The sequence below is a fragment of the Amblyomma maculatum genome, chromosome 1 (assembly GCF_055883805.1).
Source record: "Amblyomma maculatum isolate TAMU_Amacu chromosome 1, ASM5588380v1, whole genome shotgun sequence".
NCBI classification, from domain to species: domain Eukaryota; kingdom Metazoa; phylum Arthropoda; class Arachnida; order Ixodida; family Ixodidae; genus Amblyomma; species Amblyomma maculatum.
This window is the reverse complement of record NC_139344.1, coordinates 239,902,798-239,974,886: the sequence shown is the minus strand read 5'-3', so window position 1 is coordinate 239,974,886 and position 72,089 is coordinate 239,902,798. Positions and strand designations below refer to the sequence as shown.

General features: G+C 48.2%; 1 protein-coding gene across 9 annotated transcripts; it reads right to left on the bottom strand.

Moving 5' to 3' along the window:
* Positions 1 to 23,256: 23,256 nt before the first annotated feature.
* Positions 23,257 to 65,961, bottom strand: LOC146206023 (putative nuclear hormone receptor HR38). Of its 9 annotated transcripts, none has more exons than XM_084590658.1 (10): positions 65,760 to 65,961; positions 54,207 to 54,364; positions 35,992 to 36,305; positions 35,403 to 35,930; positions 31,704 to 31,878; positions 29,429 to 29,558; positions 28,306 to 28,466; positions 27,384 to 27,583; positions 26,643 to 26,821; positions 23,257 to 25,526 (listed from the first exon to the last, which is right to left on the bottom strand). In XM_084590658.1, the coding sequence occupies exons 1-10, from the start codon at positions 65,956 to 65,958 to the stop codon at positions 25,270 to 25,272; spliced, it is 2,301 nt and encodes a 766-aa protein (XP_084446784.1). In that variant the 5' UTR covers positions 65,959 to 65,961; the 3' UTR covers positions 23,257 to 25,269. The 9 variants fall into 9 exon arrangements, with proteins under 9 accessions (XP_084446784.1, XP_084446785.1, XP_084446787.1 ...); XM_084590659.1 differs by having other exon boundaries at positions 35,403 to 35,924; XM_084590661.1 differs by having other exon boundaries at positions 35,992 to 36,125.
* Between the last annotated feature and the right edge of the window lie 6,128 nt (positions 65,962 to 72,089).

Sequence of the window (72,089 nt, the reverse complement as noted above, 5' to 3'; positions counted from 1 at the left end):
CGTGCTTCTGACCAGATTTGTACACAATTTAGTAATCAAATTCTTGGAGGCGAAGGCTCCATCGTGCTAGGCGCCCCGATGGGTCACGGAGATTGGCCAGCCAGCACAAAGAATGGTGGTCAGTAACGACTTTAAACGCACGGCCATAGAGGTAAGGCCTAAATTTCATAGTTGCCCACACAACCGCGAGGCATTCCTTTTCTGTAGTGGAATAATTTGTTTCAGCGCGGGAGAGCGTGCGGCTGGCATACGCAATGACCCTTTCCACGCCAGCTTGGTGTTGAACGAGTACAGCGCCAAGGCCGATGTTGCTGGCGTCGGTGTGGACTTCGGTGGCAGCGTCTTCATCAAAGTGCGCAAGAACAGGGGTAGTTTGCAGTCGTCTGCGCAGCTCCGCAAAAGCCTCCTGTTGCTCGGCGGCCCACACGAAATGTGTATCATCCCGCGTGAGGCGGGTCAGGGGTGCGGCTATCTTGGAAAAGTCGGCGATGAAGCGGCGGTAGTACGCACACAAACCCAGGAAACGTTTTAAACTCCTCTTCGTGGCAGGAACGGGAAATTTGGCGACAGCGGTAGTTTTGTCGGGGTCTGGCCTAACGCCTGCGGCACTCACAAGATGACCGAGAAACTTCAACTCTTTGTAGCCAAAGTGGCACTTCTCGGGCTTGAGCGTCAAGTCAGCTGACCGGAGGGCATCTAATACTGCGCGAAGGCGTTCGAGGTGTTCTACAAAGGTTTCAGAGAACACGACAACGTCGTCGAGATAAACTAAACAGATTTGCCATTTGAGGCCGGCGAGAACGGTGTCCATCATGCGCTGAAAAGTAGCCGGCGCTGAACACAGGCCGAATGGCAGCACTTTAAACTCATACAGTCCATCTGGGGTGACAAAAGCTGTTTTTTCGCGGTCCCGCTCATCGACCTCAATCTGCCAGTACCCGCTCTTCAAGTCAATGGAGGAGAAGTACTGGGCGCGACGAAGTTTGTCAAGCGAATCGTCGATACGGGGCAGCGGGTAGACGTCTTTTTTAGTGATGTCGTTCAACTTTCGATAATCAACACAGAAGCGAAGGGTGCCATCCTTTTTTTTCACCAGCACGACAGGGGAAGACCACGGACTGTTGGAGGGTTGGATGACACCATCACGAAGCATCTCCTGAACCTGTGTCTGGATCGCTTCACGTTCCGTCGTTGAGATGCGGTACGGCTGCTGGCGTATAGGGCGGGCATCGTCGGGAGTTTCGGCGTTTGCCGGCGTTTGCCGAAATTCGGCGTTTGCCGAATTTTCGATGACGTCGCGAAACAAGCACTGTAGTTTAGAAGGAGAGAACGCAGGTCATGCTGCTGTGTTTCCGAGAGATCTGTACTAATATCCAGACGATCAAGGGATGGGCGCACATTTTCAACTTCTCCGAACGTAAAACATTCAGAAACATCCGCTAAGGCGTCGGCGAATGCGATTGTGGTAGCGCGGAAAAGATGGCGGGGTTCGTTTGTGAAGTTAGTCACCAGGAGCTCAGATCGGCCGTTACGCAGATGGATGAGACTCCGCGCCGAGGTGATGCCGTGGGTGAGCAAAAGGGACTGGTTGCCCTCAGCGACTGCCGTTCCGTCACGTAGTTCATCGCAGTTAACAGTCACAAAAACACTGGAACGTGGCGGAATATAAACGCTCTCGGCAGAAATTCGAAGAGGGGCACAGCTTTGGCGGTCTGCGGTGTCAGTATCATCAGCTTTCTCAGTCGAAAAGGTCACGGTACGCTTCCGGAGATCGATAATGGCCCCATACTCTCGGAGAAAATCGACACCAAGGATACAGTCACGGGAGCAGTCAGGTATCACAAGGCAGCTGACAACAAACGTGGAGTTGCGAATTTGGACTCTCGCCGTGCACTGACCGCTCGGAGTTACAACATGTCCGCCAGCGGTTCGAATCTGCGTGGCAGACCATGGCGTCATCACTTTTTTTAGAAGCACCGCTAGCTTCCCGCTTAAAATCGAAAAGTCAGCACCGGTGTCTACCAATGCGCTAACCTTATAGCCGTCGAGGAGCACGGGTATATCGAGCGAGAGTCTATCTTCACGTGTACGAATTGTCGTCGGGGCCGTCAAGTCGCGGTCGCTCACAGGTCGCGTTGTCGGGGGGTCTTCGTCGTGTCGATTTGAAGTGGCCTCGCCCCCTGAGGTCGCTGTCTTTAGTTTTCCCGGCTCGGACTAGGTGACCGTCGCTGCGCCATTCCGGAGGAGCTGGGCTGCGAGGATGATCGGCGTGGAGACGGAGATCGTGACGGTCGTCGAAAAGTTGGCGCCATGCGCTGCTGGGCTACGTATTCCTCAATATCCCGGGGTCGTTGGCCTAAAGGAGGGCTACGCATGTCGATGGGGAAACCCTTCAGTCCAAGTTGACGATATGGGCACTGTCGATACAGGTGACCAGGTTCTCCGCAGTGGAAGCACAGGCGCTGCCGATTTGGGGCACGCCACAGGTCTGCCTTTCGCTGGGGTTAGCAGATGGTACCGAAGGCCGAAGTACCTGCTGGAGTTCTTCGCGTACAATACTAGCGACAGAGGCGACCGTCGGCTGGGGAGCACCGAAAAGCTTCTGGAGCTCTTCACGCAAAATGGAGCGGATGATGTCGCGAAGAAGGTCCGGACTAGCCCCGAAGGACGAATGCGGCTCCGTGAGCGAAGCGGCGATTACCGGCCTGTCGTAGGTCGTAGACCGCTGCTGGAGCATCCTTTCCATCGTGATTGCTTCCGAAAGAAACTCGGCAACTGTGCTCGGCGGATTGCGCACGAGCCCAGCGAACAGTTGTTCCTTAACGCCGTGCATGAGATGGCGTACCTTTTTCTCTTCGGGCATGGCCGGGTCGGATCGTCGGAACAGCCTAGTCATGTCCTCCACGTACATGGTTATGGTCTCGTTCGGCATCTGTATGCGAGAGCGTAAAGCTCTTTCTGCTCGTTCTCGGCGATCCGGGCTGGTGTAGGTGTCCAGGATGCAGCGACAGAACTCGCGCCACGATGTTAGGGCGCCTTCGCGATTCTCGTACCAAGTACGAGCGCCATCTTCCAGGCTAAAGAAGACGTTCCTGAGCTTTGCGGTGTCGTCCCACTGATTAAATGCGGCGACCCGTTCAAACTGGGCGAGCCAGTCTTCGACGTCTTCCGTCTGACAGCCGTGGAAAGCCTTAGGCAGTCGCGGGTTCTGTAGAGTGTAATACGTTGGAGTTTGCATGACAGGTCGAGGGGCGGCTGCGGTGGTGAATTCCAACGGACCGTGCTCAGGTGGTAGGCCTAGGTTCCTCCGGCTAGCGCGGTGAACAGGAGTGTCGATTGGCACAGGACCTGAATCCTGGGTATGCGGAGGAGTTCGGGACATATACTGGGATCGATACCCAGCACCTCCACCAAAATATGTCACGGACAACAGGGCTAGACTCGACTAAAACGACGGGACGAAGCTGTACCAGCAGGCAAACGTTCGGCGCACAGCCCGAGAGTCAACTTCAGTGTCCTCTTCTTCCAGGCGCAGCTAGAACATGGGGACACCGGGTGGCAATATAAAACCCCGCTTTAACTAAGCCGTATCAACGTGCCTGCGCGGCATAGGGGTAACGTGAATTCAAATGCCATGGCAGGCTGATTGTAATGTCAACCCCCCACATAAAAATAGAGGTCCGAGTTTGCGAAACCGGTTGCTAGACAACGGGACGTTTTTTCAGGCACCGCCGCTCTTTTTTCAGGCACCGGCGAAATGCTCAAGGGTAGTGTAGTGTAGCTTTCGCTACAATGCGCTACAATTGTGGCATACGCAGCCCTCTACGCGGCATGCCAATTGTAAAAAGCATCTGCGACATATCCAACCACTCCACCATTGACACGAACTGTCGTGCGAGGCAGAAGAATTATAACAAAGGGGGGAAATCCAAGGGAAAACCGTTGAAGCCGCAATCCGCCGCCACACTCGCAGAGGCACCGCTGTGCGGAGCACTCATCCTAATGCGCACAAGAAGCATAGCTGCACAAGATTAGGCATACACCCGAGACTGAGCATAGGCCAAAACTGAACCAAATCCAAGTCGACCGGGCGGAAGAATCGAAAAGCTTTGCCAGCAGCACACCATGGACTACAGAAGATTATCAGCAGCCGTCCAATCGGTCCACTTAAAAGAATACCGTGGAACCGAAATGGAGAATGGGCACCCCTCCCACCGCTGAGAAAAGAGAACTTGGCGGCTGCCACGGCAACCCAGGTCCCTTTGGAACAGGCCCTTTAGACCGGGAGCCCGGAGCTGCCACATAAACAAACTAGCAAAAACCACATGAACCAAGACAGTGTGGATGCCATGGAAGCCATACACTAATCTTTGGACCATGACTTAACAGATCTTCTACCCTTTCAGGGACCTAGTAGCATCAAGACGGGCACCACCGAGTTATAGGGCTTTACCTTGAAGGCCACTGATTCCGAAACACACATCCAGGAGACCCAGGAGGCGCAGGCACTCAGAACGCCACGCCCGGGACAGGAGCCAGCCCTACTAAAATTATGAGTTGTACTTCCAAGCAGACTTCAGCATCTCCCCCATCCACCTTCTGACCATCCCATTACACTGCAACATGACCGAGGCACAGAGATACATATATAAAGAAAAACGTTCTGCTGTTTGACACGCTAAACTCTTAACGAAAGAGAACAAACTAGACATGGACAAGACGAAGCGCGAACTGAGAACTGATACAACAGTTTTCCACATTTATACAAAGAATGACACGTGCCACGAGGTTTGTTCCATTTCGTAAGAGTTTAGCGCGTTTAACAGCAACATGCAGAACCAATTAGGTTCAGTTCTCGCTCTCTTGGAAAAACTTTATTCACACGACTGAATTCGTTGCACACAGGCGCCCGGGTCCCCACGTGGTCCCACTGCACTGAAGTGTTTGTCCCTAAGGTTGATAACACTGGCAGCCCAGGCTGTGGCGATGGTCGGCACGGCCAGGTTCTCTGAACGCAGCGGGGCCTCCCGGTACTCCCAGGTCTTGAAGTACTCTAGGCTCCATGGTAGAGAGTCCGCCGGGCAGAGGAAGAGAATGTAAAGGGAAGAAGCAAACGTTTCCGGGCACAGGGTATAGGCAGGAGTTGAAAGGAGGGATGGTAACGGGATAGGATAATAGTTGATGGAAAAGTGCGTGTCTGCAGCCTGTGCCACAATGTTGCGTGTTTGTTATTCGGGAAAGGGGGTAGAGAGGGCACGAGGCTTTACGCAAGCGTCAGCTCGCTGAATGAGTGCATGCGCTCCATCGTGAACCCCGGATCAGAAGCCACCTGAGTCCGGTATAAAGAACCTCGGGCTAAATGGCTGGCGGCCTAGTTTCCAAGATTCCTAGAGTGCGCAGGCACCCATATCAGACCACATGGCGGGCTTCGGGTCCCTCTGGTTAGCCCAGAGTTCCAAAAGCAGGGAAATGGACCCGGCATCGTGCAAAATTTAAAATCGCAGTTGTCGAATCTATTAAAATGTACTGGGCTTCCTCGCGGCTTATGGCTAGTACACGGCGGCTTCTTCTGCAGCTTCTGGGGAGGTGTATGGGGGTAAAGGAAGTTTGTTGAGGTGGAACGAGGAGGAATCCGCGCGCTTCATCACACGTGCATGCAGCGTCCACCCGACGTCCGGCTCAGCGTCGTAATATTGTCACGTGGTGGTAAAGGCGAAAGCCTTTAAGCGCTCATACTCGCAGTGACCGTCCGTCCTCTACACTCAAAGGCTGGAAGAAGAAGTGGGAGGCGGTAGCTGGGAGCTGACATGACCGAGCACTAACTGGACGTAGGGCTTCCTGACATTACGTTTGACAGGAGCTGCCAACTCGGATGTCCCCTATTATCGATATTACAATGAGCCTGCCAAAATCCTTGCATTCACGTTACCTATCCCTTATCACGTTACCTATTGCATTCGCGTTACGTGACCTATCGCTAGTTCACGCAGGCATACGGCTCGGTTAAAGCGGGACTTTATATGTTGGCTCGTAGCTTACGATATCGCGTCATCGCGAAGGTGGGAGGGAAAACAGAGAGAAAGAGGTGCCGTAGTGGAGGTCTTCGGACCATCGCGCGATAGAGACCATCGCAGTTTAGTGATCCAAAGTTCCCCCTAGCATTCTTTTGATCTTTTCACGAGATCTGCGGTGCTGGTCATGGTAAGATAGATGCATATTTTTTTAGAGTGGCTTGAGAAGAATTTCTCGGTGATTGTGTCGAAGGATGGAGAGAAGGGTTGGTTCGCTAGCCGATATTCAGATTCCAAGGAGGTCAAGAATATACCGTTCACTGCAGGTTTGTACGAGTTTGATAGGCCTGTCGGAGGGCCTCCAGGAGCTCCCCAGTCGCGTTGTGGAGGCCCAGGACTAATAATCTCTCTGTGCATGTGTCGAATAGAAGGCGAAATGCGACCTTGTGTGTGTTGCGGATCAAGGCTTCAAAGCGCTTATGTTGTGTTGGGTGGTATGAGGTATGGGGTAGTGTGAAGCATATGGCTGTGAACGAAGGCCTGGATGAGGCGGCAAAGGTCGCGCACCTTTGCCGCGACCTTTGCGACCTTTGCGAATGATGAGCGATACTGCGCCTGCAACCTGCCCGAATTTTTTAGATAGGAGTGTTTTTATCGTAGTTCTGGATGAGTAGACCCAATACGTGGAGGGGTTTAACCTCCGGTACTGGGCCCCAATTCAGTTCAGTAGTAACGGGTGAGCGGTGGTTTTTGGAGCGGATGAGGAGCAATTCGGACTTCTCTGGGGAGCAGGACAGTGCGATTCTCCGTGCGTAATTGTGGGTGAATGTGGCCGTTTTCTGTAAGGTTTATTCTATGCTGCCGTCACTGCCGTGGTTGGTACACAGAATGAGGTCGGTGTAGATTGTGCGCTTGAGATGGGGGATATCTGACAGTTTTCGGGCGAGGATGATTACGGTGATGTTCAACGGGAGTACGAAAGGACGGGCCCATGCGGGGTTCCGACACACTGAAGCGTATAGGAAGAGGAATAGAGAAGACCGAAGGGTATCTCAGCCATGCGGTCATTAAGCAATGTTCGAATGTGGGGGTATGTGCGCGCACCCGCATTCAATGTAGATAGGGCAGTCATGATCGACTGGTGTTCGATGCGATTAAAATATTTAGATATCCAAAGCTATGATTGTCTTGGTGTGACCAGGAAGAAGTGGGTCGAAAATTTCGTGGACAAGTCGCAGCATGGAGTCCTGTGCGGATATATGGGGTGGAATCTCATCACACTGTGGGGATATTGGGCGGGAGGACATACCGTTGCGCCACCTCTCGGAAGTGCCCGCGTGACGAACTAAGTGGTATAACGCGCGTTGTGCTGGTGCTGAGGGTGCTTTCCTAGGCAGTTTAGTTTCATTTCATTTATTTAATTACCCTAGCTGCCCGTTAGCATTATGCTCATTTATTCATTCAATATACACATCCACTTATTTGCCGAGAAAGCACTTCACCGAATCAAAGGTATCGAAGTAGGCGCGTTTAAGCAGCTGGAAACGAAGGGTCACTCCGCCGCCGCCGTTTCGCTGCCTTTGGCGGCGGTCTCTCAACAGCGTCCGCTAGACCTGCTTCTGTCCACAACTGCTGAACAATTATCGCGAACCTCGGCAGGAGCCCCATTCATAACAGGGGGAAGGTCTAAGACAGAATAAGCGATCGAGTATGCCAAGGCTCCTGTTTTCTCGCGGAAAGCATTCGTGATCAAGCGAGGCAAGTGGTCCCTGAACCACCTGTGCCTATTGCGCCGTCACGGCCACCTAGCGCGCCGACGTACCCGTCGGTGCTTCCGACGCATAGCGGATACAACTCTCCCAGCGTGAACGCCTCTACGTTTTGTCCAAGCTTTCGTCGTCCTCTTTTTCTAGTCGATGAACGATTTCGGAAGAGCGACGTCTGGCATGCTCCTTACCGCTGGCCTTTCTGATACCACTGAGGTGAGGCTGTCCACATATTCCGGATCTGCTCGTACCGCCGTACCCATCTTCGTGACTTTAATCCGCGTGCTCCGTGTCCTCGGAGTGGTGAGCGGTCGTGTGAAATCGAGGAGTACCTGTCGACGCGTGTCGGTTTCACTGACGTCCCACACCATGAGTATCGCGTGGATACGCCTGTTCGCTATCTTTCACCGGATCCACGTCCCTCTGCAAGCCCTTCTGGGCACTCAACGAGCTCCCGTTCGAGAAACTACGGCCTGCGACCTGCGGAAGTGAGGCCGCGGACGAGTGAAGTGTTAAACATCCTCCATCTGGCTTCCGACCGGACGACGCCTGTCAGACAGGGTCACGTAGTAATGAACATCAAAACGCAGTTTTACCTGTCGCTGTCGATGATTTTACCTTTATCGCCTTTGTTCATACCGGAGCGGACTATTCTGTTACGAGTAACATCCTAGCCCCAAAACGGATTATTTAGCCGAATGGACTGGACCTCAAATTCGTCCAACTGGGGACACTTGATTACTCCCGCTGGCAGATGCATCGCGGGAGATCAATACTTGGATTCGTCTATTTTTGTGACGTTGTTGTCCTTCTCCATAGTCCCTAGACAATTCTCGGCTTGGATTTCTTGCGAGCTAACGCTGCGGTTATCAATTTACAAGAACCACGTTTGGCGATTTCGTTGAGACAATCCATTGCGAGAGCTGACGCCAACGAGTCATCGATGTCCGCCTTGCGTATTCTTGAAGCCGGCGTGAGAGTTCCGCGCGGTATATCATCATGGTTCCAGTGCAAAGCGACTCATATAGGCGGCTGCCACGTTATGGTAGAGGAACCTGAGTTTGCTTGCTTTTTTGTAAAAAGGAGTCTGCGCTGCAAAGAGGGCTTATTCGATTACAGGATCGTTGTGCGGCAATCTATAATAATAATAATAATAATAATAATAATAATAATAATAATAATAATAATAATAATAATAATAATAATAATAATAATAATAATAATAATAATAATAATAATAATAATAACTGATTCACAGGAAAGGAGAGGCGCAGTATCTGTCACACTTGTTTCTGTGGACACCTGAACCGTGCCGTAAGGGAAGGGGAAAAGGTGGGATTGAAAGTGGATAGAGAGAAAGGGGCGCCGTAGTGGAGGGCTCCGGAATAATTTCGACCACCTGGGGATCTTTAACGTGCGCTGACATCGCACAGCAGATGGACGCCTCTTCGTTTCGCCTCCATCGAAACGCAGCCGCCGCGGTCGGGTTCGAACCCAGGTACTCCGGCACAGTAGTCGTGCGTCTTACCACTGCACCACCCCGGCGGGGCCGATCCTGATTGCAAATTTTGGGACCGAGTTTCAGCACACTGCAAAGGGGGCGCTCATCGTTTGCCACGTCACTCAATGGTTAATGACTTAGTAAGGTGACCTCAGTAGCCAAATACCGTATTATATAGTCGATGCAGAGACCAAGCCTATTTCCCATCATTCATAACGGCTGTCGCCAACATAGCGAGAAACTATTCAGATCCAAGTGCAAGGAATATGATTAACGACGACGTATTCAGCCGTCTACGAGCTCCCTGGGGCCCTATCTAGACTATTCGACAATTTGTTTAAATTGAGATGTACGTTTGACATGTGCAATAGGACGGTGCCAGGTTACGTATGCTCACAATCGGGCTACGCATTCTGAAGAAAAATAGAGGAAAATGATAAAAAAAAAAAGCGCTGCATTCTGATACTATATGTTGGTGCCAAATATGAAAAACGATGCTCCAGGAACCGAGCTGCTACATTGCATTCCGCGATGCGGACGCCTCAAGATGCAGTGAGGGCAAGCGAAATATGCTGAGGTTTTGCGGTCTCAGTCCATTATGACATACTTGCGGTCGGACATTCGGCAGCAGCTGTGCACGGAGAGGCTGAGCGAGTTTACGAGATACGAGGAGCGTTATAGCTGAAGAACAAGAACGGCAACAGAATATTCGGAGTGACATGGCAGAGAATGGGAACGGAAAGTGGCATTGCTCCTCATAAGTACCGATGACTTCTCATATTGACTTATTAGGGGCATTTGAATGCAAGAGCTGAAATGTTAAAGGACATGGTCGTAAACATGTAAGAATCGACAGATTTGCGAAGTAGCTTCAGCACTGGGGAAGAGGCATCCGGGCAGCTGGCATGGTCCATGTCTCAGAGTATCAATTAGTGTTAGTTAACAGCTGTTCTGCCCACCTTTTCTGAACAGCCGCGTTATGACCAGCTACCGTCAGGTCAGCAAGTGTGCTTAAATTTCTCACGTCTTGTGTCGGCTTGAGTTGTGTAGAGCGCAGAAAGCAGTGCAGAGAGAGAGAGAGTGCTGCGTGCGTACTGTGCGGGTGTGGAAGACACACACGCACGCACGCACGCACGCACGCACGCACGCACGCACGCACGCGCGCGCGCGCGCACACACACACACACACACACACACACACACACACACACACACACACACACACACACACACACACACACACACACACACACACACACACACACACACACACACACACACACACACACACACACACACACACACACACACACACACACACACACACACACACACACACACACACACACACACACACACACACACACACACACACACACACACACACACACACACACACACACACACACACACACGCACACACGCACGCGCGCGCACATACACACAACCGACTAAGTGGAAGGCACCCACTAGCTGTGCCTTATACTTGCTTGGTTAAATTTTCATGCGCTTTTTTCATATGCTATTTTGAAGTCTGAAAACAATGAACGTTTTTTCACAAGCACGCACATATTTCAAGGTGGAGGTGAAGCCACCGTTTTTTTGCTGCGCTTTACTTGCTCGCTTTAATTTCTTCGGCAGTCCCGTTTCATATGGGGCGGTGAACAAGCTTCTCTCGGCCGTTCTTCTGTAGCCGGAAAAGGAGCTGGTTCTACGCACGAAAACTACATTACCTTCATGAGGGTTCAGTAAAAATCGAACTTCGTCGTCAAACTAACGCCTGAAAGGCTTCCTTCTTTGTAGCGGCCGCACCAATTAAGCTCTTTGGACTATATGCACTTCTCGGATGATGCTCGTCAGCGGAAGCTCTATGAAAGTTTTGTGACCAATAAGGCTTTCAATAACTCTGGCTTCGCGAATCGCGGAGGCCATGCGATAGCACGCTTCCTTTGACAGTGGACCGTACACTTTATTTACCACTTCTGGATGAGAGGCGATGGATGCATGAAGGCAGTGCAGATCACCTGGGCAATCTTGTTTTTTGAACTGACAAACGGATAATATGGGGATAGTAACAAGAGCATTTATGACAGCCTATATTATTACTCGAAGCAGGTTTAAAAGAATGGGAAATTTATAGTTAGTGGTCTGCTTTGTCAGGTAAATCCGAAATACTCCTACACACAAGTGCTAGGTTTCACTAATGCTTAATTTCATTTAATGTATTAGTACGTACCCTCAAGGTCGCTGATAATATAGAGAGGATTGAATGAATACAAAACACAAAAATAAAAATAAGCCACACAGCAAAAAATAAAAAAAAAACTACAGTTTCTCATGATAAAACGTGGTGATCTTCAATGGCACGTAGGAGTTTGGGAAGGCGTTTTCTGTTCTGTGATGTGCGTGGAATAAACTGTGAGGAAAGGGATCAGAAGAGATAAATCCAGTTTTGCCAATGAGGTCAAAGTGAGCAGAGTGATAGACGAATTAGTGATTGGTTCGCTGCGCAAGTGGGAGTTACGAAAGAATACTTCGTGAAATAGTCAGAGACGAGACAAATTACTGGGAAAACCAAGTGACAGTAGACATAAGGTTTGTTTCATGGTGGAAATGCTGGCGGTCCGATTGTAGAATGAATCGAGTGGAATTATACTGAACAAGTTCGAATGAGTTTTTAGCTTGGCAAAGCTCAGGTCTCATACCGAGGATGCATATTTAAGTTTAGTGCTGACGATAGTTTTGTAAAGAAGTAATTTTCGTGATACACCGACGGGAAAAAATTATGTCGTAGGTATTCGAGCATTCGATTAGCGTTGTTTATAATGTGGTATAGTATGACGGGTTCATGCAAGGTTTGACGTGATAAGTACTCCTAGGTAGCAGTAATATGTTACTGACTTGAAAATGGTGTTCAGTTAGTAGACTGCTGGACGTGACTCAGCTGAGGGTGCACGTGATATTTCGCATTTATTACTTCATACGCCTGCCGTTGAACGAATAAAGAATAGCGTTAAGATTCGTCTGTAATGGGTTATATATGTTAATGCTATGGATGCCAACGTTGTTGTTGACTCAATTTTTTATATTTTGCAAAGGCGTTTGGCACCACTTCTTATGAATGGCTCTTGTTTAAACTAAGCACAGCAAATATTAACTATACCCTGACTTTGGCACACTTTAATCGTTTCGAAGTAACTGGAATATGATACTTAAGTGATGCTTTCGTTTATGATTTCGTATGTTTTCTTTTATGCAGGGTTTATTATGCTTGACGTACTCTCCAAGATGAGTTATTGCCTCCTCCATCTCAATATGTTCACGCATTGATTCCAACTGCAAATTAGGGATCACGCACTGCCCAACTTTTGTATTAATTCGTTTATTCCACACACTGACAATGCCTGAAAGCACCTCACCGCCTTCACCACTACCTTCACCGACGCAGAAGCAAAATTCCGCCGATTTTTTATGCCCTTCCTCTCTATAATGCCTCTGGGCAGTGAGAGTACTCTAAATGAATGAATGAATGAATGAATGAATGAATGAATGAATGAATGAATGAATGAATGAATGAATGAATGAATGCACCTTCCGCCGGTCAAGCTTTTCAGAATCGAAATTCGTGCATCAGAATACCAGCGCTTTCTCGAGCACTTTTGATATGCTTTCTGTCACCAGCATCTCATTGCGCGATACTCGACGACAAAGGACAAATGAACAGGGCCAGAAATATGGCGTCTGGCGTGCGAGTATACCGCCTTGCGCCATGTCGGTCCCGCTTGCGGCTTCTGACTGTCCAGTGCTGTGCTCCTGCAAGGGATTTTTTTTTATGTTTATTGCCTCGGGGCATAAAAGGAATGTTAGGAAGGATGAAGGGTATCGTGAAATAAATGAAAAAAGGTTGGCTGATGTAATGAAGTCTAGAAGTGAACGATGATGCGGTCCCTGCGTCCAAACGGAATATGACGACGGATTATGCATGGGGAGAGAGGCCAGCTGCCATCAGTAGCCGGATCCTCGTCGGTTTCAGCGCTGGACATTCCGACAGCAGGTGGTGAATACCAGGTAAGGAGGGTAGTATTATCCAATTTTAGAAGGTTTGGCGATGATGAGGTTGAGGTGAAAAGGCGGGTCCCAGAATCCGCATGGCTTTGAGAACTTGGAAGGTGACGCGTAATTCACTCAATACGAATTGGCTGCAGAATGCGTGCCGCTCAGACAGTGTATATTTTAGCAGATTTCTGTGCTGCTACTGACGAGTCTAAGTAGTTTGTCACCTGGAGGGCACCAGTGCGTATGGCAATACGGGCCATGGGAAGCATGGGAATGGCGGTCACGGAGCGAAGCGCCTCTTGCACAGCAAGCAGCTCCGCACAAAAAAGATGATGGAGGTTCCGGTAATTGAAACGTTGATGTCTTGTTCAGTGCAGGCTTGCAAGGACAGTGAACTGCAGTTGTCAATTCGCAGGCCTGGATGCTTGCATCAACGTAAATTACGATGGAACCTTGTGGCAAGCGGGCGCCTTGTTCCATAATTCGGTTGCGAAGTGACGACGCTGGTTCCTGCGTTCTTGGTTGCCGTAAATCCTTTCGCTTGTTATCACAGGTGTACCAAACTCCAAGGAGGAAGAACTGGCAGTGGCGGTGGTAGAAGTGAATGTGATGAAGCATAAGCCCTCAGAGCGCACGTTGCGTAAGAGAAGGTGGCCTTAAGCTTGCGAGCATAACGTCGTTGCTGCACCAGTTCACCTATTGCATTTAGCTGTGCGTTTTCTTGGAGCGCCACGATTTTTGTGATACGAGGAAGGCATGCGATGACCCTCATTGCCTCTCAATTTATAGCTTCAAGCGATCCCATTGTGCCCTTGTCAAATGTTGAAATTGGGCTTGATAAACAAAGCGCGGTTGCACAACTGCCTGCGAAAACTGTCGTGCAACGTTTGTGTGGGCGCCGCCAGTTTTTAGCAATGCGTCTGATCAGACCCTGAGTTGGTATCGCCTTTTTCTTTAGCGCGAGACAGCCATGCAGTTCCAGTTCCTGACTCGTGAATTGTTAAAGGCAATATTTTTACTGTTGTACTTTCCTGAAGTGAGGTTCCGGACAGATGCAGACGAATAGGTGTTGCAGCTAGTTTACGGCGCCCCTGGCGGTTTGTGACTGACATGAAGGTAGTTCTACTGGCGGAATGTTCAAGCCCAATTGAAGAAGCATATGTAGACGTAATATATCTAAAGCTGATTGAAGGCAGCTGATTGAATCAGTAGGTCGTTGTGTGTGCTCCACACCGTGATTTCATCAGCGTATATTAAGAATTTAACATAATAACATCATGTAACCGCCATGCAAGGGACATAAATGAGATATTAAATAATGGTGACAACACTGAACCCAGAGGTATGCCGGCGAAGAGGGATGAATGATCCGATGGCATTGCCACTGAGGCGTATTGCAAATTGTCTGCCTTCAAGTAAAGATTTTACAACGTTGCGTACTCTAAGTGGTAAATGGAGCATGTCAATTGAGTCCATAATGAAAGCATGACTAATATTATAAGTCTTTTCTAAGTCCATGATGAGGACGGTGTGTACATTGTGGCTGCTGGTGGATGATGATACTCAGGATGCCAAGACACTAAACACGTCTTCGGTACCTATACATGGTGGAACGCCAATTTGTGCCAGGTGGTAGAAACCGTGATGTTCAAGCCACCACGAGATTCGTATGGCGATCATTTTGTCAGCAAGCTTGCAGACTATTGGCGTTAAGGTCGAACGTTGCCAAGTTCTGTTGGCGTCTTCCCCGGCCTTGGAATAGGGATCACAATCGCCAATTCCCAGCTCTCTGGTACATCTCCGTCTAGCCATACCTTGTCTATGGTGTCAAGGTGTTGAGGAAGTGCATAACAACTGAGCTTCTTGTAAAGCTCGTATGGAGTCCGGACCGGGCACTGTCTTGCGGTTGGCATCATCTATAGCTGCAAGCAATTCAGGCATGGAGAATGGGCCTCGCGATTCCCTCGGTGTCGGCAGCAGATGGCAGCTTGTCGACATGGGCTGGCACGCCCACCAGGTAAGTGTTGTACCTCGTGCAGGCAACCCATCGTACTTGGGGAAAAACTTGTGCGCTGCTTGTCTTGCGAAATCATCCGGAGACAAGTTTCCTGCAAAGCGTGCTGGGGCTGCTATCTCCAATAGCTATCTGCCCACCTGCTGGCTTCATAGATCAGAAGACGAAAGGAAAATAATAATAATAATAAGTTTATTCGGACATGAAACATGTACACAGAACATGCCCACGGGAAGAGGCAAGAGGAAGAAGCTGATGGGCTTCTTCCTGACGAGGCCTCACCCCGGGTCACACATCAATGGCAGAAGGATGGACAAGGTCAAGGTAAGTTTCACCACGAAAAACAAAACAAAACATAACCAATGAAAAAAAAAGAAAAAAAAACATCTCATAGATTATATTTGGCATTTTAAGAAATTATGTAAGAACCATGGCATCGTAAACAAGGTAAGTACATCAGTAACGCTACAATTCGCGACACAAAATGTAAACAAAACAACATACGACAAGCAATGCAAGTCACATAGATTTGGTGCATTCCTAAGAAGTGGAAAAAAGCAACTTCATTTTCTTTTTAAATTGAAAAATAGTTTTACTGTTTATAGCATCATCAATTATTGAAGGATAGGCATTGCATACTATACTAATTTGGGTATCTGTATGTTGGGTGCCGTAGTTAGTCCGGGCGCGAGTGGAAACAAGATAGGTAACACGCAGACTGTAGCCGGTATTTCTGTTCAGATATGTATTTCTAAATGATGTGATGTCTTGCTTAATCTTATGAAAGATATGTACAGCAACAGAATACTTATGGCACACAGGGAATGGAAGAATATTTAGGGCGTGAAATGAGTGGTCGCCGTTTTAAGGGCTTGTGGAACAAGCGCGCAAAGCTCTTTTTTGCAAAGAAAATAGTCTGTCTGTACAAGTTTTGTTGCAAGTCCCCCAGATTAGATTACAGTACACCAGTTGAAAAGGAATTAGGGCAAAATACAACTGTTTTTTTTTATCTGCAAGGGCAACAGATGTCTGATACGATTGATCACACCAATTGATCGAGCTACCTGCAGGCGAACATAATTTACATGGTCACCCCAGCCTAGGTCACTACGGAAAAATACGCCCAGGAATTTACACGAGGTTACAGATTCAATCAGGGTATCGGTAAACCGGAGTTGAATGGGATAATCTATAGGCTTATTTTTAGGTCGGAATAATATGAATTTAGTTTTCTTAACATTCAATTTCAATTTATTCACAGCAAGCCAAAATATCAGTTCATGTAGCCAGGAGTTGGTGCGACGCTCTAGTTCGCGAAGATCACAACCAGAAAAAAAAAAAAAAAAAATGTTCGCGTCATCTGCGTATAAAACAATGTTAGAATAAGTTGAAATATTTACTTTGTCATTGATATATAATATAAAAAGAAGGGGCCCCAGTATGGATCCCTGCGGAACACCGAAGTTTATTATTTCTGATTCAGATACGGCATTGTTTAGTCGTGTGTACTGAGTGCGATTGGACGAGTAGCTTTGCAGTAACCTGTGAGGCGTTCCACGAATACCATATCTCTGCAATTTATGAAGTAGAATGTCGTGCTTGACCGAATCAAAGGCTTTGGAAAAGTCAAGAAATACACCGACAGTGAAAAGCTTATGTTCAATATTATTAATCAAACTATTTTTGATTTCGAGCAGTGCTGCCTGCGTGGATTTTCCAGGCTGAAATCCATACTGCTCCTTACAAATTATATTATTAAAATTCAGGAATTTGTATACCCTCGTAAAGATAACTCGCTCTGCAACTTTCGAAAACAAAGGTAGTACGGAAATAGGACGATAGTTACTAGGGTCATTTTTATTGCCTCCTTTGAAAATTACTGTAACACGGGCGGATTTCATTTTTTTCTGGGAATTCACCTGTAAGAAGCATTAGATTACAGATATGTACGAGAGGAAAGGTAATAAATGTAGCAGCAGCTTTTACGGCTAGTGCAGTAATGCTGTCGGGGCCAGGAGAGCATGTATTGCGCATTGAGTTTATAATTGAGAGAATTTCATCTTCTGATGTCGGAGATAAGAATATTGAACTCTGACATGCCGGAAACAAAAAGGAATCGACAGATGTTACAGCTGAGGGAAGAGTATATGAAGTGGGATTTCCTGCATTTAAAAAATAGTCGTTAAGTTTATTAGCGAGTGAGGCACCGCTATAAAGAACTCCATCGATTTGCATTTCCGAAGGAAGAACATGTCGCTTTCTTCCAATAAGTTTATTGATGCCTTCCCAAAGGGATCTAGCATTATGCATGGATGAAAACTTTCGGCGATAAAAAAGCGATTTTGCCTTTTTTTTAGGTCCTGATTTAATTTGTTCCGAAACGTCTTAAACTCTAACAAATGTTCTGGATTACGTGTTCCAAGAAATCGTGCAAACAACTTATTTTTTTGTTTAATACGTTTTAGAACGTTTTTTTTTGTTAATAGAAAAGGCGTCGGTATTTCGAACTGCCGTGCTTTGGCTTGTAAATGATGCTGCGCCGTAGAACGAACGTAGTGAAAGGAAATATCAGTACATCATTATACAGGCCAGATACTCTGGTATTATGCTAACCATGAACTCAGAACGCCGAATGGCTAAGGCGGAATGAGCTCGATTATTCGCGCCTTTTCACTTGCTCCCATTATGCATGACAATATTCACATTGTTATAAGCTCCTTGAACCTATAAAATGTGCGTTGTACCTGCCTGAACTTCTTTCTTTCTCGGCACTCTTTCTCCCTCTCAATTGACTGCGCCGCCCAAGTGAGGCAATTACAACGCTTTTTATTGTGAAAGCAATACTACTCCCATTTTCAGCCCTCCGCGTAGCCACTGTCGGTAGGCACGGCGCGCCGCGGTTGATATGATGACGTCACTGTGACGTCATACCAGCTGCGGGAGATGGACTACCAAGTCGAGTCGTCGGGTGGCGGCGGTTGGTACGTACGGCGCGCTGCAGCTGGAGCCGCGCTGCTACCGAGTGAAGGCGCTGCTGTTATCTCTTTTCTCACAGTTGAGAGGAGGAGGAGGAAAACGATGGGTATATAAATGCTCGCGCTTGCTCAGCTGAGGCACTCGCTATACATCCTGATAAACAGAAAGGAAAGTCACGCCATCTCGATGAAGCCAGGAAATGACAGCAGGCTGCAGAGACAGACGAAGAACGGGAACAGCTTCTCGCTCGACGGCGCGCTCAAGATGCAGCTAGACGAGCGCGTCGCGCTTCACTTGAATCGTCCTCAACCGGTGACGACTCCAAATTGAATGTAATGGATGCTTTTCAGTACCTAAATTACATTACAGTAATTGCAATAATGTCATTAGATTACATGTGTGTCCTGTGTTAATCGTACGGTCAACATGGCACACCACAATTGGCTACACTACGAGCTGAACTATAGCGTAGCCATGCTATTATTGCTTTCCCAACCTACCGGGCTTAACTAAAGCTAAAGCCCAGCTAATTTTTCTTCCCCAGTCCCCCGATACCCAGTGCAACCTACCGTTTTGCACCACAGCCTTACAATATGAATCCTACGTTGCGAAGGAAGTTGTTCAGCCAGTAACGTCCCTGCGTATTCATTTTTTTTTTTAATACTGGTACGCCAATGCACGTCGCGAACTCTAGCTCTTCTTGTATACAGTGTGAACGTCGAAATAACGTTCTCAATGTTTCGGGCACTGAACAGAAACCAAAGTGCTGCAGTCGCATATTCAGATATTTGATCGCACGCTTGTATGTATCGCAAAATGCGAAAATTGCTATGTTCATTAAAAAACTTACTTCACATCTTACACTTTGTGCTTCAAAAGTCCTTTATTTGAGGCTTCGAACCGAAAAACTGCAACCCAAATAAATCCAAACCATGTGCACAGCCTTTGTCAAAAGTGTCGAGCCCAGGGAGTGTGTTTCTGAGCCGCGTACTGCCGCTGATTTAGGATTAGTGGAGGTCATTCCCACTGTAGAGGGTAGGACAAAATATCTTCTTACCATCAAATGATTGGGAACACTGGAAGTGTATTACAAGCCGCACGAAGTCGCTCAGAAGCAGACCTCCTGGGCTCTACACTTTTCACAAAAATTGTACAACGAAATAAAAATTCCGATAATCTACTGAGATAACAAATAATAAACAAACAGGATTTCTTAGAAACATACCTAATATCGACTCTGGAATGAGTGTTTACGAGCAAGGCAGCATTCATGCTAGCGCTGTCGGGACACAGGTGCGAAATGACACATTGGGAACCTAACCATGTCCAGTCTTTCAGAGAAGGAAGTCGGAGGATGAGGAAAGGGAGGGATTAGAGGATGACAGAAGAAGAAAAAAAAAAGAAAACGGGGATAATGACACCATGAAAAATGATCTTAAAGATCAATTTTAAGGTACCATTTCACTTCCCGCTTGTCCTGTCCAAGTGATGTTCCTTGGGACTGCATTAATGGCAAATCCGTGTCTGATTCTTGCCGAATATTTAAGCCAGTGCTTCGTCTGTCTACTTATTGCTAAATTCGTCCTGCCTAAAAATACGACAAACAATTATCCTCACCATTTATAAAGAAAATTTATCTTCCCTTCCAGTGTGTCATAACTCCCAAGCGAACCAGAATTTTCTCGCCCCTCTGCTACTGTTGGCATGGAGACACTGATGTTCGATATTTATTTAGTGAGCGTGCGCGGTTCAGCCTGAGGGCTGGCCTGCCTCAGAGTGCCTGAATTAATGACAAATGTGGCTGAACCGACCAGGGCAAGGTGGCGCTTGGATTCCTAGTGCAAAGCAAACCACATAATCAACGACGAACTTTTGGGTTCGAGAAATGAAAGTGTATGCCAAATTTAGATGCGAGAAATGATAGTGTGCTTTGGGCGAGTGCCTCGTCAGCTAACAAGTCATGCGTTTAAGAATTTGTCTCGTTATGAAGTAGATGACTATGTCTCAGTAATCCGTCCTATTGCTAACGAAGACGAATCAAGAGTGAATAGTTACGAATCAGCTAGCCACTGAACGGCAGTGCAGGAAGCATAGGCATGCAGCTCGCTGTGTACCAAGACGCTTGAGATGCAGCCATCAGCTGCAATTTGACGGGCAGCATATTTTGGGACTGTGGTGACTTAGTGGTGCGGCAAAGGACAAGTCAGCGTGCTATACGTAGCGAGATTTCAAGAGTCGCGGGCTCGTCTACGTAAACGTCGCCCGAAAAAGGTACGGCGTTCAATGTGAAAGCCCTTGGTTCCTGAAAATTGAGATACCGACTTCACACTCGAGGAGGTGCAGTTCTGCGAGTTTTACCGTACCCACCAGCTGATATTTCACGCCATTGGTGCATCCACGATGCAAGGACAGCCGAGGGGCATGTGGCTCCACAGCCATAAACGCACAAAGAGGAATTCATCAGGGAACACGGGCAAAAGCTTCCAGTCAATCGCCAACCACCGTTGCGGAAGTTTGATTCGGGAACTGAATTTTCATAGCCCTCTGCTTCGGGAAGTTCTATCCATGATTTGCAGGAATGCCCGATTTGGGAAATCACTGGGAAGCCACTCAACTAACATGCCGGAGCTACTAGTCCAAAGCACGCCCACTCTTTTTGCGCATTGAGGTATTGCCCTCATATGCAGCTATTAGTTTTCGTATGAAATATGCTAGAACCTAAATATTCGTAATTCCGGTATTTTAACACAACTGCAACAAGAAACGTTGAAAGTAAAAAAAAAAATCTACTTTTGATATTGCAACGAATTAGCTAGGCTCAACTTATTGCGAAGGCGTCTATACATGGCGATAGACACAATAATTAAGGCCGCAGACAGCGCAGCATGTCGGGCGGCTATGCGCACCGTCGTGCGGCCGAACAAGTCGACTCAATCACGTCGATACGGGCGCTTCGCTTCTGTAGCCTTTTTGCAAATTAATTGATTACACGTAATCGGTAATCAATTACAGAAAATTAACAATTACCCGAAACGTTACTGTTTGAAACAGTAATGAATACATCACAAAATGTAACTACAAGTAATCAATAACACGTATCCCATATATATATATATATATATATATATATATATATATATATATATATATATATATATATATATATATATATATATATATATATATATGGGATGCGAGAACATAACATACTTGGCTGCTTGACCGATCTTGACCGCTTGACGGATCGAAACATGGGGTCCAGTAAAAATTGAAAAAAAAAAAAAAAAATATATATATATATATATATATATATATATATATATATATATATATATATATATATATATATATATATATATATATATTTGTGTGTGTGTGTGTGTGTGATATTTAATGAAAGGCAATTGGCCCTAAACTCAAAATTAATGATTTTACATCATTCATCTTAATTAACTAATTACATGAATATGAAAAAACGCTGCGAGGAGCACTACATGACGACAAACAATATGCCGTTGGCTTCACTAAACTTCACTGTACTGCTTTTTTAATCCTTGGTTCAAGTCTTGTGAAACACTCATTCTGTGTACGTGTGTGTGTATGTGATCCTGAATGGGATCGGTAGTATTTCTAAATAAATTAATAAACATATAGGCTACAAATCTAGTGAAAATGACCGTCTCGTTATCAACGAGCCCCTCATTTTTCCTAAATTTGTCTGCTTAATAGCTTACGTGGGTCTCTGTTCTGCTGGCAGTCTTGAGGGCAGACGCAGCATAAGAGGCTTTTCACTTCCACTCTCCCTCTCGATAACGTTCTACGAGATCCTCGCGGCAAATACAGGCGTCCGCTAATATTGAGGAGAGTGGCGCTGGTAAACACTCTTAAGTTTGGGTTACAACATGGAGGAAGGAAAGCTTAGGAAAGGCCCTCGCAATCCGAGCTGCATAACAAAAGTTGTGGCGGAAGTCACGTGCTTTCGCGAGGGCTAATGGGATTCCTAGGCACTGCTTTGTCTCAGGCGTCGCCTGCATCACCCATATAGACTGCGTTGTTGATAGACCCGACCGGGTAGAGGTGGAAATTCGCATTTTTCCGCAATATTTGCGTTTCGTGGATATTGAATTGTTTCGGAAGCCTACAGTGATCGCTGGGCTTTACTTTTGCGCGTTCGGTTGATTCAGCATGCCGTCGTAAATGGTTTTGGAAACCCACGACAGCTGACAGAGGTCCGGTGCACCAGGAGATCGTCTGTTGGCTTTGATTTTGGCACTGTATCTGCAGACGTGCTGAGACGCTGCACTCGCGTGACCAACTGGCGAAAGAGAGCCCTCACATCCGACTTCGGGAAATGTGACATAACAGCCTCTCCTACATTCTTTCTTTCCTCCATGACTTCACTGAAGGCCGCCCGAGAGTGGCAGTGAGCATGCGTGCCAAAACGTCGCTACACACCTACTTGTGTCTGAGCGTCATCACCGAGATTTTTACGAGGCCAGCGCACCCCAGCAGCTGACGTCACTACAGGCGGATGGTCGATAAAGGGACAGCAAATGAAACGTCTAGCACGGATCTGAGTTATGTGGTGTACCGTCGTCACTTTACTCACACCCATGGAAGCAGCTTCATTTGCTGAGCCTTTATCGCTCACCCTCAGTCGTGACGTTCCCTGCTGGGAGATACGGTGGTGACGCTATGAGGCTGTGCTCTGTTCCTGAAGCCATTAACCCCCCCCCCCCCCCCCCATCTCTTTTTTTCTGTTTTCCATCTACTTCTAATCGTTCTTTTTGCTGTCGCTTTCTAAACATAGACTACATACCACAGCATTTGTGAAAAATCGGTTAAACTTCTCACCGTTCATTAAGTGCGTGCAAAAGGCCACCTCTTTACTCGGGCGGTGTAGAGGCGGGAAAAATAGTGACACATCAACGATCACAACAGCAACAAATTCTGTATTTCACTCACGTCTTCAAGAAAACAACAACAAGAACAACAACAACATAAAAAGGGTGGGTGAAAGCACGAAAGAACAATGAAAAACCGTGAACCGTATTACAGTCCTCTGGTCAGCACAGTGTCTCTGGGATGATGGCGGAACGAGTACTCCGGCAGAAGCCCTCCCTACGAACGGCAACAGAACGACGGACAACGCACGGTGGCGGGCGACGGCTTTGGTCGGGTGGGCCGCCAGCGCCGCCCCGGAGCCTCACTCGGTGTGGTGCATCGCCCGTGACGTCAGCGGCGTCACCAGCTGGCAGCACGGCAGACACACGTCGCGCTCACGCACGTGGCCCGCTAAAGGCTGCTGTCGGCGCCCACGTCACGGCCGAAGGGAACGACGGGATGAGCGCGAGTACCCTTCGTGCGCTGGGGTGGGCTCGCAGGACAGCGCGGCGGTGCGCGGACAGGGTGCGGGGGAGTGATGTCGGCCGTCCGGCCGACCGCCGCGCTACAGGACCGGCACGGCGTTCGAACGGATGGCGCGAGACGGACCTGTCTTGTGTACTTGCCTCGGGAATTCCGCGCGCAGCTCCCGTTTTGTACTATCGACATGTATTGGTTCCCTAGACATCGAAACAGCCGCACTCTTATAACAACAATCTAAGTGAAAAAACGCTGAGAGATAAAAATAAAACAGTCTAAAGACTAGAGCAACCTTGACTTTAACATGCCAGTGCCAAAAAACACGTGTCTGCTGTCTAGTGGTTTTGATGTATGTATTTTATGTACACGCGCTGGTATATTATTTATATATGTATATATATATATATATATGCGTATTAATAACGCATGAAAGTAATAGAGAAATAAAAGCTGACACCATGATAGCCGATTGGAGGCCTGCGACATAATGAAGGGTGCGCAGAGGAGTAAGCGTACGATGCTGGCTTGTGGAATGTTTCGATACTCTCCGGGCGCCATCCACGAGAGCGCAGTAACTAAGTTGGTCTAGCCACGAAGTAGCGGGGAATGTTGCTGGAAGGCAGTGAGGGGATCCGGTGTGTTTATCGTATCGCCGCGTCAGCTGTACATAAAAATACGAAGGCAGGCTCTCCTCTTTGTACATGACTTGTCAAGAGCGAGTACCCAGTCGTTCTCTCTCCCTCTGCATTTCTCCTCGGTGGGTCTGCGCGACCAAGAAGTGCTAACCGACTGACCGCCGATCTTTAATGGGCAGGATGAGAAAAAAAAAAAAACGAATACAGCATACATCGAGCAAAACCAGGGTACAGTACACGGAATACAAGCTGTTCGCTCCATTGTACCTGGAAACACACATAACATTGGACTAGATCCACAGCAAAATAGACTCGAGAAACATTTCGTCAACACATGCGCTTAGAGGAGGGACCATTATATTATGTACGGCGTGTATATAATGCATATGAATATATATCCGAATAAAACATGAGGGGCGCTTGACCTCGACGTGCCATGGATCTCGGAATACTTGCGAACGAAAACGGGGGCCGAGCTGGATGACTAGAATGGGCTCTGCCGAAGGGACGAACAATATAGCGGAGCTCCGGGGCTTGTAAGTACGCAAATAAATAGCGCATGAAAGGTGATAGTGAGCCACACACAAAAGAAGGATACACAAGTTCTAAAAATGTTCACAGGTGCAATGCAAACAAATGCCATATACCACGGTGAGAGTGCTCGACAGGACTACGGCGGCTGCCGTAGCGCCTACGCTACGGGACGGCGCTCGTGGTCGTCGGACTAGTCCCCGGGTGCAGGACACACACACACACACGCTCACACACAAAGCGCTGGAAGAGCGCGCCAATAGGGAAGGTGGGGAGCACAAAGACACTCTCGGACAAGACACACGGACGCGACTGCTATCACAATCATTATTGTGAGGCGGCCCCAGATGGAGACCGAAGGCAGATGACAACGACCACGCGGGACAAACGAGGAGGGGCGATGCGCGGGGAGTGTTCAGAAGGGTAGGCTGGAGACGAACATGTTCTCGATGACCGTCGGCGCGGGCACCAGGTCTTCGAGCTTCAAGTAGAAGATGCGCTGCAGACCCTGCACGCTCAGGCTGCGCAGGTCCGGCAGCTTGGCCAGCAGCCGCGAGAAGTAGTGTGGCTTCTTCTGGGCCTCGCTGTTGTAGGTCACGTGGTCCCTCAACGACCCGATAATTTTCATCTGGAGCCGCTCCACCTTGGCGCCGTCCTTGAGGCCGTGTCGCTCTGCGGCGCAGGAATAAGCGGGCTGTCATCATCATGGCTCCCTTCCCGTGTGTTCGCCCTGGCTACCGTTACAATTTTCCGTCGCAAGTTCGGTGAATTTCCCTGCTGTATGCAAAAACTTGCCTCAGTCGCAGAGCCCTTTTTACAGAAGAGACTAAGGGTTTGTAAGCCTCCATCACTTAACCCACTGGACGACGAAATTGCCAATTCAATCAGGGTTACAAAGAGGTAAGAATTTTGAAAGCGGGATCAGAACAAGACAGGTTTGATTTCGGCACCATGTGTCTTTTGTGTGATGATATAAACGTCTGCCACCTATTTCATACTCCTTATATGGCTCGTCGCGCCGAATTATGGTGCAGAATTTACATGTCGGCATTTGATCGACAGACCTGTTAGCTTCAAAGGCATTGTTTGCGCATTTATTGGTGGCCTGAATAAATATGATTTTAGAAGAATGACGCCGTGTGGGTTTTTAAAGCTAATCTATATCTCAACGGAATGTTCTGACGAATATAAAAGATATAAGTATCAAGGGATACGTATCTAAATAGATATGTCTAAAGGTACAAGTTTCTACTTTTGATCAATTACACACGCTGCTAAGAAATAACTAGCGTCTACACGCACGCATTGCGTACGAGGTGCTTCTTCCATTGAAGGGAGGCTTTATTAAGCAATAGAAATGAGCATTGTCGCTTAAAAAAAATAATTCAAAGCTGTAACCAGCGACGGCTACCCATGCAGCTGGTACCTGCATTACGTAATTAATTTTTGGTTTTCACGGTTATTTGATGCACGACTGCTGAACAGCTTCAAGCTCTTAATTCTAGTCAGTATGGCATATACAGTGCGCGTCAGCCTCGACAGCTCGAGAAGGCGCGCAGGGCAACAAACAAAACGACATGTGGCCAGAGCTGCTAGCTTTCAAAGGCAGCATTTACTTGGAAGAGCAGCAGCACGGGCCTAGAAGCCTTATAAGGTCACGCACTTCCCCTCAAGGCCACTCGTAGAAGTCTAATTTCGCATTTCTTTGCTTGCAGCTCAGCGCTCGAGCTATCTGCGTAAGTGTGAAGCGCACTGTAAATCATAAATGATCCAGAATGTTCAAGTCACCTGTCACAAGAGTCAGTGCTGCGAGACACGCAAATGCAGAGATGTCTATCTGCATGGCGTGCAAGCTTCGCGAGAACTCGAAGATGGCGGCCAACCATTCCCCGAAGATCCTCTCGCACTGAGTCCGGTGAAGCACGACGCCATTGCAGAATGTGAACTCGTCGTCTTCCTGCCTGATCCTGCGCAGTGGGCAAAGAAAGAAAAAAAAAACGATCAGAGAAAGTTACTCGTCCGCCACTTGAGAGGAATTTTTATGACGTTAAAGAACCGAGTGCCGTGTGAAAGCTGTACTGGAACGAGCAGATAGAGAGCGCAATGGTGCCGTAACGACGACCATTTACACTGAGATATTTAGCACTTAACAGAGCGTTCTCTGTGAACTAAAGAAAGAGAACAGATACACCTAATGTGGCTGATCTGGCACCGGTAAAAATCAAGTGAGCACCCAGAACAGTTTACAGTAGCGGAGCCTTGCCAACGGCCCTTGCACACCCGTGCAAGCCAATTGCCATAGCAAGAGATTAGTATACTGTTTTTCTTGAAACAGCTTGATACCACTTCAAGTTTGTCGGAACCTCTCTGAGTGCATTCTATTTCGGACGAAGCTAGAGTCGAAATAAAGGAAAGATTTCAAGTGGTGCATCGTTTTCGACTTTGTGCAGTGACTTTTAACTATCGAAAATATGAGCTTGATTAGACTACGGTAGACATCATCAGATATAATGACTCGGGTACGCTCACCTGTACGCAAGTCGGAGTGCAAAAAGCTCAAGGCTGGCAGACTGGAAGAGGAGCTCTTGGTCACTTTTCTCCAGCTCACTGAATCCCGGAATCTTCTCCGAAAAGGTTTTAATGACGTCCACCGACGAGGTCAGTAAGTTGTAAAACTGCTGAACCTCTGCTGCTGTCCTTCGGCTTTCATCGACGGGCATCTCTTGACACTGTGATAAATATAAAAATGACGTCAGAGACGGCTAACATACAGAATCAAACTTGTGACTTGTACACCAAACTCTGTACTGATAACACCGATCATTAGTGATACGTTTTTCTTTAGAATCGTTCTTTTTTTTTTCTTTTTTGGAACGCTTGCTTGAAGCGTCGGCGTCCATCTGCTTTTCTCGGTGTCGTTTTAGCACTTAAGATGATCAGAATGCGCAACATCCGAGTTGTGACCAATTGAAATTGCGAAAAAAAAAAAAAAACCAACAACAACAACTATCAACTAAATGTACATTGGTGGATCATATGGTCTAGCCGTAAGCCAAAATTTCTGAACCAGCGATGTATCCTGAGTTGTAAAGGTGGCCCACTATGTGCACAGTGTCCAGAATACAGTCACTCAGATTCCGCTGGAGTGGGACATAGCGATATCATTCGCAGATTAAATAGACAAGTGGTAGCAGGTCACATAAGCAGCGAGAGAGATAACCATTCTCGATTCACGTTTCCAGAGTATTTAGCAGTTCGACAGTCTGCGACAAAAGGCTGCACTAATTGGCAAAGCGTTTGGCTCCAGCCGGCTGTTGTCGCGTTTGAGCTACTCTCGAATTCTCGTAACGTAATTCCCCCTGGCTCAGACCGACGGAAGCTAGTGCTTAACGAGTACACGGATTGGCGTTGGTGGACCACTCTGCGATGTAGACAAGCAGGTGAGAATTACCAGCGAGTAATCCCTGTTGGCGAGGTCTGGAGAGGTGTCCACATGAGCCCGGACCAGTGCCGTGATTAGGCTGACCGGTGGCGACGGCGGCGACTCCTGGGGACTCTTGGGCTTCGAAGGCAGCCGGCCCCGTCGGCCCTTGAGGCTGTCCGTTCGGACCACTGTAAGAGGAAGCATGGGTAAGCATTCGGCGGCGGACTACGCACGTAGCCTGAGCTTCTGTTGAGCGTTTCAAGCGAATTTACAGCGAATGACAACCATCCGCTCATAACGTCCATATGGCTAGCACAATAGGAACATGCGCCTACTGCGCGTGTGACATAACTGCAACCAAAGCCATTAAATCCACGCGTATTTCTATTGATAATACTCCCGTGATATTTATGTTTGTTTAAAAAAAAAAAAAAAGGAAGATAATTGCATTTCTGGTTGATTCTACGACTGCGGAAAGCTAATTCCTGCGTTGTTATCAGTGATGAGAACGTTCGGTCAGGTGCTCACATGATCGCAATTTGATTCCATATCGTACTGTATAGCCTTATGAAGAGTTGGTTATAAAAATCTATCTCCTAGCGTCCAAAATACATTACAAAACTGTGCACGTGAATATTTATCGCTGCCTATATTCAGTAGAAATGAAATACAACCTATTAGCCTCTCTAATATACATATACAAGGTGAAATATTAGTGCCGTCTCTTATCAGACCGTATATGATATTATCCCTTGTCGTTTTGTTGATATCGATAAGCTCCGGACGAAAGTGTAAGGCAATTATAGCTTCCATTCGTTACCACACTATAATGTTACAAATAACTACAGAGATGTTATCGCACGAGCCGCTTATCGCGTTGGCAACCTCTCAGTTTCTGCAGCTTCATTCGCCCAAACCCGCAGCGAGACCAATAAATTCACGTGACCTGTGTACAATTTAGAATGTCCCGAATGCTGGATGCACAGAGCTGGCTCTATCATGGAGCACCCCTAAAAAGTTACGAGAGGACACGCTGGGCGGGCTCACACTTAATAGCGCCAGCGGTCAGTCCATCGTAAACAAGGCGCTCGCATTGTTGCATGGGAGCCGTTCGAACCAGTTTGAAACTACAGCAGGAGCTGTCACTTACCTTCTTTGACCATTCCGACGGCGAGGCATTTCTGAAACCTGCAAAACTGGCAACGGTTTCTTCTCCTCTTGTCCACCGGACAGTCTCGATTAGCAAGGCACACGTATTTGGCTCCTTTTTGAACTGTCCTCTGCACAGAAACCAGTACGGAGTTTTCAGTAATTCAGTGCAACATTGCAGATGCGATTGTTTTTACTTCAATGCAGACCTTATTGCTGGAAATCTGATCGGTATTCTGTGATGTCTGACAAGTTTCATATTTTTGATACGTTCTATCGTTGTAAATGATGTCTTTCGTGTATTTTTTTCAAAAAATAACTGTTCCCGAATTCGCTCATATTTATTGCATAATAACACGCTCGGTGTAAGGGAACTTGAACTCGCGCGCTTCATTGCTGCTCACAGGAAACAATAATAAGCGAACAGCATGCAGGCAGGATCAACACTGCTTATATCAGACCGGTCAACCTCAAGCATGAACAGCAAACGTGCAGCAACTGACAATAACAAATGTTCTTTTTGAGTAAAAAGAGACGGCGACTTTATGTTCTATAGTGGGTAATTTAGAATGTATACTCACAAGATCTCCCGCATTATTATCTAAAATAATAGAAGCCAGAGTGCTTTTAATTTTACGAATAAAGATATGTCTCTGAATAGCACAGCAGACATAAACACAATTTTAAAGATCAGTTCAATGAGGCGAAATCTCGAGAGAAATTTATGCCGCAAGAAATCTGTCACCCATATAGGAAGGCTTAGCAGATCACTGGCTAACCACTCGTCATTTACGATAATATTCGCACTAAATATTTAATAAGAGAATATATAAACAGTTTTTTTTTTGTCTAAACGAGGCAAATCCACCAAAACAGGAAGCAAGCGAAAGTTCATTATCGGCACAAACCGTAGTGCTGTCTTATTCGTTATGTGATATGCTTCATGTTTAGCTCAGAGCAACTCTACACCACGCCGTACTGAAAAGTTATGCAAACAATTTAGTCATGATGGAAACTTTGTTTTGGCTATTTTCGATACGACAACTTATACCTGACCCAGTTTCGTTTTGAAAATTTAATTTGGACAGTACAATTGAATGCGTGCAGTAAGAAAAAAAAAGCGATTAGAACATAGTGTGCAATCGGGGAACTACGATGCTTCGCTAACACAATCAAGTGAATGCGGATAACAAGCTTCTGTGAAAAGCGCTGACGTGATAGCCTTTCCATGTTTTCACTTCGGCAGAGAAACAGTGAACTAACAGAAGGTATGTGATCCAGAATTGGTTCCACTTCAGTATAGCATCCTTAACTATAATGATTGGGTACACAGCCGACAAAACGACAGGACAACCGCCTGTCCTGGCGTTGCTTGTCTGTGTCGTCCCGCCGTGGTAGTGCAGTGGTTAGGGCGCTGGACTGTTCTATCTTAGGGTGCGGGATCGAATCCCGGCCGCGGCGGCCACTTTAGGATGGAGGCGAAAAGCAAGGCGCCATGTGCTATGCGATGCCATTGGACGTTAAAGAACCCCAGGTGGTCGAAATTTCCGGAGTCCTCTACTACGGCGTCTCTCATAGCCTAAGTTGCTTCGGGACGTTAAACTCACAAATTAACCTATTTTTGAAAACGCAGCCCATTGAGTTTCTATAAACAAAAACCCATTAAGCTGCGTTTTTGAAAATAATTGCGATGAAGCTTTAGAATACTGTACGATACTTGTATGAACATTCTGAAAGAAAGGGTCTAAGCTTCCTATGTCATGGACTGCCGTAGTAAACCAACGGGTGCGTTTATAAATATCTGAGGCAGCTGTGGGATACTGTGAGGTACCACTATTCACATGTTGATGGAAATGATCTAAGCTACCGATGTGTAGCGAAGTTCTACTTCAGAAGCTGGCCCTAACTGCGTCCACAACGAATAATTAAGACTGATACAGAAAACCAAATGGGTACGTTTTTGAAAATATACGACAAAAAAGCTACAATCCTACCAAGAGAGGATATACAGATATTTTGATTGTTATAGTGCAGTTATACGATATGCAAAAAAAAAAAAATACTTTGAAGAACTCTTTCCCAGATTTTGTCCACATTTTGTGGATATGCATGGGTTAAAAGGTAAGAAAACATGGGTTGCACTGTGTAATTTTCGACAATAGGCATTTCTAAAACTGGCACAGCTTCCATCATTCACTTCCAGCCTTATAAATCACGCTCTATCACTGCATGCATAGCCTGCGTGACCTGTGAAACGGGGGTACTAGCGGACGTACCTTGAAGAACCCTTTGCAACCCTCGCAGGTCCTCACGCCGTAGTGCTGGCAGGCGGCGTTGTCCCCGCACACAGCACACAACTGGTAGGACGGCGTGGCGGGAGGCGGCGAGGAGGCCGTGCTCGATCCCGAAGCTGGTGGCGTTCCAGGGGCTGACGGTGGGGCCAGCCGTCCACTGCATGAAAGACAGCGGCCGCGCCTGTCAGCAAAAAGAAACGCTCTGCGCCAACCCGCGCCAAGAGAGCAGCGTAAAACTCAGTTAATACGGACTTACTCTGGCGTACGCAGCTTTCGTCGAATTGCAGGAAATAAAGTATTTCCTTCTTTGGCGCACGCGACCTCGCGAATGACCAGCCAGGGGCGCGGTCACCATTTACGAGGAGCGGAAACTAGCCCTTGCCCAAGGGCACGAGAGTATTCATAAAAATATCCCATAGAAAGCTGCATTGCAAGTCAGGAACAGTGACAAGTATTCTCACTACAGCTTCTGGAGTCTGCTACGGAGTCTGCGAGTTGATGCCTGCGCTCTTACTTCGCGAACAGTGCTGATAGTGCTCGTTGTTAACTAGAGATGGGGAGAGAGGGGTACCGAAGCAGTGGCTTTGTGGCGCAGCATCCGCCTCGCATTCGGGAGGTACCAGGTTCGATCCCTGGTGCTGCCGGGAACAAACCGGCTTTCAAAGGGTACATGATCTTCTGGGGTGAAATGCTTGTTAAAGGGGTCATGTATGCATCCCGCCATTGAGAATACAGTTGAAATGAAACTTTCTCATGTTTGGAGTAAGGCTTGAATCGTTACTCTATGCGGTTATGGCTCGCAACAGTGAATCGCTCATATTCCTTTACATCGTTGCTATAACCACAATAGCTTGGTCAATGGTTGCAGCAAGCCATAAGCTATTGAAATGGTCAATATAAATTGAGCAGGTTATTAATTGGCGCAGCTTCATAGAAATAATTGCTTACAACTCGGAGCTTCAAATAATTGTAGTGACATTTTATTGATGGTCGTCACATAAAAATGCTCTTGTTAAGAGACCACTCGGCTATAACCGCATTGGGTACCACGAACCAAGCAAGGGTGCACACGAGTGAACTGGCGGACGCGGGGTCTGGACACGTCCGCACACTACGGGTCGCGTGTTCACCAGTGACGGCATTGCGTCTGATCGCGCTCTTACTCTGTTCAGATTGCCGTGCCCGTCACCCGGTGGGTATCGGAAAAGCTTAGTCCGCTCAGATTACCAAGTATGTGTACAAAAAGTGTTTCGGGGGTGTATTGCAAAATAAAAAAGAACTGGGAAGGGGGTGAAAAAAAAAAAAAGAGAAATGGTTCTGTCTCGTTCCGGCATTGAAGGCCTCACAGGTATGGTGCAAATGGACGGCTGAAAACACAGCGGTGTCAAAGACTCCGCGCCCCGAAACAAGGAGGGCGTCGCTCCTCGGCATTTGAGTCCTTTGCTCACCGATCTCCTGCCTGCCATAAACTGCTCCGGCAGTGTGCACGAAGTCTCCATCTTCAAAGAAAGTAGACGTTTATCGTGCGTACACAAGAATGTGACCTTATCAACATGCGAGGACAACACCATGTTCGTCACAAGCAGTGACGCAGCGGAAGTGTTTACTGACGCACATGCACAGAGCGCACATATTTTTTTAGCCCTGCGAATCGAAATCTGAGGTTACATGTCTTAACATTCATTATCATCATTTCGTGACCTGGAGCCGGTGCAGTTTGGAAGGGGTGGGAAAATTACATAAAATACCAAGATTCATTATCTCCGCTGATCGGTACGATTTCGTTGTTCAGGTAAAAACATGGAAACGGTCTCAAGTATAGATGAAAATCCGCAGGTTTACTCGGGTGAATCTGGTAAGCGGAAGCATCCAAGGTGGAGTAAGCGAAAATGAGGGAATAGTTACGGTGCACCTGAATAGCAGATCAGGCTTTCCAAGCTGCACAAGGCAAACCGCTTCAGCCGCGAGGCCTCCGCGATGGGCCAAGCTGACCGCTGCGTCCCTCCTTGTGCGGATACAATTTTAAAGACAATTATGAGGGCTGCTCAAGCTACATTCGCTGGTCCGTGCTTGACATAAACGTTTACTGCCGGTTGTCCACACGGGCATCACCGTGGCCGACGGTGTGCGCCTACCTGCTTCTTGCTGCCACTGTATCCTCGGGTGCCCATTATTCGTAATTGAACTTTATTCCTTTGTGCAGGGTAGATAACTCTCTTGCCAGTTTCACCTTTCAATAGAAGCACACGGTACCTTACAAACAGCCTAGTAGAAGTCATGCTTATTTAGGTTCGGGTGTAATCTCACTTTGATCAGAACAACCGGATCAAAAGGAGAGAAAAATCGTGTTTCTCTCACCTTAAAACAACTAATTCAGGCCTAAAAGAAAGGGGAAGAGAGGGGGGGGGGGGATCGAATACAACATAAAAGATCAAAACCATGTTGCGTAGACATTTGAGGACAGGAAAGCAGGCGCAGCGTAGCCTTCCTATAGAAACTATAAGTCGCTTGAAATTAGGGCTCATGACGGGTACATTAACTGAGGAACAGAGAACCAACGTAGTATTTCCAACAGATTCGTCTCGGGTGTTTTTTTGTTCTTTTTTTTTTCAGTGCAAGCTACGCGCTTGTCTGAAAACTAAATAATACTAGGATTTCAGGTACGCAGTTTATCAAATTAATGACGGGTGGAAAGGGGCACATAGGTATGTCAACAGGGCGGCAAAAGGTTGTGATAAGGAAGCCAACGGTTCATAACACGAAGCCCACAACACGGCGTGCACTGGGATGGCTCTTTCTGACGTGGACAAACGCTAGGACCAACTGGGTATTATATATCCGTACTCGACTAGCACTCTTTTGAGAGAAAGAATAAAAGAACAGGCACGAACACGACCGCGCGCGGGTGACGTCAAGTGGAAGGCGCCTTTGACGCCCAACGAACAATTGTGAGGCGCTGATGGACAGTCAAGGAGAGCGAACGCGATGCCACGTGACAAGAAGCAACATAGACCTAGAAAAAATAATGGGCCTAGTTGCGAACAGCCCTACAGCGGTGATCATTCTATTGTCACAATCAAACTATCATGTTCCACAGACGCAGTGCGAACAATGCGGCACTGCCATAATCATGAAACAAAGAACTCTCTTCGCGGCCGTCTAAAACACGTTACATGTCTTGCACTTTGTTAGTGGCTGAGTGCTAGCGCAGCTACGCAAGGCTGCCGTCTGCGCGAACTGCGATAAAATAGTTTTTGTTTTTCATGCGCCCAGTCAATAAGGACGCAACCCGTTTCTCAGCAAAGAGCGGTCATGCAGACTGCGCGTTTACTTTGATGAAACGAAAAAGCAGAAATGCAGGCATAACTTCTTTAAAACTGATATGGCAGTGCTATGAAAGGGTTAATGTGTGCAAGTGAAAATCGCATTCTATGCTGTGATCCCTTGCATGGAGCATTCATCGACAGCGCCCCAAATTTTATGCAATAACCGAGGGCCTTAAAAGCACGTGCTTCTGAAAGAGTATTAAATTTGCAAGATCTAAACCAGATGAGGTGGCGGCAGCCAGGGCTTGAGATTTACTAGTGTCGTCTCTGTACTCGTCGAACAATTGTATCCTAGCTCTGTAACACGCGAGTGCAATAGAGTCGCGGTATTTTGAGAACATCAAGCGAGGCTCACCCAGTCTCGGTGGCAGTGGTGGCAGCGGCGGAGGCCTTGAGCAGTGCTGGCTTCCGGGCCTGCGGCCACGAGCCTCCGGGACTAGGCAGTGGCGGCGTCAGGTCGCCTGGGAACGACGCGAGGGAGGACGACGAGCCGGCCGAGACGAGGCTGAAGCTGGAGCTTTCCGACGGCCCCGGAAACACCAATCCTTTCTGGAACACTGGTGGAGACGGGTGCAGGTAGCCGGAGAAGCCAGCCTTGGCGTGCTCCTGCTCGGCTTGGTACTGCACGTAGCAGCTCGAGCTCTGGTATGAGGGCGGCTCGGTCTTGTAGAACTCCTGCGACGTGCCGGCCATAGCTGGTGGCGGCGGTGGCGGCGTGAAGGGAGGCCGGTAGCCGGTAGAGGTGTGAGGCTTTGGCGAGAAGCCGCCCACGGACACCTGATAGGCCTCTGGGCTGCCAGCCTCAGCCGGCAGCTCGGCGTCCGAGCGCAGCTCTTCAAACTTGAAGGAAAACACGCCGGAGTGTGTGATGTCCCGCCTGTACCTGGAAGCAAGGTGCTTTTGCTGAAGAGCCTGGTCATACAGAAGCGCTTGGCACAACCCACCTGGGCGAGTACGTCTCCTCGAAGCTGGGCAGGGCGGAAGGGTTTGCGGGTGAAATGCTCAGGGGAGTCAAGGGAGTCGGCTGCTCGGTGAGGGGAGGACTGCTGACCACCGGGAAGCCCGACTGGAACATCTCCTGGTAAGAGGAGACTTCTCTCACGGTGCTGCCGAATACCTCAGAAGGAACCTGCGCTCCCACTAAATCGAGACCGGGGAGCTTGAGCTCCTCGCTCAGCGATAACGACTCCTCGGCTGTGAACGAGGATGAGAGGTAGTCGGCGTGTAAGAGGCTGCTCGTGGAACTTAACGCCGCGCTCTGCAAACGAACAGCGGACGATCCAATGTGAGTCCGTCGGCAACGTAAAGTGGTCCCCTTCCCTGCCCCGTCCGCATAGGCCGGGCTCAAGCCGGTCCATGCGCACACACCGCAATGGGCGCTGCTCGGAAGCATCCTCGAAGCCAATGGCCGTTCCACAGAACGCGCGAGTTCCGCGCTCAGGGAGGGCGAATTTTGAGCAACAGTAAACGAGCAGCTCCCACAAACATATCACGCTCGCTGCTGCGGAGAAGAGGGCCGAGCCGCTCTCTTCTTCGCAGCGAACACTTTGCGCACACCCAGAACATTCGACACTGAGACACATTACTAGCTCAAAGAGGCATGCATTCACACTCAGCAACAAGCGCACGCAAGCATCCCAAACCAAACGCGACGAGCAAAGAGGCTTGAAAACAGCCAGAAGAGCGCGAAGAATATGCGCAAATGACTGAATGACGCACTTGGCTCCGCGCAGCGTTCGCCCTCGGCAAGCAAAATAGCGAGACGCAAGATGGGGAGCGGGCCGAGGGAGCCGGACCGCGCGGCCAGTGGCCGTGCGGATACGTGGCAGTCGCGGGTCCGGCCACCCGATGCTGGTGGCCCTGGAGCCTTACGTGAGCTCTGCGTACGAGACCGTGCCAGGCGCCTTGGATGCTAAGAGCCGCGTCCAATTCCATCCGCGGCTGTCTGTCTTCGCAATGAACGCGAGCGCAGCCGCGGGTTGCATATAATCGGTCGCGTCAAGGATTACATGTCCAGTGGTGATGCGAGCTTCGCAGGTGCCAGAGACAATGCAGAGCGCATGTCATGGCGAGGAAAGAGGGACGGAAGGGAAGGGCGCGGGGGAGAAGAGCTTGTCCACACGCAAGGGCGCAAACGGCAGCAGCGATCACTTAGCGCGCAAAAGGCTAGACGTGGTCAGGGCGAGCAGCAGGTGCTGGGCGTGCACACGCCCGTACGTCATGCGGGGATCAACGTCAACGGCGCCAATGGGGTGCCATCCGTCTCCCGCGGGGGAGGAGAGGGTCCACTCAGCTACACTCAGCGCCCTCGCCTGATGCGCGAAATGACAGTGACACGAGGTCGAGGCGCTTCATCCTCAGCGATCGGGCCACGCGTCTCCGCGTGTCATCTGCGCGAGCGCGAGCCATCGGCAGCTCGCGGCGGCGGCCCGAGATGCGTTCGCGTTAAGACCGGAGTTAAGGTGCCACGGGTACGATCCGCTGTAGAGCTCAGAGAGTCAGCGCGCGGTGAAGGAGTGCAAGGGATCGCAACATAAAGAAAGCCACTGGGGTCTCCAAGCATCGTCTGATAACACCCGCCTGTGAACATTTTCGCGCTCGGCTGTTACCTCTTGTGGATACCACCTCGCGCTTCCTGATAGGCGCGGCAGACCAGCCGCTTTCCCCGCCTGGCTTCTTCTGCGATGTCCCGCGTGTGTACGCCCCTAACGAGCCACGCCTATGTTTCTTCGACGAGACAGGTCTCGAGTGGGCCGCGGGTATCTAGAAAAGCACTCAATCGAGTCGAGTGCGTCGTGTTCACAGGACCGACGGCGTTTAGAAGTCTTCGCGAAAGACGCAAGCCACCAGCGCTTCCCGCGATGTACAGAGAAGGTTAACGACCACTTGGAGAAAAAGTGAACTAGATCTAAGACGAACGATAGAGAATGCCACGATATCAAGACAGCACGGTGTTCTGACCCCATCTTGGCTAAACCCGTTTGTCGTTGGCATCTCTCAACATACATGTTGAGGCCCACGACGAACGCTGCACGAAGCGAACGCTCGACACAGTTCATAGTAAGTATTCACGAACTGCGTGGGTTGGTGTCTGCGTGATGTACAGATGCGAACCCAAGCGATCCCAGTGACGACTTTTGGCTTTGAAAATTACGCTCGCGAACCTGCCTTCAGCAGTTGTATTTAAAAATATGTAGGTTCCCCACCGCATCTGTAGTATTAATTTGTTGTAAATATGCACGCTGAAAGCGTTGCGGCAGGTAGGTACACAATAATTGCACACGATTCTCTTCCCTCGAGGCAAGATGCCAAGAGGAAAATAAGAGCAAGGAGAACTAATACCTGCCGTGTAAAATTGATCAAAGCGACCATTTCAAGTCAGGCGCAGCTTGTGATGTATACTAAGTGTTTCGAAAGATTAAATCAAGCACCAACCGGAAGAAGCTGCAAATGAGAGCAAGCTCACATGGGACGTTCTGGGCTCGTTTAAGACCTTAAACAACCAGTAATACCAAGGTCGAGGACCCCGATGAGCGCAGCCGAGCTGCCGAACGAGGCAAGCAATGTGAGTGTCTTGAACGAGACTGATTTCTGCACTGTACAAGAAGGGGGAAGAAAAACCTACGAGGTCGTTGGCAAGAGATGCAAAGCTCATGGAAACCCTTATTTCTGAGACATGGCTTTTCATCACCGTGAGTGTATGCCATATCTCGTTAGTGCTTGTGGACCTACAGAGGCATTTTCACGATCAGAAAATGTGTCCATTAGATGCACCTCGTAAACGAACAGATCAGATGCAAGAGACCATGGCTTCAGCAGCAAATGAGATCGTTACGCTCACCTCTAACTGCATGTGCGGAACTAAAGAGAATAGTGGGTGCAGCACGCTACGGCACCGTTTCTACCACGATTGCTAACTGCAGTACAGGGGATAAGTATATGCGCAACAATGGCCCCACGTCCACTGACCTCGTCGGCAGCTGTCCAGCAAATGGACACTTCTGAGCGACATCATGCTGATAAGCTACAGCTGCGCAATATTAATGCAAGCGACCATTGCAAGGAACGTTCTACCTCTGTGAATGAGCGAATACCGATACTCGACGATTTCTTCTCCATTGTGGGCGTATGGCCAGATGGCCTACATGTGAACGGGTCATGGATGAAGGAAGTTGAGGAGAAAGCTGTGTCGTTTCCAAGGGTTTGGTTGCACACTCCTCTGTTGGGCCCCTGCATATGGAATAACTATAGGCCTCACTGGCCTCGAACGAATTTGGAGATGTAGATGGCTCGCTTTCTTTTTTCTTTAATTTGTCGAGAAAGTGAGACGCCAAACAATCATTATACAGAGTACAAATGACAATCTGTATTTAATAAAGGCGGTGTAAATAGAAAAAAAAAATGCTTAAAGCTAGCAAAAACAAAGTGGCGCTTTGTAATGAAATAAAAAAAAAAGTTTTTCAGGTGGCGGTGCTTTCCCTCATATAACACTTACGCCTCGAAATCTGTCGAACCGGCTACTGTTTGGCTCATGTTGCCGTTGGAATTAGGTCACTTAAGCGTGATTTTCGCGCCCTGTGTTGTCTCTAGCCTCCGTCCTGTGTCTGCTGCGGTTTTATTTTCCTTATCACTTAAGCAGCAGTATGCTCAGTGCACGGCATCACTGAATTTGGGTCAAGTTGGGACTAAGTTCGGCAGCAACTAACATTTAAATAAATTGTTTTCTTTTACGCCATTCTCACTCCCAGTCAAATTTAAGTCCAGCCAGTCTCAGCCTTAAATCCCCTTCAGATTTTGTTTACTCAATGCATCTGAGCTGGTGGAAGAGCTCAGTACAACAGAAAACAAAAAGCCGATTTGAGGTGCTAGAAATACACGTACAATACTGTTGGATGTCAGATTTGTTGCAGCAACATAAGAGCTTCATTACAAGACGTAGAAAAGGCAGCCTTGGTATTTAATGGTTTCCATGGAAGTGAGAATAATGTCTATGATTTTCGTGCCACATCAAAGTAACATGCATGTCTCGTTAGTAGGATGCGAGAGGATAAGACGTTGCATGCAGCGCCTTCTGCGTCTTACAATGCATGCTCTTGTGAAATGCGCACCCAGTTTGGGAATAATAATAAAAAAAAAGGGGTAAAAAGAAATCGGTTAATCATTTTCTGGGGAAGTTCGTAGGCTTCAGTGCTGGCGACACTTTTCAGAGCCTGGCGTGCTTCTTACGAAGCCACCAAGGCAGCGTTTAAATGTAAATCACGCGGTTGATGGAAAATGAGAAACCAGCAAAATGGTCTCAATAATAAATCTTACAAGTACTGAACTCGTCGGGACGCTGTTTGGCACTTCCCTGCCAACCTAGATTTAGCCTAAGAGCAACACAACAATGCGGCTATTAGCTCCTGGTTATAATAATAATAATAAAACAATGTGCTCACTGGGCGTAATCTGGTGGTCTGAGTTAGGTAGTTCAATCTTTCGTATTTAAGCTTAGGGTTTTCTAAGCGCTATTAACAAGCCTCCCATTGCTTCAACGAATCTCCATTGTGAAGTCGAGGTCAGCCACAAGGTTGCGCAACGTTTGCATACGATAACTGTAGTAGAACTGGATTAAATAGGTGCATGTGATCTGCCAAAATAGGAATGACATATTAGCAATAGTGACAGGCCAAAAGCGTGAAAAGAGCTGAAATCAGGTGTGAAAACTGCACTGCACACGTGATAGTAGGCCGCGGTCAGCTGTAATATGGCAGTCCGTGTAAACTATAAGAGCGAACGAGTCTTCAGGATCGAAGAGCCCCCCCCCCCCCCCCCCCCCCCCTCCTCCATGAATTTATCGCCACTTTGCGGCATCCAGTCGCAGCAGTCGGAAGCTGGAGTGTCTGTCCCCAGGTACTGAACTCAGGAGGACTGTATAAATATATTGGAGGGGGTGTGGGGATGGGGTAGAGTAGCTTTAGTTATCTTTGGCAATCACCAGTTTAAAAATAATTTATGAGGTGCCTTCAAAACACAAACAAAAGAAGGGGAGGGGGGGGGGGGGTAGCGATCGGCCTTAAAAGGCGTTCAAGTGGTATGTAGGGCATTGGCGTTGAGACAAAATGGGTGCACGTCTTCTGTGCGACCCAAGCTACACCACCATCGGCGCATGCTCAAGTGCAGCATGGACATATGCGAGGATCGTCACACATCACAGTCGCGTTTGGTTGGACGAGAAACGATCTCTCAACCACCTTTCTGGCCGCCAAAATGTGCGCCTGTCAAGCAGCCACAAGGCCACGGCAGTGTATCGGGTCAGGAGGAGACCGTACGCTAACTCCGCCTGGCGGCGCGTGAACGTACTCTGAAGTGAAAGCCGCAGGCGGAACACTGCGCCCGAGCGCGGGAATGACGGGCGCACGCTGTTGTGCCTTTTACAACTAGTGCTAAAAGTGCCAGTGACGCAGCAGGAGCCGCAGCCTGCAGACAAGACTGCGCTTTACGACATCGAGAAGGGCAAATAAAGCTAGAAAAGATGAAGCCCTGCTTCCCCTGAAACGGCTTCCCAGCTTTCTATTTGTGTCTAAGACAAAGGCGAATTTTGCGGCAAGGTGCGAAATGGGGTCGTTTGGTTTTTTCATCGCAACGAAACTGCACCGGCGTTGTTTTTGGGTCTCCGCGGCACTTGCGGTGTTTCCTATTCACTCTTCCCATACATTTGGCGACCACGACAATAAAACGAGCCCGTTGCTGCTGGGTGCCCGTCTTTCTTGCTTTAAACGCTGCCGTCGGCGCTGTTTTGGCCGTAATGATTCGCATTTTTTTTACTTTGTTTTCCGATACTGCTGTCTGCTGATCACGCCCGGCGATCAGATCACTTTGTGACGCCACAAGCGCAATACAGATGGTGCGCGTTGACAATGACTAATCCCCTTGTTTGAAGCCTGCCAACAACTGTGTGGCAAAACTTATTCCGCGTGGCCCAACTGATTCTCAAAGCAGCTCGCTGTTCAATGTGTAATTTGATATTTTTTTCGCAAAACAATTGCTTCAAATTCGTCTTTTTTTTTTTTTTCGGCGCCACACGACATTTAACGGCTGCGATAACAACACGTCCCTTTCGGTTTTCACAGAAAGGGAAGTTTGTTTTGTGTGTGCGCTTTGTTTTTTTCTCAAAGACTGCTTCGGTTAGAAAAAAAAAAAAAAAAAGGAACCTACTGGATTACTCCGTTCTTCGCATGATAGAACCGAGCTCAGATTCACTAACAGACTAGGTTCAAGGTTGCGGATGGAAATATAAGTGCGTTGTATTCGAGTCGTGTTTGGGAGAGGAAACAGGTAAACAGCCTCCACAAGCGGACGAAGTACAGGCACAGAGCCATGAAGTGTGGACGCTTCACTTCAGCCACGATGCAAACGAAATGTCACGAAGTTAGGCTTTTGACGGACGCGAAAATATTTACCATCCCCATCGAAAATGCATAACTGCATGAGAAGATCCACAATTGAGCTATCAATCACGCAAACGATGTGGACTTGAGGCTCTGGGAAGCGAGTACATACCCGCGGCAGGAGGGGAGTGAGGAAGGCGCTGTCAAAAGTGGGCGGCGACTCATTTTAATTTATCTCACGCCTCCGTTGAAAATCATCTGCTTATACCCCATGCGCTGCACGACACAGGCTTTCCATCAGCTTCGACGAGCAAGATCACTGTTCTAATGCAGGATAAACCAGGTTAGCCCTGAAAGAGGTAAGCATTTGATCGCACAAATGAGAACTATGTCATCTCTGTGGGACACGCGTAAGGCCGGCAAACACCGCTCGCCCGAAGGCACCACGATTGGAATCGCTAATCTCTCGCGACACGCGATTCTGCCCCCAGGAATAAATGGGAAACTGTTGAACGCGATGCGTCTCAATAGCCTCGGCAGAGCTTTTCGCTCAAAAGTGCTCTTAACAAAATCTACCGTCGCAAGCCAATGAGAAACCGGCATGGCGTAATGACGAAGGAGTCACTCACATGAGCGCAAATAATGCTGCGGTGCAAGCAACAGGAAAATGACAAGTTCGTATTTCGCCCCTGAAATGATGCAGTCATCGAGAGTTATTCCCTGAACAGTTTAATGCAAGCCGCGAACTTAAAAGGGACACGAGAACACGGGGGCAAGACAACACAACAGACACGACGCCTGGTGTCTTGATGTGCGCGCTTGTGCCTCACTCAAGCATGTTTACATTCAGTTATCTATCAACCAGCCTATTTCAACATACTGTTGGTTCGAGTGAAGAGCGCGTGGGCGGGCGCTATCTCAGAGTTATAAGCTTGCTGGATGGAAATAGACCGATAGAGACGCAGCTTTCACTTCTGCAGAGCGACGCCGAACTTTAAGGATGCTACTCGTTTCCTGACTTTGGGCTGTCCTGATTGCACCAGAGCGGGAACCTCGTGCTTTCCAGACAGCCGCAGCATGCATTTTTCGCAACTGCAGCAGCCGACGTAGCCACTGTTGCGTCACTCTGGTCGTGCCTCCGGCTCAATATGCTACTATCTCCTTCGAGAGCTCGTGCCATCCATTCCCTCCCAAATTATTTCGTTACGCTGTATTATTACATATTAGCCCGATGTATCGCTTATAAAAAACGCTTGCCTAAACCCTCGCCAAGCAACCTCCATAGTCTGTGTCCTTGAGAATATATAACTTTGCGAAATTGCCCTGGGGGAATAACAAAGTGTGCCATGAAATTTTGCGCGAAATACTCAAAACGCAATAACAACATCGGACTAGTGATCGCCTCGGGCCCTTTCTGTGTGTCGCCTACAGTCGTATAAACTCAGGAACTAAAAAACAAAAAACAAATGCACCTCAGTGACGTCGACCGATTTTCATGATCTCACGGTTAATTTATGTTTGATCGCCTGACACCTCCAAGCATTCTGCAAAGTCACGCTACCAGATGCAAGGGAATAAGCTGTGACGTCGTGAGAAGCGATCGATGTCATTTGCTGGAGGGGCATTTGCCGCTCCTTTCATGAGTTGTATCCGACTATATTTCGCGCTAACTTTCGTGGATTTCCAAGCGAGACCAGCTCCCCGACAACATATTTTATACAGCGTTTACTTAAAATCAATCTTCGCTAAATAATTACAGCAGGAAAATGTCGTATACAAAGGCATGTTACAGAACCTGACAGGAGACCATGCAGAAAATTTAGACACCTCGCCTTTGAAATTGGATAATTATGCCGTGCGATAAAATGACAAAGCACGTTACTCAATAGCTATACGATGTGATCCTCTTTCGAAGTCTGTACATTGATGCAGTTTATTTTTAAATAATTGAGGTTAATATCAGTCCCTCTTTCAGTCAAAATAAAATGTTATTTTTTTGAGCAAGTTGGAGAGTTACTAACGTTTAAAAATGATTGCCTTAAAACTTAAAAAAAAAAAAAAATTGCTTTCGACAACTTTCTTACTCATCATCACAGGCTGGCAAATTAACTCCTTTTTCATATTTTTGCTAAACTAGCTTACCTAACGCCTGAAATAGTGGCTTAATACACCACGAAGACATGTCAGAGCCGCAAAGGTAAGGTAGCAAGTGTACATGGTTAGGTTGTTTTCCTGTCCAAGAATGTTCCTTTTTTGAAACCCACCGAAACCGCAATAACTAATGCCACGAAAAATTGCTGCAGGAACCGTAGTGATAGCGATTGAAATGCAATAGCATTTACGCAAGGGCTGGCACAGGAAATAACATTTTTACAGCAACAACCAAAAAAAAAATGCATCCGATGGTGATGTTGAGGGTTTGGTGGGTAAAGGATAGCGAATGAAAATGATTCGTCTCAGGTATGGTGTGGGAATTGGGCCCCAAAGCTCCAGCGCTCGTCGTCGGGTGTGACAAAGGAACCTGGGAGAGGCTCGAGCGGGGTTCCACTAGCGCGCTTTTGCAGTTCATTTGCTGTGCCTGACAAGGAGAGTGTTAGGCGGCGAGAATTGTTTCTTTTCTTACCTTCTATAGCAGCTCTCAAGTCAGGACAACCCTTCCTTCAGAGGAAATCAGGAACATTGTGTACAAGGGCTTTATTTTCCAGTCTGCATTGTTTTGCTCATGTTTTTTTACTTTTTGCTTTCTAAATTTTAGTTATATAGTCTTGGGACGTTCAATTTTGTAGTTTTTACTTGGGTATTTTTTGCAGTACTTTCCTTTTCTAGTTCCTCGCACATGTTTATCATTGTCTATGTCTATAGTAAGGGAGTTCAGCCGTTTTTGTTCGCTATTTGTTCTTTTCTTCCCCGTCCCCCTCTACTGTGCCACGGCGGTTGGAGATATATAAAATAAATCGAACTGACAATCGAGATTGAGCCCTTGTAAGTGTTTTCCATTGTTTTCGTCCTGTTTGCGAGCGGTTTGTTATTGCTTTGAAATTATGACTAATTATTCATTACCACCTACCAGAATTACGCCCATCGACGCCAACCCGCCCAAGGAGACACTCTTTAATTACGTATTCCTGTATGTCTTGGCAAGTGCAGCTAAAATCAGCGCATGCCCCTCATATCTTTTGCTATCTAACCGTTAAAACACTATGCCTTGATTGGCCAATGACGGAAGGAGTTTGTACCAGACTGAGGCACCGCCCGCCTATTATTGCAGCGCGGTGCAAAGTAGGTCATGTGCAGAGGGCGGCATTGAAGGGAGAAGATGCGGGAGAGAGAACCAGCTGCACTTTCCTGCAACGTAGTAAGATAGGAGTGCTAACTCGAGCGCGCCGCACTGCATTCGAAGCACGCTGATAATGCCACCACGCTGGAATCACACGCCCTGCGTTCCCCTGTGCTCTCATCCTCTACATCTTCTCTTAGCTTGAGCATGTGCCTTTGTTCACGTTTTCTACCTTTCGCAACCCTCCTCGCAGGCGTGATTTGGTCGACGCGCCACCTGCGGACATTATGCGAAATACAAATGCAACGACGGTCGGAGAGGCCTCAGAGTTCTACGAGGGCCTGGAGGAATGGATGGATGGACGGCATATAGGAGCGTCCCCTTTGAAACAGGGTGGTAGCAGTTGCTATCATGCTCATATTTTTCCCCTATATCTTAATTATTGTTTTAGATTGGTTAACTATACCATCATTCTATTTATTGACTTTTTGTTTCTACATTACTAGCATTATGCCACTTTTCACTCGGAATACGTCGCGGCGCCATCTATCGGATGTTCCACTCGATGAAGCATCAGCAGCGAGCTCTTAATAGAAGAATCAGCGGTCAAGCCTATTTTGCTTTATGGTGTAGACCTCGTGTATCCTCCATGTGCTCCGTCACCTTTTTTTTTTCTTTTTTTTTTTTTTTTTTTTTTTTTGCAAAACGGGTATTGTCAACGCCTTCGAATTAATGAGAGCAGTAAAAGATTGGAGCGCTTTTCGGCGAGGCCAGAACAGAGAATCGCGTCTGTAATTATACGCTCTAAAATATTGAATATGAGAACCTGGCACGCCTCCAACACTATTGTAGGTCACAATACTTATTACAAGCAGAGCAAGGCTTGCTGGTTTCAGAGCAGTAACTGTACCGGTGTTTAAGATCAATTAGCAGCAAAGAATTTAAGGACGTGTTACCGAATTGGTGGAAAGGCGTACCGTGCTCAAGGGCGTCTAATTTTTGCTTCAGCACGTCTCCTCCACTGACGGCGCATTTGAGCTGTCCACCGAGAAGTGAAATACTTTTTCTCCTTTTCAGTTCTGCGCCTCGAAACCAGCGCGGAGTGAAGGAAGACAGTAGCCGACGCATGCGCTGTTCCATTGGCACACAACATGTAGGCACCAGTGGGTCTTGGAAACTGCGGAACTTTGTTTAGGTCCACATTCGTTTTCTCCTCGGCAGCGCGTCAACGATGGGCGCTAAAAGCATTCCGTAATTAACAGCGCATAACGGATTCATACGCTCAATAACCAGGCACCTCTGTGACGGAGCGGAAAATATCCTGAAAAAGTGTAGCTTTCTTTTTTTTAAATAGCGCAGCACACCATAGTCACCGATCTCGGAACACATTATTAGCTTTCCGCACTTGGCCCAATGCAGAGCGTGCAATTTTCGCCTCCTCCCACGCAGGCTTTTAACTTGAGTGTTTCGTGTCAATGTGGACTGCCATCAATAACACGCGCGACCATTGTCCGAATGCTTGCTCGGGGGGGCACTAGCGTTGGGCTCGCGCATCGCGTCCGGCATTCTTAGCGCGACAAAAGTGGGCGTAGGCGAAGAAATGGGCGATAATGAAAATACTTGTAAGCGCTTTTGCTACAAGTACCAGCGACTCGAAGCAGACTCGGCAAAGAGGAAGGCGCGAACAACTTGCGAAGAGGGAGAAAGGGGCCGTGATTAGCGCGGCCTGGGCGGCCTCGAGTGGCGGCGGATGACCAAGTGGCCACGGCGTGATGTAAGCGGTGTGCGCGCGTGGGTCCCGCTGCACGCGCGACGCCTCTCTCTGCACTTATGCGCGGGACTTATCTGTTGACGTTCTGGGAATGGAATTTCTCACTTGAGCTCATCTTATCAGCTCGGCCAACGTAAACATTCGATAACCATGCATACGCGCTTCTTTTAGAAAGATAGCGATATCCTCCCGATGGCCGAGGAGGGGAAGCGTGGCGGCCCACCTGCGGCCTGGAATATCCTATTTTTACTCGTGCACGTATTTTAATGGCGATAAGCGTCGTAGGAACGGAGAGCGAGAAATCGTGGCCGCGCACAGCGCGCCTTTTAGGGCGCTCGAGGAAAAGATAACTCGAGAGCACACCTCATATCGTCGAAGCAAGCGGCGTGACGTCACTACATTTCAATTGCGCCAACTGTGGTCGCAAGCCTCCGCGACGTCGAGGGCGGATATGTCTCACTCTTACGTCGCTAGGCTGTGAAACGGGGTTGAGATCCATGGTGGCCACTCGGTGCACTCCTGACGACGAGGAACACTACCTAACAAACAAGCTATCCCAACAGCAAACAAGGGCGGTTTGCTCTGCGATTGAAGCTTAGCGGGCGTCATACGTACCCCTGTGCCTCTACATTTTGCCGGTTGCCTGCGCAATAAGTGTTGATTGCCGAGGTTCAACGGCACTTAGAATCGTGATACAACGCGATATACGTTGCGAGGCGTCCCAAGAAACTGCATTTAAAGCGTTGAAAAGTCTGCTCGCTTTGACGTTGTCAATGCTGCCACTTCTGATGGCTTTTCGAAACAGCGCCTGGATATTCGTAGTAGCGTCGCGCGGAGAGTGAAGGCCGAGGAGAGGGGGGGGGGGGGGGATGATTTTGACCAAATTTTGGCAAGGCTGTGTGGTGCTCCCCTTTGCAAATACCCAACAAAATGCAGCGGCGAGAGATTCACATATTCACCCATGACGAGGATGCTTAATACAAAGCACATTATGAGCAAATACCTTCTCTGACAGGGTCAAACGGAAACATACGGAATTCTCGATGTGGCGGTCGTCACCCTTGGCGCCATCCCTGGCTAATGGCGCTCGCATTAAAGGGCATTCAAGTTCTCTAGGTCAATGCATGCGCAGCAATATTTCACGAGATAGATAATCTTGTCGACGGCATAAACTATGGCTAGAACAGTTGTACCAACAGTAAAAGTCAAAGTAACATTATGATCCCGAATAAAATGAATGAATGAATTTCGATGCACATTCGTGTATGAACATTAAAGAAACAAGACAACTGTTGCAGTAATATGGAAACGCCAAATCATCTTCGTCGAAGGCATTTGACGAAGATGCTTTTGCAGTTTCCAGTCACTATGAACACTAAACTGCATAGCCGAGGAGCGTCTATTGTGTTCATTTAGATTGCGCAGACGCAAGACAAGACTCAAGCAAGCAAGTCTGATGACCCGGGTGCCTTGACGAGCACAGCAGTGCTCAGCATGTCCAAGCGAAGTCCGGAACTATACGTCGGTGAACTTGGCAGGGAAAGTTTAGCTATAAATATGTTTTTCAACAAGCTCAAGACAAATAAACTCCGGGGAAAAACGACTCAGTTGTCCCAAACACTCTCATGGAATGTAACACCATAGGACCCGACCTTTGGCTCCTTTTTTGGTAGTCCTGGACAGAAGGGCTCAAGAAGCATGATCAAGCTGCACCCATTACATTTGCGAACGGACAAGCCGCAGGTAGGTATAGAGCCCAGAGTTTTCAACGAATACCGACTGGGCCAGAAATCAGCGCACTAATTTCGGTGGTGGGTTTAGCGGTCCGGTTTCGTTATCGCGTCGTGACCAAGTAGGCTTTGAACTAATTTTGTTCACGCGGTGACTTTAAGCACAAAATGAATTTATCTCCCGTTCTCGACGGAACTCGGTCGACCACCGTCTCGATCACAGCGAAGTTGGGGTCGAATGAGGCGCGAATTTCCCTCCTTAAGGTAGTCATTTACAAAAGAAGTAAAAATGTCCCAGCTAGATTAGAACCCAGTAGCATTATCGACTCACAAGAAAGAAACGTTTAACATGTATGCGGTTTATAACAACTTATACGAGCGAAGTGTTTCGGTGATTTGAGTTGTATGGCGCGTTACATGGGCAGCGTCGAGCGCCACGATAAACGCGGCGGTGCTTAAAGGGTAGAGGTGGTACTGCGTGAAATCACGGCTGGCGACACGTACCATATTGGCACGAAGGGGAAGATCATAAATCATTATCATTGTCACCATTCGTGCCTGTCAGGGTCATCCAGCGCGCCCACGTATTCAGGGGAGGAGGAAGAGGGGGGGGGGGGGGCGGGGGGGGGAGGGGCTGCTTCGGTGTACGGACGCTGATGATTCTCGAACGTCTTGATGATCAGGAACCCAACGCTGGTTTGATATAGCGGCACGCACTGAAACGTTCGACTGATCTGCAACGCTGCTTCATCGCACGCGGACCCGAGAAGGCAGCCGAGCGCGCCGGTAACGCGGTAACCGGCGACAAGAGAGACTGCATATTTTTTCTGCCTGTACTTCGTTACTACCTTCACATCGAGACACTTCAAATGACCGCCGCTCGATTAATTTCATGTGGGCAGATTCTCTTCAGTAATGTGTAGATCAGAAGGCAAATCGCGCGCGACGGAGCGAACGAGTGTGTGGCAGCGCGTTTTGCGACGCATTATTGCACCAAGACTAGGCGAGATCTAGCAGCACGTGCGGCGCAGCCTGTAGAACCGCCGATGCTGGCTGCGCGCATTCGTGCCATGCTGCGCACAGGCCCATTCATCACCAGCCGCTGCTGCCACCGCGCGAAGAGCCTTCCGTCAAAACGTTTCAATTGAAATCGCCACAATGCGACCAGATCGAAATACATATGCGCGGAAAAAAAAAAAAAAAGAAACGTGAGAAATCAAAACTGTACCTGGCCATAATCCCGGCAGTAACGCTTTTGATATCGCAGGCGTAAGGCAGAATCGAGGGCGAGCAAAAAATCCCGGCGTTGCGAGACACTGACCATTGTCACTGGACGCGTCGGTAGCCTTGCAAAAGAAAAAAATAAATAAAAGGCGGCAAATTTCGAGTCTTCCGACTTACTTCGTAGTGTAACAAAAATGTGCAGGTGTGGACAAGAAAATGAGGAATAGGTATCGCCCATCGATCTAGTGCGAACAAAATTCACTACCGAGGAGACAAGACGCTCTGTGTAGCAGTGTAGCAGCCGCGACGTTCGGCTCCTGATGGCTGACGACCCCCTCCCCCTAAAAAAAGAAAAGAGAAAACAAACCACACCCTACAATGGAAAGAAGAACAAAATTCGTGCGTCGCTTGTGCAGGAACCCGAAGCACAGCCTGCCCGTAACGCAACCCATTGTTTGAAGGCGCCCTGGATTTCCGACGGGCCAGCGACGCAGGTGTCTGTCATGAGACTCGAGGACGTGTGATTCTCTGCCGCCGCGGCTGCGCCATGCGACGTGGGCTTGAGCCGCGGCGCTCATGGTATAGCTCCCCATGGCCCATTGCCACGGAGGAAAAGGCGCACCAGAAGCACCCGTGCACAGGAACCGCAAATCACAATTTCCAGCAAACCACAGCGAGCCGGAAATCCTTTAAGTTTTTTCTTCAGCGCGCGAAGTAACTGGGGAATGAAGATTCTCTAGTTACACTGCCAGCGACGCGGCCCGGTTCCTTAGGAGTAATGAAAGGTCTGGCATCATACTACTTGTCGGTTCATTTGCAGTAAACCGCAATCAGCGCGGAAGATGAGAGAAGAGCTATAGCTCCTCAAATATACTCGGTTACAAGCGGCACGTATCCCACCTCTTACTACAGGTTGTGTCACACGTGCCTCTGCTAGCATGGGGGCGTGCCGTTGCCGTTATGCCACGTCGTGTCATTGTCTAGATGCTCTCACGTCGTCTCAGTGTTTCCCTTGGTACGCGAGCTTATTTATTGATTAAAAATTTGGAAGTTCCGATCTTTCTGTTCATGGGGTCACGTTGAACGACGAAATACGCGGTGCCCAGTCATGTTGGGGTCTAGCCGTGCGGCAATTCGGCGATAGGTCTTGCTCTAACCAGTCGGCCATTTCTCGCAAGGCGCAATGATGTTCAGCGCCGAGGCATAAGGCGCGCGCACATGTGCGGCGCCTCCGCGACGGGTGTCGAAACGTGGATTATCGCTTGCCACCCCCCCCCCCCCCCCCAAGCAAAGGCTCCCGCCGAGATGTATTAGTGCAAGCTAACGACTTGTTTTCGATGTCAACCTCCACGTGAGAGATGCGCGGCTGTGTTTTCGCGGCGGTAGCCACTGCGCTCCATCTTGCTAGCGACAGAGAAGTCGGAATTACCACCTGCTATTGTGCGCACAATCGTCTCAGACTGAGAGATGAGTGACGCAGCACCACTTCTCGGGCCTGTTTCTTTACGACGGCCGCCCGGGTTCGTTCTGCAACGACGCTTCATTGTATCGCCTCCACATCTGAAGTCTGTGCAGTTCCTTGTAAACAGATGCCTATCATCTTGAACCCGGAGAAAGTTGCGCGCTGAGGCCACGTGTTTTGATGGCAGTTTGGCTCGCGCAACTGCGCTAATAGAAACGCGTTACCCAATGTAGTTGAACGATAGTGCACGCATTGTTGACTGAAAATGATCATCACGTCGTCGCTTAGGCCCCCGTACCTCCCACGTCCTCGCTCAAGACACATTTCTTTTTCTTTTACTTTCAATAACCGTTAGATTTACGCCCACGTGGAAGAAGAGACGCTTGAAATCAGGCTGCGTATTATGGTGGGCAGCGAATCAAACGCGTAGATTGCAGGCGCAGACTACAGGTGCCGCGGATCAGTAAATTGAAAAAAAAAAAAAAAAAAAAAAAAAAAGAAGAAAAAAAAACAGAAAAAGAGAACAAAAACAAAACAAAACAAAACAAAAAAGATACGTAACGCGTTCACACTTTGCCGCGGCGCTCTGCCCGCTCTTCCGAGCATATATAAATCCGTGTGAGACCGGCTCAGACAGCTCGGAATACAAGTATAGAAGCGGCGTTACGTTATCCATAACCTACCTGTCGTACTGGATGATCCAAATTCAGTATGTAGCAATAAGTTTGATATAGCACCGTGCTCTTTCCATTGTAACGTAAGAATTTTTCTGAATTTAGCTCCTAGACTTAGCTTGATTCCACAACCACCCACTTCTTGAAGCGCCACATGGCGCACTTGAAAACTACGGAAGAATACCAAAGCGTCAATATATATCGTAACAATTTCGTTTAATGAAGGATTTCTGTCTTTTCTCGATGTTCAGCTAAATTATAAGTGCACAAAGCAGACTAAAATGGGACCTGACAGCGGCATGGTGGCCGAAGAGCCCTTCCTTCCGCTGTCCAGTATAAAGAGTGCAAACAGCGTACACTGAGCGGTGCGGCCGGCTTGGCTTGGAGAAGGCTGGGCGTTCTCCTTATAGGCATTCGCGTATTTTTACTATCGCTGAAAATCCAAACAAAAGACTTGTTCTGCGAATCTGGGCTCGGAGCCAGGGATCGCCAACGCTCCCTCCGCTTCACGCCATCCCCTCGCGGCACTGTTCCAAGCCAAAAGCGCCCAAATGTTGTAGATTGCATTAGCGGACGCGCGGCTCGGCGTTTGCGCCACCGATAGCACAACAATGACACAACGCCTCCCAGATCGCATGCGCAAGTCTCTGCTTGTCACAGTATCTACGGGCACGTTGGATATCATCCAACTTCGATGCGCGCTCTCTCTTGTGGTAGAGGTCCCTGTGCTTCGCAGCATCGGGAGCCATAAGGCATGGGATACCCGATACCATGCCCAGTGGGCCCAAGCACGTGACTGCGCTAAGGTCGGACGCGAACGGAGCTTCGAGCGTTCCCGCACCTTCCCAACACTTCCCAACGTGCTGCTCCATAACGGACCACATATACCAGCTTGCATATTTTCGAAACTTATCATTAGCGCGCCATATATGACACGTGCAAAGCCAGGAATGTGGAGATGTACAGGCGTGCAAGCAGTATATGAAAAAACAAAAACTAAAAACAGCGAGTTCATTCTCAAGAGCCAAATGTATCCTCAACTCTGGGGCCGAACTTGACGAATAATATTATGGGAATCATTCATCGAGACAAAGTGAGAAAAAAGAGAACTGCACTTTCCTCCAATGCTTGCAAAACAATCCTTGGCAGTATAATAATACGGCGTTCCCTTTGATGTTGCTTTGTGCCTGCACTAACAAAGAAAATTGCAGATATGATTTATCTTGCAAATAGCATATCGCAAGATAATGATGTATCTGGCAGCCCAAGACTCGCATTTGTAGGCGAATAATATGAGCAGGATGAAATATGTCAGCCAAGGATGAGCGGGCGTGAAAGAACTAAAAAAACCTTCTAGAATTTGCATCAAGTACGTTAAACCCCTGATCTTAGGCCCAAGACACACGGTAACGAGTCTAGGGAGTGCGGAGCTTCCCTATTCTCCACCCCCTCGCTTCCCTCATCTCATTTTCTTATTGCACTGTGTTTACTCCTCAAAATCGGCAGGCGCGATATTTTCATTCCAGGAAAGCTGGACACTGGATATGAGAACATTCATACACCCTTAATCGGGGCAAAACAAACACTTCTCTCGAGAGACGGCGCTGCTGGCAGGGCGCCCGCAAGCGCACTAGAAGGGAGGGCGGCTTACCTGCGGTGATTCAAGGAGCAGCATGGTTTCTGACGGTGCAGCCCCAATTGTCGCCAGAGCCTGGGAGGCAGACTCGAGCTCCGTGCTGGGTTCCGATCCCGCTGAGCTTGCAGCTGCGCTCGGGCTGGGCTGGTCTTCCGGCTCAGACACCGCGAGGGCTGCGTGGGAGAGTCAAGCAGTGAGCGTCGTCACAATCGCCACAGCACGAGCCCCAGCAGGAGCAGTTGGCACGTCAACACCGATACAGCTCGGCACAAAGGAGCGGAAGGTCCAGCCTGGTGCTTTAACGCGGGCTTTCCTTCTTTTTTTTTTTTTTTTTTTTTTTTTAATAGCTGATTACCGCTGCTGACCGGGCGTCAATTAAGGTGCCGAAGCGCCGTAATGCAGACGATCTAATACGGATCCAGATTCCAGACTTGCCTACTCAGGCTGCCCGATTTTGTGTGTTAAGCACGACAACTAGTCCTATAAATAATAGTCACGCAACTCTATCACGCCAATAATTCAGCCAACAACATGCTTTTGCTCAGTGCCTATACATTTAGTAGCACGAAGGTCAGATCCTTCTGTTTAAACAACGAGGTCGAGGTGCAAACACAAATAGAGCAGAAAAATCAACAGCTCTAACCATGCCCCTATGTTGTCATCATGCTTGAGGGACGATTTGAAAGCACATCGTCACATATCATTCTGAACATGTCCTTGTATAATGTTCGCTATTAAGCGAGGCGATAAGTTTCATGTAGGTATCATTCCGTTCACTGGGGATTAACGCGTGGCTCTGTGCCTAAACGACGTATAGGCTGCTCTGGGGATTGCACATCGACGATCATTCTCACATGTTGCAGCGTCGCTGAACACAAAAGATTTCTGCTGCGGAGTCTTCGACGTGCATAACTGTCACTTTTCAAGCAGCAGTACACCGCTTCTACACAAACCGCCTGCAGCTATAGTTCAAATCTATTTGTTTCCCATGCCAGCTGCCGGGCAAAAAAAGTTGTTTTCTATACGAGTGTACTGCTCACGGTGCACAAGCCCGATAGACGCATGATTCAGATGTCATCACGACGCCACACTAACTGAAAACAAGTGTACACGCTAACGACGTATGAAGAAGAGTATTTCCTCGGCAGTGTGCTCTTAATATGAAGCAGCAAAGTTTTAATACTGCTGCTAACTGGTAACAGCAACGCCATTACAAACTCGGAGAGAGTTGAAGTTTCCCAAGACACCGCCAATAAGGAAATAACTTCCATATTAAGCGCCAAAAACAAGTAACCATGACATCGGCTGCGTATGCTTTCGTAGCCAGAGTGCAAGGACAAAGTGCGCGAGCTGAAAGCATTGCTCGTGGGAGGAGGAGGAGAAGGAGGAGGAAGAAGATGAGGAGGAAAGGCAGGGAGGTTAACCAGCAAAAGCAACCGGTTTGCTACCCTGCACTGGGGGAAAGGGGTGAGTGGATATAAAAGTTGTGAGAGAGGGATAGTTGAAGTTAGTAGAGTCACATAACAGGCACGCCACATCACATCACGTCACAGTCATGTCATAGTAAACTCATAGTCTTTCGATTAGGCCTGTGCTTCGCATATTTGCAGGTTAAGCATATACACTGATTTATTCAAACCATAATTTTACTGTTATTGTGTTACTGCACCTTCTAGGCTGTTTAGTGAGTTGTCTTTCACGAGCCTGGGAGGTGAAGGCCTCCCAGGCTCGTGAAAGACAACTCACTAAACAGCCTAGAAGGTGCAGTAACACAATAACAGTAAAATGATGGTTTGAATAAATCAGTGTATATGCTTAACCTGCAAATATGTTAGGCCTTTTTTCTTTTCTGAGACGTGTATAGCGACAGTGAAAATGATACATGAAGCGTCGGGACGCGTCCCATTTTAATTTCTTCTCCATGCACAGAAAGAACAGTCAGACCATAAAAAAAAATAGCAAATACGGAAAATGAAGCCGGGTTGGTATTATTCACAACGTTCACTATAAGCATAATCGAGAGAAAAATTGAAGGTAGGGCATGACATAACGTCAGTCAAACGATACAAGGAGTCAGCAAAGAGACAACAGAAGTGCACGCTACTCTCTCCTAAGGACGGAGCAAAAATATTTCCAGACATCCGAAATTTAAGGACAAATCTGTGCCGCCAGTATGTATAAGCCCAATAATGAAATACGGAGTAATATCAGCTGGAAAGAGAAGAAAAGCGATCTTGGGTTCATGGTGTCTAAAACTGCTACCTCTTGGTCTCATGTAGCAACTAACAAGAGAGGACAGTTTAGTTCAAGTTTAAGGAAGCGAGTTATGAAATAAGGGAGCGTCTCATTTACATGCGTCTGGCGATCGCATCTCAGAAATAGGACACTGGAAGCCTATTGACAGTTTGACGAGCATTTCTGTTAATGAAAGCGAGTAGCCGCTTTTAAATTGAAGCTATAGGGACCGTTTGGAATATATTTAGCATAAATTTTAATGATAACACCGCTATATGCTTACACCGTTTATTTAAACGTTACAACGCCCTCGACGCACGTGGCGCCGAGCGCCAGGCGTTACGTTGAACATAAGCAAAGCTCGATGACAGCACGAAAATTTCGCGAAGCAACGTCCCAACGTCTGCAGGTGTTTCAACACCAACGAGACCATGTGCTGGCTGCTAATGTGCCACAAGCATGCCACGCAAAGTGCAGCGGAAGAGCGAAATAGCGCGCCGCTAGTGGTGCCCACGTTGCCACCACCCATGGTGTACGCGGCCGCCGTGGCTCACGGAAAAGCACGACGCACGCGGTTGCAAAACGCGAAATGCGCCAGTAAACTCTCGGAGTAAAACAGTGCGTGCAACAAACGCGCACATACTCACACTGTTGCGCACCACTGAGCCCAGCAAAAAACGTGCCGCGTGGTAGAGCGCGGTGACAGCGACGGCCAGCGAGAGGGGAGGGCTTCCTTCGGAACGACGCCGACTGCGGGCAGACTGCGTGGAGCCGCCGGGAAACCAAGCGAGTGCTATCGGGCCGGCACCTTTATCGCTGCGGGCGCAGATAGTGCGCAGGCTGGAGTCACATTGGTCTAATGTCCCTGCCGATAGGCGATCGTCCAGCGCGAAAGAATTTGCCCAAAGATTCCAGGCTCGACTTCGAAACTGGAACCGGAGAGGCGCGCGCGTCGCGCCTCCTCTCTCCCTCGACCGCCCTCTCGCCGATGCGGACCCGTGAGGTACGGGCGCGCGGGAAAGCCGATGCCTGGGGAAAGAACAATGAGTACGTGCGGCAGGTACGGGCATCCGAGGAGCTACTGTTACCTCTGCGGCTATTTCTGTTTGCTTAGCGAGGCTTCCGACTACGCCAAGAGCTACGTGCCACTTCCTTCGCAGCTCTTGGGCCGCCATTTTATGTTGGCGGAGGATATTATTGCGGTTAAACTGGACAAAAGCAATGATACCGCAGTTATACGACTCAACACACTGAGGTGATGATAGGAATACGACGCATCGCAACAATGATCAAAGTAAAAATTATTGGTACACCAAGATTTAAGGAACGAGCAATGGTTGCCAGATGGGACGGCGGCTGCAGGAGTCACTGCATGTTCCCTACGCTACTGTAGGTGCGCGAAAGCGCTGCGCCTAGCAAGTCTGCCACGTCTATTAGCAACCCCACTTCTACGGCCGTAGCTAGAAAGAATTCTGGAAGACACTGGGACATTGTTTCCTTGCCCAAGGGACGCAAATTAGCTGAGGAGACACTTGTGTGCCCTGCCGTCGCGTTCCAGTGATACGAAACGCGTACAGGAAGAGACCACCTCGTCTCTCCGAGTATGAAATGGCGGTGGAGCACCGCTGAGTGCCTCTGGTGTCGAAGGGGGAAATTCGAAGGTCGCATGCGAAGAATGTGAACGTATTTCTGTCCAGGATGACGAAGCTACCCAAGGTTATCCCTTCTGCACACACCCCTCAAACGCCGTTGGGCGGCCGCCGGGAAAGAATTGCAATGCTCTGTCTGCTATGCGTGTTCGCCAATCGGCCGCCTGCTAGGGACATAGCGTGAAGAGAGCCACCTTTCGTCCGCTGTCGATAGAAAAGGCTTCGGCCGCCAGCGCGAAACTAGCGCCCCTGTGTTCCGTAATCTTGAAGCGCGGCATGCTTAATGGCGCCGTAGCACCTGGGCCAGTTTGTGGTGAGAAGGCTACTTCGAAGGATTCACTTCATGCAAGGGCACATGCTGGCCAGCAGATCGCCATCATGCGACGACGAAAAGAGCGTGACGGCAAGCTATATCTTTCAAACTTTCAGGCTGCATGAGTCTGCTTGTACTGCTGCGTGTGCCCTTTCCATGCTTCTTTATGCATTAAAATTGTTTCCCTGGTTTTGAGAGGGAATCACTTAAGTGAACATTGATACCACTACAAACGACATAACTATAGGTTAAGAAATAGAGTAAAGAATACCGAAGTTGAGAAATCACACTTGCAAGCCATCATCCAGAGGCACAGTCAGATCCACTTTTACAATCTGATCAGTGTTCAGCTGTATATACGATCCTACGTAAACAAAATTATAGTCGTTAAAACCAAAATTTTATTGATATTTATACTTCTATGCATTTTAATGTTACAGTCGAGCTCATAAAAACGTAATTGTCTTCCTTTAACCAAGGCACGTCTTTAACTGTTGAAATTGTCGTGAAGCAGCCATGGCAGAAAATCATAACGCAGTACTGAGGGAAGAAGTACACGATATGACTTGCTTGCTTCATCTCTGTCCTCTGTCAGTACTTAACGTTTTGTCTGCCGGGGACCATCACTGCCAGTCATTACGCCATGATGAAACATTAATTATATTTTAACATATTTTAATTCTAAAAAGGTGTTGAAAGAAGAAAGAAAACATCCTCTCAGACTGAAAAAGTGACAAGTCCCAGATAGGTCTGTCATCATTGACGACATCGTATCGAAAATAATTCAAGACAGGATCAAGCAGTAGCGCTTTACATCTAGGGCGTAAAAGAGGCAAAGTACTTCATAAGCAAAAATCCCCCGAGAACGGGCTGGTAAATCTCTTTATCCAAGCCATCGAAAGAAGCAAGCCTAATTGGACTGCTATTTCTTAGGCAAACGAGACTTAGCGCTTAACTTTTCTGACACCTGAACTGCTCGGCACTAGATCATAGGCGAGAGGAAACATGTATAATACAAACACAGCCCCCCCTCCCCCTCTACTCCTACAACACCATGTGGTAATTACTCATTTAGCGTCCACCTGAGCAGAGCGCTAGAACGGCTAGTGACCGTTATTACAGCGCCCCAGGGTGTTATATAACGGCAAGAGAGAGCGAGAGAAAAAAAAGGTTCCTTTTTGCATGAAATTAATCTCATGCATCCATAACAATGGGAAATATTGTTTTGTATGAAGGCTGATACAGTACTGCAGGCATTTAAAATAATCTACTTCAACGAGCATCGACACACTTCGGAACCAAATAGCTCTAAAATCGGGTGTGACATATGTGCAAAATATTTTATATATATGACCTGCTGGTGTATTTAGTTCATCGCTGGTAGAGCGTGATGAGCCACTGTTTCATTGAACATAATGACTTCCTAGCACTTGTGCATCGGCCAGTAACAAAGTACGCTCACATAAGAGCAGTTTGGGGTATGTGTCGTGAGCGTTAATTGTGCAGTTGACGGGCGAACACGTCTGGCATGTCTTGGACCAGGCGTTTCGGTCATGTCTTTTATTGGCTATTGTGAGAACGACGGTCATTTTAAATGTGGGCCTCGTAATTTTTAGCACCTTTTCTACTGCCGTTAGTTTTCTTTTTTCAAGGAGAGCCATGCTGGGACAAGCGACCATTGTTGCCAAGTGACGTATATAGTAGTCTTGAAGGGAACAGACGCAAATGGAATCACTGATGCAAAACCTGAGGTTGCTTTTTGAAAGGCACGCCCTTCGCTACGGGCGGCTACAAAGAGCTATTGTGGCGATGGGATACGGTCGGTAAAAGGCCGCTGTCGTGCCGTATGAACGGCAACAGAGTATGCTCTGTAGTTTTGCTGTAAGAGATGCTTGCGCACCTGAGGCAGTATTCCGTAATGTTCCATTATCTATTTCTCTTTTCGCATTCATTTGGTCATCGGTAAGTGTTGTTGGGTAACGAAGCCACGGCTTTCAAGCGTCCTTGATAAGCAACATGACCCCATTGGCCTATTAGCGACCGCTGCTCGGCATTGGCTGCATGATGCGGCCAGTAGTTGGCGGGCGCATGACGATGGCTATCGCAGACGGCGGGACCCGCTGCCCTGTGATTTCTGTGACTGGTCTCTCGCTGCTTTCGTCTGGTGTTGCCGTCATGCTGATGTCCGACCGAATGAAATGGAAAATAGAAAATGGAAGGTTATGGAATACTGACTCTGGTATGCAGACGACATCCCACAATATGTAACAGACTCAAATCTGCATTCCGAAAAAGCTTTCCGAAATAATTCCCCCTTGCAGAAAGACGACAGCTGTGTAATATACTACGGCGAAGAGGGGATATCATCACTCTGATCTCTTGTAGTTGAGTAAGCGAAGAGAGTGACGCTGCAATGCCTCCACAAAGCCTCGAGCGGCTAGAGCTGGAGACAGAATGGTTTCGCCGCAAGTCTGCAGACATGCCTCACGAGTAGTCTGTTTCACCAGCGCTATGCGGTGGAAAGGGAGTCTGGGATTAGGTAAGGTTGGGAATTTAAAAATCGGTTACATTCAAGTACGAACCACCGACAAGAAAGTTATATCCTTAAATACGTTAGCGGATTTGGTTGGGTACTGGCTGCTCCCCTCGGCTTTTGTGAGAAAGAGCACTGAGAACGCAGAAAAAAAAAAAAAAAAAGAGACTTCGGGCAAAGTAGCGGAGCCAGCGACTGCGCTCAAGATGGAGTCAGTCGTGCATGTCAAAATTCTCAGGAAAGCTACAGTAAGGACTGTGATTTGTAAGGGCAGGAACAAGTCAACCTGAAAGTATCATTAGAAGGACATGTTTTGTTTTTCGCAGAACGACAAGCGTGGGAGCACTTCATTCAGACATGCACATCATCGATGTTAGCTTAAGTAATGTTGACATAATAACTTAGCGGAGCGTGCATGTGGGGAAGTGTTCCCAACGCTTTGTTATTCCAATCTGCACGGAATCCAATGTTACCCGTTTTAATCAGGCTGGAAGTCGTTGTCAGAACATTTCGGAATTGACTGACGGTTACGAGACCCAAAAGAATATCAAGTATACGAATATATAAGAACGAACAGCGAACTATACCCTCAGGGTATGGAGAAATGGAAACAATCCAATTCTTGTGAACACTTCAGAAGGGGTTAATTGTCCCACCTGGAGCTGCCATTGCCGGTACATTTCATGTCCAGGAATTTCCTGAACGAGAGTATTTTTCACAGCGAAGTTGTTTATGAACAAATTTTTTTTCACATATCGATTGCATGATAACAATTAATATAGCCGCAGTAATCCCATCAGAACTAGATTTTGAAATATTTTTCTGACTAATGTTCCCATTGATTTTCTGTGGAAGTCTAATTACCGTGTGGGAAAAGAACGACAAACTTTAAAATCAAAACTCTGCTACGCATCGCAAGAATCGACCACTCTAATCAATATTTTTACAGCAGTAAATTGCAATATTCCGCAGTTGAGTCACGATTTATAGAGACGTCCAAAAAAGCTGGAATCATAGCGTGGCCGAAGGGATCGCAAAACAAGTTGCCGTCTAGTAGTCAAACGAAATAATGAACATAGCGAAGGCTTTGGAAGACACAGACCTATTATAGAACATCAAGAAATGCACCTGTAAAAGACAACTATAAAGCCGATTTTTTTACGGTAATATTACTGCGATAGTCCCACAAAAGCTTGATTGCAGCTCGTAACTCTAATGAATTGCTTAAAAACTCGGCAATGCTTGCATCGTTCTGAATATGCAGGGAGGATAATCATCTCTCGAAGGCAGGAAACTTCAATGAGCGACATTATCCAAGATATCGAGTAATAAAGCCGGAGCTCCCTCCGTGTATACAGAAAGACAGCATAAGACAGTCTGGTGAAATATTTAGGGGAATGCTCCAAGGTGGAGTAGATTTGTAATAAGGGAGTAATAACTCAATGCATCCACCCAAGCGGAGCCATACGGCTACAAAGGAAAGCTAAACAGCTTTCTCAGAAACTTCGTAGTTAAAGGAAAGTTCGTCCTGATCCGGGAATCGAACCCGGCACTACCGCCTTTCCGGGGCAGTCGCTCTACCGACTGAGCTAACCAGGACTGTCAGCAGATCAGATGGTAGGGCGAGAGCGAATTGATCTATAACTCGAAGTGGGAATGGTGTAGGTCAAATATTTAGGGGAATCCCCCAAGGTGGAGTAGATTTCCAATAAGGGAGTAATAACTCAATCCATCCACCCAAGCGCAGTCATACGGCTACAAAGGAAAGGAAGGATTACTCCCTTATTATAAGACAGTCTGGTGTCACGTGGCGTGGCCAAGCATTAGCTGTCATATGCGAGTGCTGACTGCGAACACTAACGGTCAGAAGTTATATGAACACAAGCTTCAGATGTCTAACTGAGGGAAGAATTATCGAGACGGAAGATGGTGACGTAGGCTGATAGCGTACCTCTGACGAAGATAATAAAGAAAAAAATTGGAACGAAAAGCAAATGCAAGATGTTAGAGAACACGATGAGCAATGAAGCCGGGTGTTCAAATTCAGACCTATGAATGCAACAGTGTACATGAACTCAGTGGTCGAGAAAATGCAAGCAAATAGGGGAACGGCTAGAATCAGCACAGGAACATACCGGTTGAGCGTTCATGCCGGAACCTGGTGGGCGCGTTCACACTGCTGTAGAACAGTTAGTGAAAGGGGCTTCGCTTGCTTCGATGTAATAGCACAATGTGTTGCCGGCTGACAAATTCTCAACAAGTAGAGCATTTTATGCTGTTTAAGGATGCGAACAATTGTCATTTCAGCAGCAGTGGTCATGTATAGCATGTCAGAAAATCTGGAAGTATACTGCAGGTGAGGTGCTGAAAACATGCGGCTGCGTCCGCAAAGCATGCGTTAATAAGGTATGTTGGCGATCTCTCCTCAACGCGTTCTGTGCGTTATGTCAGCTAACTAATGCTCAAGGTCAAGGTTACCCATACTCCCTGACCTCTCCCGAACTGGGTATAAACAAAAGAGCGGCGGGCGCGAGCCGAGCGCTTCCGCGCGGCGGGCGCGCGCGTCACAGCGGCCGGAAGGGAAGGCAGGGGTGCAGGCGGGATCTCTGAAGGCACCGCAACCGCAGCGCCAGAACTGGGTCACAGCGCGTGAACGTCATCGGCGGGGCTCGGGCGCCCGAAGAGGCCCTACAAGCATCCCGAAATAGCCCGATCGAACTGGCCACTGACGTCACTCGCGGCGCCACACTATTATTGGCCCCTGTGACGCTTCCCTTCCCACAATACTCGCGTGACGTCACAATTGCGTCAACGTGACGTCAGTGGGCGCAGTGGCGAACTAACCCTGGGTCGTCGGGCAACCAGGCCACAACAGCTGCCCCCAATGCGCCCGGACAACAACTAAACGGGAGCCGCGGGCGGCCCGTTCCCTGACTGCGCGGCTACGCGAGGAGGCTGGCGCGACCGAAGCGCTTCGCATCTTGAGAAGGCAACTTCCTGGCGGCTAATGCCTACAATATGATACGCAGAACAAGAATTCACTGAATCCACAATGCCGACTTAAACGGAAGATGACACCTCAATAAAGAACGCTGTGCATTTACAAGTTCCTTGCATACAAATCATAGCGTTGCCCGTTCGGTGAACAATTTCAAAACTCAGGACCACAAGTAACAGTACCGAGAGCGGAGATATCAGCAGCGAACGGCTACAAATGATGCGGAGGCCGAGGATGTACGGCGCCGAGCAGCCGCGCGGGTCCGTGGGTCACGCGGACTCCGCGGCTGTCCGGCGACCGATATCAAGGGTCGGTCGCACGGGTCGGCCGCGGGTGAGGTAGCCCGGGCCCACCCGCTCGACCGGTAAGAAGCCACTCACTGGTTACGGATCACGGTTGCCGAGTGCTCCGTGCTCGACGAGCGTGTGAGGCGGTATCCGCAGGCCTGCTACAGTTGGCCGCTGGCGAAGAGTGCTGTCAGAGGGCGTCTCTCGCGAGCTGTCCCGTTGAGCGAAGACGAGGCTGTCTGCATGAATGTGCCTGAGAGGTCGGCAAACTGGCGTCAAAATCCGGGCGCACCGGCAGCCGAGGAGCTTATATAGCGGCCGTGAGACGAAAGGGAGCGGTCGTGACGCAACCACGGGTCGTGACGTCACGGCTCCAATCCCGAGCGCCGCGTTCGGTGACGTCTCTCCAGCCCTGAATGGGGAAGCGCAAGCAGACATAAGACGCGCCGTGACGTCGCACATCGATTCGGGTTCGTGACGTAAACGCGCGCGTCATGAGGTCCCGGGCCACGCGACCAACGCACTGCGATCGATTCCGCCTGGGGCCTCCGCACACACGTGCCAGCACGTCCTGGCGACGCGCACCGACAACATTGCGTCTCCCCCGCGTGACAGCTAGGGCCCCATCGCGACTCTGGCCGCAGCTGCTTCAGCTGAGTCACGCACCGCAGCAGCGACGGGACGTTGCGCCCCGCGACACGAAAACAGGCCCCGCGTCGCGAAAGCGGCGTCGCCCGCACAGCTCGCGAGCCACAGGGGCAGCCGACCTGCCGGACTCTTGCCTAGAGGCCTCTTGGCCGCCACGCGTGCTCCGTAGGCGGATAACTCCGAGAACATGCTACAAGCGCACGCAGTGCCGGCGAACGTGTCACGTGAACTGCTCGCAGCTGTTAGCGTCTGTATTCTCGTAAGGAATGACAGCTGAGTACAGAGAAGCGAATTCAGAGAGACGCACGCCTTTCAGATGCGCGGGTTGGTAATGCCTCATCCGCGTACCATCACAAACGACTTGCGAGTGACGGAGATTAAAAAAAAAAAAAAAAAAAATGTTTCAAAACAGACTTAAAAAAAAAAAAACGCGTTTTATAACAGACGTTCCATTTACGAAAGCGTTTCCGGCACAATTTGCCACTACGGCCTGATTAAAATGCGCGAAAATTTTCTGGAATCATAAAGCCTTAGCATTTTTGAAAGGTTTTGCATTGTATTTGCATGTACAGCGACATCTATCCAGACAACAAGGAATACAATAAAGGCAATAGCGACGAAGCTTTGCTGGGTATTTTATGTGCAACAGGGAAGCAATGTTACCCTTGCGCTTTGCTTTTTCCTCTCTTCCCATCACGTGACAAAAAAAGAAAAAGAGGTACGTACTCGAAATATGAGTTATATTTTAGTTGAAGCTCATTCATTACGACGCCTTCCATCCTCGGGAGGAAGCATAGTAAAAAATCCGGCTGAAGCCGGCTGGAGGTCTGTCCCGTCGGTTTGCCGAATGGCGCAAACAAAAATGTATGAAAACGACAATAACAACACGAAAGCTCGGAACAAACCTTTAGATTGTTGCCTAACGAGTGAAGGAATTCCACAGGTATCAGCGCAGTGAGTAGTCTGACGTCGGCTTGTTTTGCTAGCGGCACGCACGGTCCAGTGCGACGCAATGTCGCGCCGCGTGTCGGTTGTCTGCACATGTGTGCGTATGGCCGGCGACGCCCGGGCGCAATCTGTCGAGCTCGTGCCGTGGAGTCGCATGGCAGTCTCACGTACACCTACCGCATTCCAAACTGACGTCGCGCGACGCGCCGCACAGACGCGACAGAATCTCATTCTGAGGCCCTCGGCTGCATCACACACAACGGGGGAACGGCACTCATAGCTGGAGGTAAAATGCGCGAGGTTTCTCTGGCGCCGATTCCTGCAAAGCGCGCGGCAGTTTCTCTTTCCTTGCTTTGTGTTTCGCGCTGCCGCAGCTTTGCTTGCGCTTCTTGATCCTCTTGTACGTTGTGCCTCTTGGTCTTCTCGTGATTTTTCCAGCTATTGAAGCCCTTTTTTTTTTTTTTTTTTTTTAGCGATATATCGTAGTTTCATAGATTTAATCCTACCACTTTACTCCACCGTTTTAAGAGCCGCATTTTTCGCACAAAAACCCAGTGACTTAGGAAGGTCTCAGAAGGATGGTATGTTCCGTAGAGTTGAGGACGAAATAGTCGTAATGGTGTGCACGAGCTTAAGGATACGCGCTATTACAGGATCCCAGGATCCTGCGATGAAGCATCAATGAACAATTGTCTGAATACTGTGCGATGGCCGTTAGACTCGGCGACTGGAGCTGGGTCACATCACCCGAACTGCTGGGGGTCCAGAAATTGTCGTGAACAATGCGAACAATGTGGTGTCGAGTTTGGATCGCTTGTTAAGATAACAAGAGTGTATGCAGAGATGCTTTAGACGGCGAGATCAGTTTTCCTTCTCACGGTCTAAAGCATCTTAAGCCGCAGAAGGAAAACTGAATGTCCCCGAATGGCTGGAAGACAGTTCTGGACAATGGTTAGGGAACAATGACAAAAAAAAAAGAACTTTGCAGCCTCTTTAATGTGTGCTTGTGTCATTGTGCCGGATTTGTTGTGCAGAGAACCGTTGCGCAGGATTTGTGTCGTTTTATCAGAGCTGTACTTTGAACAGTGGCAGCCACTTTTTTCCACGCTGAACTGTTCTTTAGAGCTGAAATGAGACGATTCAGAAACACATACGGTAAGCGTTCTTTAATCCTTGTCAATCATGCGTTTAATTTTTCGCGCAGAAAAGGAGGAGAGAAGACACATTTAAGTGTTGCTGGCTTTGCGAGGCTTAGGTGTTGAGAATGAAAACCTGCCTTAGCTGACGGTGAAACGCAGAGCTGTCTGTCAGGCTTCTCATGCGGGTTGCATGACCAGAATAATCATTGGCAACGGAGGTGCAGTGAGCATGACATGATACGCTCAACTGTCGCAACCTTTCGAGATGTGAAAAGATGGGAAGCGGCCAGCGCGCAGCCATTTGTCCTTTTGCTGCAGGGGTTAGTGCCGGAATATACTCATCGCCTGAACTGGAAATACCCTAACCTGTATAATAGTTATACTACACAGTTACTCAGGGTCGTGACTGCGGCCTTTCTAGCTGCGTACAGTGTGGGAGACAACTTCTGGTGATGGTGCCCGATTACCTTGTTCGCGTTTAATTTGACTTCTTTGAATATTGGCATCAGTACAATAATAACTGGTGGGCGAGTTGGTCTGACATATCTAGTGAAGCAGCGCAACGGTACAAGGTCAGAGGAAGAAAGGGACAAACACAGCGCTGTGTTTGTCCCTTTCTTCCTCTGGCCTTGTGCCGTTGCGCTGCTTCACTAGATATGACATCAGTAGCACTAAGCTTGTACTTGCGATAGCGTTAACGGCTTCGTTCTTCGGAAAATCCGTTATGAACGAAAAATAATGAGATGGCAGATGTTAGTTGCCAGGTGACACGGCAGGGACCCTGATTGGTCAGTTGATTGTGTGACGTCACGAGATTCCACAAAATGACCGAGGTCGAAGAAGCTGCCAGCTAGGGAGCGCTATTTGGTAAGACGAGATAGTTAAATGGGGAATCCAACCCTCCGGGACCCTATGCGCCTATTCAGACACGTTGCTCAGAAACCATGAGGGCACGTTCTTACGGCCTGGTTAAAGCGAACGCTTGTTATATCTACGTCGCGTGGCCTTATGACTGCATGCTAGTGAGTGTGTGCAGGATAATCGAGGCAGAAGTGAAGGAATTAGCAGCGATTAGGTGCGTAGCAAAATGCATGTCCGCGAACGAGGACCCGCGAGGGGAACCGCAAACCGGAGCTAAAGTGACTCTCAAAGGTACTTTTGTTGCTGTTGTTGGCACAGAGTGACGAGCTGGGAGGTGTGGGCCATCTGGAACAAAGAAAAAAGGCTTTAATCTGTCTGTGTTCCCTTCTTCCTTTTTTGCCGGGAACGCTATTACAGAATTGGTGTAGCCACATATCTCTGCACCCTGCCTTGTAAACTGCAGCGCCAGCAGTAAGGCCCTAGCTAAACAATAAAATAGTGTTAATTGTTAATTTAAATCGGTCGACTCAGTTGACTTGTTCTGAATTGGATTGAGATTGCTATCGAATTAAATGCAAACTAGGTGGTTGGCAGCTTGTTTAAGTAAATCCGCCTCTCAACTCGTAAAGGAGAGGGGGAGGAGATGGGAGTGGGCTGCCACGGGTGGCTACTGCATTAGAAGGATGCTCTGGTGCAGGAATGCGCAACCTCGATATGTCACGGAAACAATCCTAAGGGTGCCTAATGAGGGAGAAGCGTACGACAGGAAGGAGTGGGGAAGAGTGCACTGGGATTTCGATCCACTTTAAGCGGTCGCTAAGCCCCTGTCTCGCATTGCGCGAAGAAATGAGTGGTTGTGAGAAATGTGTAAGGATAAATGGCAAAACCAAAACTATATAGGAACTTTCGCCCCAAAATGCGCTAAGCTCACGACGCTAGAGTGAGAGTTTTTTAAAACGAAATACACGAATTGGGTATTTTTTTGTCAACAGCCATAACAGGACGGTCATGAGGCGCAGTTTTAAACGAATTAAGCCAATTTCTGAGCCTCTTTGTGCCAAGCGTAACAGGGTATGTTGCTGGGCGAGTTGGTTATTCATTGTCAATTCGTAACAGGCAACGTTTTCTGCAAAGCGTTGGGACGGTAGTGGACTGCGTGTCGCTTGATGCCGCCGCCTTACCCATATTTCAGACGTGAGCCCCTTTTTATTTTTCCATTTAATCTCCACGCCGTACGACTTCATACACGACAGCACATTCATTCCGGCCTACTTGCTTTGCACTCATACTCTGCGTTCTCTCCTTTCCTTTCTCCGTTACCTGTAGAGGCCCGCACAATTCGGAAGCCGGGGAAAAAAAAAAAAAAAAAGCAACTCGGAACAGAATATCGCATTGTGTTGCACGTTGCCCTTCAGATCGCTCATTTCAACAATAAGAGCGAATAAACGGTATAGGTCAGTATCCAGACACAACAAGGTTGCGTCAGGCACTTCCGCACACAAAAGGTGGCGTCATTACAACTTAAAGCCTTCTTTTCGCTTTTGTACTTGCCCGACAGCCTAAAAAACTTAGGTGTTTGAGAAGCCACCGTTCTTGTCGTTCTTCTTATTGGTGCCACTTCCTATACAAAGAGAGCTTGCATTGAGCATACGCGCCTGTACTATATAACATCAGCTGTAGAATAATGCTTTTAGGAGTCGTGTGGTTTCGAGTATGACGAAGTTCAGTATCCATTCCGACGCGAAAGTGAATGGCATTTACGGTACGCGCCCGTCTCATTAATATTTACTCAACGCGGTACAATATATCTTGCGAAAAATCGTCTCTTTTATCACGCTGTGCAATAAAGACGTTGCCCTGACAAAGTTTCCTTTTATCAAAAATGTCGAAATGAAGCAAAAGGTTAACGCCATCAGGCGCACAAAAGCTCATAATGTAAATTTTATGACCGCTTTATTTACATTATTTGAAATCCTTCTGAGGATAAAATGTCTGCGAATTTCGCAACGCTACCGCGAGCAGGTATGCTCAGCTCTTGAAACGAAGAAAGTACAAGAAAAAAAAAAAAAAAAGATTGCATCATACTGAACCTACTTCTGGAGCAGCGGCCCCGTCAGATGCCGGTCTGTTCAGTCAAGCTCTCGTGATTATCTGGATGTAGCCGCAGAAACATTGTAATTACGAAGGAAGCGGCCACGTTCGCTGGATACACCAATCAGGAGACAGGCTAACGCAAAATCCTGTCCTCATTACTTCGTTCAGAGTGGTGCAAAGAGCGCATTAATCTCTGTGCTCCCGGTAGCGTGCGACCGAAAATAGCGACCCGGTGCAATGATTTCCTCAGATGGCCGCTGGGACACGATGTGACCTTTTGGCGACATCTGGAGACGAAAATACGCCACTTTCAGGTCATAGCTCACGCACCACCTCGACAACCCGATGGTGTCTCGGATGGCCTCCGTTCATCTTATTTCGGGTGTATTAGACAGACCGACATAATCTCAGGTCCGAGAATAAAATTTACGCCGCAGAGCGAGTCTAATAGTTTTCACGCATAAAAGGAGCACGAAAGTTTAGTATAAATGCCTCCTGCTGAGAACGTTCTCTTGTCCGCTCATAAAGATCCTTTGTGTCGCATTCTGCCACAGTTTTTACGACAAAGCCCTGAGCGCAGAGAGAGAGAGAGAGGGAGAGAGAGAAAGAAAGAAGCATATGCAAGGGGTTTCAGCAGGTAATTAGCGACGACTTACTACGCTGTCAAACAACTACGACAAGCAAAGGACGGTCTGGTAGAAAAATCAGCTTTATTTCGGAGAGCACGACGTTTTTCGAGTCGTCTTATGGCATAAGGGGACGGGGGTCAACTTATCAGGAGCACGGGATGACTGTCACAGCGGCGCTTACCACATCGTTCTGCAAGCAGCTGTACGAAATGAGCGGAAGAGGAGGAGGAGGAGGAGGAGGAGGATGAGAAGGAAAGGCAGGAAGGTTAACCGGTAAAGGAACTGGTTTGCTACCCTGCACTGGGGGAGAGGGGTGCCTCAGACGTTAACTGGCCACCGCTACCAAAACCTTCCATGTCCGCTGGGCCAGGAAACTTGCCGCGAACCGAATCTCCTGCACCTACTGCCGAGCTAGAGAAAAGAGCGGAAGAGAAGAGATAAGGGAAGTAGGGGGTTCATTGCCCCTTTGTGGTGGGTGAAGCAAAGAACCTCCACAACGAGTCTAGAGACGGCCGCTCGAACCTGTGGCCGCTAAATGCATTGCGTTTTTCGCCGAAGAGGGTCGAACCATGGTCTCAGGCTGGACTCAGGGGCATGTGTTCAAAATGATATTCTTATACGTTCGTTCATTGTCAAAGGTCAAAAAGGCTGCAGTTGCAAAGTATGTGCGCTATCGTCTCCTGTTTAACACTGTTTATCACTCATTTTTCTACGCATGTCGTCTACTCAAGTAGGGTGGTCTTGTTCGACACCGTCTAATTTACAAGAGATAAACAACACAAGGTTAGCGAAGGCGCAGGATAAAACGGGTCGACTAACTTTACTTCCGCAGTTGGAGAAGCTTATGCTTCTAGATTTAATTTTTTAATTCGTGGTTTAAGTGCCTGCGTGCGTTTTTTTGGACCACTCAACGTTTCCACATCATGCTCCTCATCAGTGTGTGTGCGCATGTCTGTTCGTGAGTACGCAGCGCGTGTGTGTTTGTGCCTGTGCCCTAGCGTCCGTGCGTGCTTTCGTGGCTAACATGATGGCTGTGTTGTTGGCCGTCTATCCCTGAGAAAATTAAGCCCGTGTAATACTCACCGCTGCATAGGATAATTGAGCCGCGTCAGGGGATAACGTGCCTCCGATGCCTCCGACCCAATAGGCCCCCAACGCACGTACTCTTCCTTCATTCTTTCCCAGGTGAAAAAGTGGCAGCTTAGCCTCCGGAGCACAAAGCCATATCGGCTTACACAATTCTAATGAAACCCGATAGAGCGAATAACAATCCCGGCTGATGCCGAAATTAGGTGGCGGAAAGGCTAGAGAGGCTTGAGGAGCGCAGTACTTCCGGCTGCTGAATGCTCGCACAAAACTCTTTGTAAAATATGCTTAAATATATCTCCACTCACAAGTTCTTCATGACGCGGCGTAATGGCGAAGTTTCCAAGTGACCAGAAAAATATGAAAGCTCGCGCGAGTGCAGCCTCTGGAGATAATACGCCCGAACTAAACGCGATAGCACTGCTATCGTCTAAAAAAAATGGCCGTCGAATGTTTGCACCTTGACGCAAGCGCCGTT

Bases quoted from the DNA above. Each gene is read 5' to 3' on its own strand.
- LOC146206023 (XM_084590658.1), bottom strand. From the start codon at position 65,958: ATGCGACTCCACGGCACGAGCTCGACAGATTGCGCCCGGGCGTCGCCG. The intron at 35,931-35,991 runs GTGGGTTGTGCC...CCTTGCTTCCAG, and splicing joins GAGGAGACGTACTCGCCCAG to GTACAGGCGGGACATCACAC. The intron at 28,467-29,428 runs GTAAGTGACAGC...TTCCTCTTACAG, and splicing joins CGTCGGAATGGTCAAAGAAG to TGGTCCGAACGGACAGCCTC.